This window comes from Oncorhynchus masou, chromosome 29, assembly GCF_036934945.1.
Source record: "Oncorhynchus masou masou isolate Uvic2021 chromosome 29, UVic_Omas_1.1, whole genome shotgun sequence".
NCBI classification, from domain to species: Eukaryota; Metazoa; Chordata; class Actinopteri; order Salmoniformes; family Salmonidae; genus Oncorhynchus; species Oncorhynchus masou.
The window spans coordinates 21,277,484-21,346,254 of NC_088240.1; the positions used below are offsets into that span (position 1 = coordinate 21,277,484).

General features: G+C 44.0%; 8 protein-coding genes across 10 annotated transcripts; 6 read left to right on the forward strand and 2 right to left on the reverse strand.

Moving 5' to 3' along the window:
• The first annotated feature begins 5,364 nt into the window (after positions 1-5,364).
• On the forward strand, positions 5,365-7,914 carry hao2 (hydroxyacid oxidase 2 (long chain)). 2 transcript variants are annotated; one of them, XM_064947064.1, is made up of 7 exons: positions 5,365-5,495; positions 5,639-5,790; positions 5,899-6,182; positions 6,498-6,716; positions 6,915-7,073; positions 7,162-7,231; positions 7,571-7,914. In XM_064947064.1, exons 1-7 carry the CDS (start codon positions 5,365-5,367, stop codon positions 7,627-7,629), a joined length of 1,074 nt encoding a protein of 357 aa, XP_064803136.1. In that variant the 3' UTR covers positions 7,630-7,914. The 2 variants fall into 2 exon arrangements, with proteins under 2 accessions (XP_064803136.1, XP_064803137.1); XM_064947065.1 differs by having other exon boundaries at positions 5,899-6,155; positions 6,501-6,716.
• Positions 7,915-9,432: 1,518 nt separating this feature from the next.
• On the forward strand, positions 9,433-28,920 carry si:rp71-68n21.9 (kelch-like protein 9). The gene is made up of 9 exons (XM_064944247.1): positions 9,433-9,462; positions 10,079-10,132; positions 10,596-10,935; positions 11,571-11,703; positions 21,653-21,849; positions 21,966-22,788; positions 22,912-23,025; positions 25,092-25,300; positions 25,782-28,920. The coding sequence occupies exons 2-9, from the start codon at positions 10,128-10,130 to the stop codon at positions 26,067-26,069; spliced, it is 2,109 nt and encodes a 702-aa protein (XP_064800319.1). The 5' UTR covers positions 9,433-9,462; positions 10,079-10,127; the 3' UTR covers positions 26,070-28,920.
• On the forward strand, positions 28,850-30,351 carry hsd3b1 (hydroxy-delta-5-steroid dehydrogenase, 3 beta- and steroid delta-isomerase 1). Its single transcript, XM_064944250.1, has 3 exons — positions 28,850-29,000; positions 29,115-29,279; positions 29,428-30,351. Exons 1-3 carry the CDS (start codon positions 28,850-28,852, stop codon positions 30,234-30,236), a joined length of 1,125 nt encoding a protein of 374 aa, XP_064800322.1. The 3' UTR covers positions 30,237-30,351.
• Positions 30,352-30,863: 512 nt separating this feature from the next.
• pla1a (phospholipase A1 member A) lies at positions 30,864-35,612 on the forward strand. The gene is made up of 11 exons (XM_064944248.1): positions 30,864-31,146; positions 31,354-31,564; positions 31,688-31,865; positions 31,957-32,065; positions 32,535-32,636; positions 32,814-32,906; positions 33,141-33,296; positions 33,779-33,868; positions 34,041-34,149; positions 34,360-34,515; positions 34,627-35,612. Exons 1-11 carry the CDS (start codon positions 31,077-31,079, stop codon positions 34,715-34,717), a joined length of 1,365 nt encoding a protein of 454 aa, XP_064800320.1. The 5' UTR covers positions 30,864-31,076; the 3' UTR covers positions 34,718-35,612.
• LOC135519167 (popeye domain-containing 2-like) lies at positions 35,439-47,392 on the reverse strand. The gene is made up of 4 exons (XM_064944249.1): positions 45,526-47,392; positions 44,254-44,362; positions 43,537-44,145; positions 35,439-36,275 (listed from the first exon to the last, which is right to left on the reverse strand). The coding sequence occupies exons 1-3, from the start codon at positions 46,020-46,022 to the stop codon at positions 43,585-43,587; spliced, it is 1,167 nt and encodes a 388-aa protein (XP_064800321.1). The 5' UTR covers positions 46,023-47,392; the 3' UTR covers positions 35,439-36,275; positions 43,537-43,584.
• Positions 47,393-47,470: 78 nt separating this feature from the next.
• On the reverse strand, positions 47,471-49,962 carry LOC135519169 (cytochrome c oxidase copper chaperone). 2 transcript variants are annotated; one of them, XM_064944252.1, is made up of 4 exons: positions 49,895-49,962; positions 48,581-48,701; positions 48,359-48,468; positions 47,471-47,685 (listed from the first exon to the last, which is right to left on the reverse strand). In XM_064944252.1, exons 2-3 carry the CDS (start codon positions 48,691-48,693, stop codon positions 48,384-48,386), a joined length of 198 nt encoding a protein of 65 aa, XP_064800324.1. In that variant the 5' UTR covers positions 48,694-48,701; positions 49,895-49,962; the 3' UTR covers positions 47,471-47,685; positions 48,359-48,383. The 2 variants fall into 2 exon arrangements, with proteins under 2 accessions (XP_064800324.1, XP_064800323.1); XM_064944251.1 differs by lacking the exon at positions 49,895-49,962 and adding an exon at positions 49,174-49,274.
• Positions 49,963-53,353: 3,391 nt separating this feature from the next.
• hcn5 (hyperpolarization activated cyclic nucleotide-gated potassium channel 5) lies at positions 53,354-57,962 on the forward strand. Its single transcript, XM_064947066.1, has 10 exons — positions 53,354-53,695; positions 53,950-54,136; positions 54,848-54,952; positions 55,067-55,210; positions 55,413-55,574; positions 55,663-55,756; positions 55,927-56,054; positions 56,207-56,353; positions 56,646-56,883; positions 57,205-57,962. The coding sequence occupies exons 1-10, from the start codon at positions 53,511-53,513 to the stop codon at positions 57,378-57,380; spliced, it is 1,566 nt and encodes a 521-aa protein (XP_064803138.1). The 5' UTR covers positions 53,354-53,510; the 3' UTR covers positions 57,381-57,962.
• A 3,148-nt stretch (positions 57,963-61,110) lies between these two features.
• On the forward strand, positions 61,111-65,290 carry ska3 (spindle and kinetochore associated complex subunit 3). The gene is made up of 10 exons (XM_064947067.1): positions 61,111-61,335; positions 61,449-61,513; positions 61,629-61,800; positions 62,417-62,861; positions 63,036-63,327; positions 63,450-63,638; positions 63,762-63,947; positions 64,140-64,231; positions 64,376-64,506; positions 64,707-65,290. Exons 1-10 carry the CDS (start codon positions 61,230-61,232, stop codon positions 64,877-64,879), a joined length of 1,851 nt encoding a protein of 616 aa, XP_064803139.1. The 5' UTR covers positions 61,111-61,229; the 3' UTR covers positions 64,880-65,290.
• The last annotated feature ends 3,481 nt before the right edge of the window (positions 65,291-68,771 follow it).

Below are 68,771 nucleotides of genomic sequence, written 5' to 3' on the forward strand. Positions count from 1 at the left end.
ACTGAGTTAGGAAGGACGCCTGTATCTTTGTAGCGACTGGATCTATTGATATTCCATCCAAAGTGTAATGAAGAACTTCACCATGCTCAAAGGAATTTTCAATGTCTGCTTTTTTACCCATCTACCAATACATGCCCTTCTTTGCGAGGCATTGGAAAACCCCTCCGGTCGATGTGGATGAATATGTGTTTGAAATTCACTGCTTGACTGAGGGACCTAACATATAATTGTATGTGTGGGGTACAGAGATGAGGTAGTCATTCAAAAATCATGTTAAACACTATTACTGCACACTGAGTGAGTCCATGCAACTTATTATGTGACTTGTTAAGCACATTTTTACTCCTGAACTTACATTTTTAATTGATTGATTTGTAAACTTTTTGAAAAACATAATTCCACTTTGACCATGTGGGATATTGTGTGTAAGCCAGTGACCAAAAAAATCTAAATTTAATCTATTTTAAATTCAGGCTGTTGTAACACAACAAAATGTAGAAAAAGTCAAGGGGTGTGAATACTTTCTGAAAGCACTGTAATTACTGAACATGTCATTTGAGGCGTGCATGACCATGAGCAAAGTCATTGTAGTCTGTCATTTAACTTCCCCTGGAAGAACCATGAGCATGGGCTTGCTTGGTCCCGTGTTGCTCAGTTAGTAGAGCATGGTGCTTGCAACGCCAGGGGTGTGGGTTCAATTCCCACAGGGACCAGTACAAAGATGTATGCACTCACTATTATAAGTTGCTCTGGATAAAAGTGTCTACTAAAGTATAAAATGCTTTGCTGCAGCCTACCTACCAAATGTTGCACCATGTCCTTTACAATGTAGAAAAACACATATCTTTCAATAGTTATCAATATGACCAGAGTTTCATCTTGTTCTTTTTAACTCTTTCAATCACAGATTCACAGATGCAATTTATAGAGTATGCCAAAACTTAAAATAGCAATAGATGGCAAAGACAAAGATAGACCAGTGGTTTAAAACAAAAAAAACAGTGTGCAGGTGGGTTTGGAAGCCCAAAGGATTATATAAAAACCACAAAACAATATACAATAAGTACAAAGATAAAACAGATAACAAAACCCACCAATCATAATTGTACAAATAAACCGATCAGCAATCACAAAAAATAATAAACAGCATATGTTTTTTTGAAATGTGTATGTGTGTGTGGGGGGTGTGTGAGTGTGTGAGAGTTGGGCTACATGGAGGAGATTACTGAGTAGTTTGGTTCATCAGGCTGACCCCCAGTCTTCGTTATTGAGGGAATTTTGGCAATGTGAAGATAAGAATTCCAGAGTATGGTACCACTGTATCTGATAGAGAATTGACTACGTGAGGTGCGACAGAGGGGAAGGTGAAGGTTATCGCAGCGTCCTGCGTTATATAGATGGATTTCAAAATTAACCTGGAAGAATCCATGGAAGGGTTTAGGTGAACTGTTTTTGAGGCATGAGTATTTGTAGATGAAAATGCACAATTGGCGTACATTGATGTCGTATATAGATAATATTTCAAGTTTCTTAAACAAAGGTGCAGATAGAGCCAGGTAATTAGAGGAGGTGGATAGTCTTGCAAATGTATTTTGTATGATGAGTAATTTTTGTATGTACGAGAAATATTTACTGGCCCAGACAATATAACAGTAAATGAGATATGGGTAAATTAAGCTATAGTAAAGAGTAAGGAAGCAAGACTGATGAACAAAACCACTAATCTTCCTGATGACACCAACAGATTTCATCACTTTGCTGCAGACCAACTGAATATGATCGTTCCAGGACAACTGTTCATCAATAAGAACTATGAGTAATCTAGTGGATGTGACTTGATCCATATCAGTCCCACCAATTGGGATTCTGGCTTTCTTTTTTACAATATTTCTTGTTCTTACCAGTGAATACAATAAAGTTAGATTTTTTTTTTAAACATTTCAAGATCATTTGTTTATCTGAAACCATTCAGAAATGTGGTCATGCCTGAGTTGGCTTCATTAATTAGTGAATCAAAATTCTTGTGTGATAAATCAAATTGGTATCATCAGCAAAGAGAATGGGAAGTAAGACATTTATTTTGTATTAATGTTTGTATTGAACCTTTATTTAACTAGGCATGTCATTCTTATTTACAATAACGGCCGACCCCAGGCAAACCCGGACGGCGCCGGGTCAATTGTGCTCCGCCCTATGGGAAATAACGATATAACCAATGATATGTATTTGTTGATGTTTATCAAATCCACATGAAAATTCCAACACCTAATTTGTGAATATGTATAAGTAGCCTTCGTCATTCTTCGGAGATGAAACCTAAACGTGCATTTCCTCTCTAGGACAGGACATTACATTGAAATACTGGCGTACACCTTATCCTATCCAATGCCGTAGAGAAAGAGATAGGAGAAGTCAAACTAGCCCGGTTCATTGGAAAAGGTACATTGTTAATATTTTGTGGTAGCCAGGCTCGGTAAGGGAAGATTCTGCAAATGGAAAAGCTTATTTGGAAGAAGATTAAAAACCATGTCCCTTGTGCTTACGCTAGGTTGAGGAGAGTCATCAATGGGGTCCCAATATCTATGTCCATAGATGATATTAAAGAACATGTGAAGGGAGGAAGAGTGATAGAGGCCAAAAGGTTGATCGGTAGAAAAGAGGGTCAACGAAGTGAAAGCTTACCAGTGCTGCTGAGGTTTGAAAAGGTTTTACCTGGAAAAGTACAGTTTCTATGTTAGAGAATTTGTCCCATCCCCATGGCAGTGTTTAAATGCCAAAGAATGGGTCATGTAGTAGTTCAACTACTCAAATGAAGACAATGAGATTCATAGGCTGCTGTAATTATGTTTTAGAAATGGAGAAAGATGAATATGACTCTGCACTGTTATGTGTTCTGGCATTTTGATTGTGTACATTTCTTTCTCTGTTGTGATAATTGCTTAGTATTGTACTAGTCCACTAGGAATATTTACAATAAACATGGGTGTCGACAAGTTGGCTAGTTTTGTATTGTGTCCTTAATTAACTTTAGGTTATTTGAGGTCATCTCTGTCCGTACAGCCCAGCTGTATTTCCAATGCAGTTGTCACGTTCTGACCTTTATTTCCTTTGTTTTGTCATTATTTAGTATGGTCAGGGCGTGAGTTGGGGTGGGCAGTCTGTTTGTTTTTCTATGATTTGGGTATTTCTATGTTTCGGCCTAGTATGGTTCTCAATCAGAGGCAGGTGTCATTAGTTGTCTCTGATTGAGAATCATACTTAGGTAGCCTGGGTTTCACTGTGTGTTTGTTACCACACGGTACTGTTTTGGGTTTCGTTCATTGTGTTAATGTGTACATTTTCGTATTAAAAAGAACCATGGACACTTACCACGCCGCATATTGGTCCTCCGATCCTTTTCGCCTCTCCTTCGGAAGAAGAGGAGGAACTCCTTACAGAAACACCCAGCAACCAAGGACCAAGCGGTGTGGTAAAAGACAGCGACGACAGCAGCAGCAGCAACAACAGCGGCCAGCATCACAGGACTCCTGGACATGGGAGGAGATATTGAACGGAGGGGCCCTGGGCACAGGCTGGGGAATATCTCCGCCCCAAAGCAGAGCTGGAGGCAGAGAAAGCTGAGCGACGGCGATATGAGGAGGCAGCACGGCAGTGCGACAGGTACGAGAGGCAGCCCCCCGAAAAATGTTTTTTTGGGGGGGACACGAGGTGTGGGGCTAAGCCAGGTAGCAGACCTAAGCTCACTCCTCGTGCTTATTATAAGCAGCGCGTTACTGGTCAGGCACCGTGTTAAGCGCACGGTGTCGCCAGTACGTGCCAATAGCCCGGTGCGCTATAGGGCAGCCCCCCGAGAGTGTCATGCGAGTGTGGGCATCCAGCCAGGGCGTATGGTGCCTGCTCAGCGTGTCTGGTCGCCGGTACGCCGTTTCGGGCCAGGGTATCCTGCGCCGGCTCTGCGTGCTGTGTCTCCGGGGCGCTGGGAGGGTGCAGTGCGTCCTATGCCTGCGCTCCGCTCGTGCCGGGCAAATGTGGGAGTGGAGCCTAAGGGAGAGGTGCGCGTAGTAAGCACTAGATCTCCCGTGCTTACCCATAGCCCTGTTCAACCTGTGCCTGCACTCTGGAGGGTCCGGGCTAGAGTAGTGATCCAGCCTGGGGGAGTGGTGCCAAGGCTGCGCACTAGAGCTCCAGTGCTCCCCCACAGCCCGGTCCTTCAGGTGCCTCCTGGAGGTCTCCCCAGCCTGGTGGGTCCTGTGGCAGCCCCATGCACCAGGCTGTCTCTCTGTCTCCTCCCTACAGGTGGTCCCGCCTGTCAAGCGTCTCCCGCCTGCCCGGCGCCAGAGCTGCCCAGGGGCGCGCCAGAGCTGCCCAGGGGCGCGCCAGAGCTGCCCAGGGGCGCGCCAGAGCTGCCCAGGGGCGCCCCTCTGTCCAGTGGGGTCATTGAGAAGGGTTGCCATGGTTAGAAAGCCACGGAGGCGGACAATAAGGCGGACTAAGACGTTGGTTAAGTGGGGTCCGCGTCCTGCGCCAGAGCCACCGCGGACAGACGCCCACCCAGACCCTCCCCTATAGGTTAAGGTTTTGCGGCCGGAGTCTGCACCTTTTGGGGGGGGGGGGGTACTGTCACGTTCTGACCTTTATTTCCTTTGTTTTGCCATTATTTAGTATGGTCAGGGCGTGAGTTGGGGTGGGCAGTCTGTTTGTTTTTCTATGATTTGGGTATTTCTATGTTTCGGCCTAGTATGGTTCTCAATCAAAGGCAGGTGTCATTAGTTGTCTCTGAGAATCATACTTAGGTAGCCTGGGTTTCACTGTTTGTGGGTGTTTGCTTCTGTGTTTTTCACCACACGGTACTGTTTTGGGTCTCGTTCGTTCCACGTTTATTGTTTTGTATTCAGTTGTTCATGTGTACAATTTCGTATTAAAAGAACCATGGACACTTACCATGCCGCATATTGGTCCTCGGATCCTTCTCGCCTCTCCTCTTCTGAGGAAGAGGAAATCCCTTACAGCAGTGTGTAATGCTGTGTAGTAGTTTAATTCACCATCCCAGCAGCGCCAAAGACTTGCTGTTGAGCCAAAATCATTTGGGTCGAAAGCTCCGAAAGCCAGGTTCTGGTGACACCACAAAAATTTCCACACTGTATTCTTGTGAAATATGCACCAGAAGCTGTTTGCAGTTATGTGTTTCAATTGCACAACAATGTACAGTGATTTTACTGTGTTAAATCTCCAATGCCATAACTATTTCTCCAGTTCTGCTTTTAAGACAGGCTTCCCTGATAGTGTAATTGACAACATTGCTTTACATCTGCTGTCCTTGACAGTGATCATATATCCCACAGAGAGGGGATCCGCTGTGCTGAGATGGCTATGGTATGTCTCACAGATTTTGAGGAGTATGCCAAAGAGCACCTCTCCAAGGCAACCTGGGACTACTACGCAGCCGGAGCAGACGAGTGCTGCACCAGGGACGACAATCTGCTGGCCTACAAACGGTAGGTGCTTCTCCCTGTCCTGTAAACTACAAGACATACAATTCAATGTAACAAAAACCACTCAAACACCACACGTCAAACTGGAGTGCTAGGAAGATCTGGTAACAATGTGACTCAAAATAATACGTTTGTCTCTGACCCAGGATCCGTCTGCGACCACGGATTCTACGAGATGTGTCGGTGAGTGACACCAGGACCACGGTGCAGGGCACAGAGATCAGCTTCCCTGTGGGCATCGCCCCCACTGCCTTCCACTGCCTGGCCTGGCATGAGGGAGAGATGGCCACTGCCAGGGGTGAGGACTAGGGGGGGTTTAACAGCTGTAGAGGTTGAGCTCTGCAGAGCAATAGCTTTGTCAGTGTATCCTAGGGGTGATCAACTCAAAAGCTCTCTCTTTCCTCAGGTACGGAGGCAGTGAACACCTGTTACATCACCAGTACCTACTCCACCTGCTCTGTGGAGGAGATCGTGGCTGCAGCACCTAACGGGTACCGCTGGTTCCAGCTCTATGTGTACCGGGACAGGAAGCTGTCTGAGTCGATCGTTCACCGTGTGGAGGCCCTGGGCTACAAAGCCTTGGTCCTCACCGTCGACGTGCCCTACACTGGGAAGCGGCGCAATGATATACGCAACCAGTTCAAGCTCCCGCCGCACCTCAAGGTCAAAAACTTTGACGGGGTCATCCAGGTAATGGTAAAATAAACATTTTTTTGCTTTTCTAGATTAAATATTTTTACCAGTAATGATTTAACCATAAATCATATTGGGACCATTTCTCAGACAAAGATTAATCATAATTTTGGACGAAGAATCTCTATTGAACATTTAGTCCTTTTTAGTCCAGGACTAGGCTTAATCTGTGTCCAGGAAAGTAGTGCGCATAGTAGAAACAGTAGCTGCTTTTGAATGATTTAATAAATCCAACGAATGCATTTCCCCTGAGGTGTCCTTGTGTGTATGTTACTGTACTGTATGTTTGTGTACTGCATTTTATGTCTGTAGGAGGCTGCGAGTTCTGAAGAGTATGGTATCCCTTCCAACACCCTGGACCCCTCCATCAGCTGGAAGGACGTATACTGGCTGCAGTCTCTCACCCGCCTTCCCATCATCATCAAGGGCATCCTGACCAAGGAGGATGCTGAGCTGGCCGTGGAGCACGGCGTCCAGGGCATCATCGTGTCCAACCACGGAGGACGCCAGCTGGACGGGGGGCCCGCCACAGTACGAACAGGGACAAATTACACCACCTCGTCCTCATGTCCCTTCTATTTCACTCTACAATCAGCAAGCCAAACAATATTTAGTTAATGAAATGGTGATATTAAAGGGCAGTTCATTTGAGGAGTCCTTAAATTTACTGTCCTTTATGTTATGGCTAAGTAGGCTTTTCTTTACCTCCCTCTGCTCTCTACCACACAGATAGATGCCCTATCTGAGATTGTGGATACGGTTCAAGGGCGTATCGAGGTGTATCTGGACGGGGGAATTCGCACCGGTAGTGACGTGCTGAAGGCCGTAGCTCTGGGAGCCAAGTGTGTGTTCATCGGGAGGCCAGCCGTGTGGGGCCTTGCCTATAAAGTAACTATTAACGTTGTGTGTCATCGACCTATTAAGTTAAGATACTGAGAGTAACGACTGTCTTGCTGCCTGTGTTTTGTTTACTCAGGGCGAGGAGGGGGTGAGGGAGGTACTACAGATCCTCAACGATGAGTTCCGTCTGTCAATGGCTCTGTCTGGTGAGTGAGGAACAAAACGTCTTACATATAAATGAAGAATATTAATTTGAGCCAGTTTGCTACAACAGGAAAATAATTCTACAGCAATAGGAAATGTGAATTATTTGGATTATAATTAATTGACATTGTTGTAAGGGTTGATACATTTTTGAAGTGGAAATGACAATCTTTAGACTTTTTAAACCTCAAATACACTACACATTTGCATTTCCTTAGCAACAAATTAAGATTCTACATCTGTAATTATATATTTTCCAGTCTGAGATTAAAAACCCTTATCCATCAGTACATCAACCTCATAACAATGCAACACTGTTTTGTTGGTCTTTCCTCCCCCAGGGTGCAGAAACGTGGCTGAGATCAACAGGAATCTCATCCAGTTCTCTAAACTGACTTGACAGCAGGGGGCGCCAGAACCAGCCAGACGACTATGACAAAGCAACAAAACGGAGCCATCTTCTCAATCAGTATAACTTCGAACTAAACTGGAATTTGGGACAACAAAACGATACCTGTCACATGAATCATATTGAACTGACTCTGACATCATTCTAATACATCAACTTTAATAGTTGAATCCAATGTGGCTGCCTGAATTATTGTGGGGAAATAACTGGACATTTCAATACAAGCAGCTTTCATATGATATAACCAGCAAAATATGGTTATCACTCAGCTGAGATATGTTGACATGATATAGATCATGCCGTTTAACCTATTCTTAACTCTCAATGGCTGCAGGCCCAGTGTTAACCCATGTATGAGTTAAGAGGCCTGATATTGTGTCTCTGATACAGTGATTAAAGTTTAGTGAATTGTGAAGGTGGTCTGCCTTTAGATCAATGTTTGACAGAGATCCCTCAGTCAAAGCAGATCTGAGGGTTAAATGATTGATCCCTTCTGGTTTGATTGTAATAACTGTTCTGGATGGTGAGGTGGAATATGGTTGTGAATGCAGCAGTGAGAAGAGTGTGGTTGATAGAGTGATGTAACATGGCCATTTGGTATTCCAGTTCCTAATCCTCTGAGAACTGTGATTTGATTCAGAACCCTGGAGCCACAATGACATGACAACTCATAGAAATAAGAATGAATAGAATGGACTTGGAAGCGCTAACCCTGGCAATTGACTGGTAAACTCATGGGTACACTCGCAATGGCTGCCTGGTGTTAAGATACAATAATTTCCATGGTATTTTGGAATGTTCCATCAACTGATTCTGGAGTGCTGTGGTAATGTAGAATGTTCATTAAAATGATGCTAACTGATGTGGCTCATGCAATGGAGTGTGTTTATGTCAGTTGAATTGACTCAACAAATCACAGCACAGATTGAAGGGATCCTTCCTGATTTTACTTCCTGGCATGGGTACACTCAATGGCTGCCAGTCCACCCATGCCATCATTGACTTGAATTGAGATGCCCTTTTTATTTATTCTTATTTCTGAGAACTACTGTAAAATATAATAGTGAGTAAAATATTTTAGATGACTTTATGCCTCTTATCTTTCATTCAGTTTGATTTGATACAAAAAATGTTATGGTGTTTGTTTTGCTATTTGTTTCCCCGTACAATTGAACTCATTTCTTTAGATACTATATTTGAAACATGAGATTATAATTTTAAAATATATAAATAAATGTAAGATACTGTAGTGACACATTTGACACTAAAGAAGTGCAGTATAGGAGTCTCTGGAGTTTGAAAGGATGAGGAACAAGTCATTGTATACATCTGTCAAAGATGTTGGTTAAATGAAGATGTCCCATCCAGGTCATTTACCATGAAAAAAAAATTTCAGTTTTGGTCTGCTTATGGGGGTGGCTCTCCCCTAGGCACCAATGCATTAGCAGCTGAGTCTGTTCTACTTGGTTCATTGTCTGTATATGAACCAGAAACAAATTGCATGTGGGATGTCTCGCTTTCTCTTCCATCTCTGCATCTGTCTTTACAACACCTAATGTGTCAAAATAAGGGGGAGGGTTAAACGAAATGAGCGAGAAAGAGAACTGACACAGGAAGTGGCTGAGCTCTTGGTTAGCTGTGAGAAACTGACTGTGCTGCTGTTTACCACACTCTACATAACGGTTCCACTCTGCATCCAGCTGCTGCAGGAAGACATGTAGTGATCTGTAAGGCATTAAACAGATTGCTGTATGTTGGTTATGTGTGTCTGCCGGAAGAAGGCCGTCCGGTTAGGGAGAACCTGTTGAAAATAATCACTTCAAGGTAGGTTCCTTCCTTTCCTCGCATGTTTGTTAATGCAGGTGTAAAGTGTGTGCATTTGATATAGAGCACAAAGTCTTGCACAGAAACATCCATGATCCAAAAATAGAATATAAACAGAAATTATGAATATGTAGTGAGGTAAGTTCAGAGTTGAGGTTACTGTTAGATGTAAAAAAATAAATAAAAAAAATACTATTGTAATCCACTAGAAACATCAGAAAATGTGTTGAAGTATTGAAGGTACACCATAGCAACATACTGCAACATAAATGTTGTGTGAAGTTACGGGAATGTCTTAACATTTACAGAGTACATGTATACACTAACACAGAGACAGTATGGTAACGATATGATCAACGATATGATCATGACCACATTGCAAACATGCACCTCTAGCCCTGGGCCTGTTCTGATGAAGTCATACTATACAGCATTGAGTACCAGACAACCTATGTATGAAACAAAGACATACTCAACTGTTTCATTTCCCAAATTGTAGCTTGTTCAGAGTGAAGAGGTTCTGAAAGAGAGAATAGAAAAGTATATTGTACTGACAGACTAAACATCAATTTAATCCTGCCCTGTTTTAGTTTTGTCTCATGTCTCTGTTTCTAAGGAACCTTTCACAGAGGGGCAGCAGGACATCCAGCGAGACACCAACTGAGATGGGGTAGGCTGATCCAAATATTTGTCATTTTTAGGTTTAAGTATTTTGTCAGGGACACAAATTTCACACCACATTCAGAAATTGTATTTTTGTCCCCCCCCCAGTTTTATAACTGGAATGTGATAGAAAATGAGACAACGGTGTGCTTTAGGACCATGCAGGCAGATGCCTCCAAGCGGTCGGGTAGGCTGGTTGGAATGTTTCTCTGATAGGATAAAAAATGTATTATAATTATGCCCCCACACTTCTAAAACCAAAGTTGCGCCCCTGATTTTTGTATATGAATCCATGTGCGAATTCAAAAGACGAGCCACTGTAAACCTTAATGTAAATGGACAAAAATCCAATATATGCACTTTTCAGCACTGAAGATATAAGTTTGTGAAAAACAATGAAGGGTTGAGTTAACTTATACTGTAGCTGAGGATGATACAGCAGCTCTCAGACCCCTGTTGTTGTGTTCCAGGGGCAGTGGAGAGGAGAAGGAGAGTGTGCAGGGGAGGTTTCACAGGAGACTGTCTCGTTTGGGGAGCAGAGGCTCTATTAGAGAGCCACCCAGACCTCCACCCCAACCTGTCCAACCCTCAGCCACATCTCCGCCCCTAGCCCCGGCCCCAGCTCCAGCCCCGGCCACAGTTGACAGTCCCACTCCCCCAGCAGCGAAACCTCCAACCCCTGCAGCCCCAGCCCCTAAACCCTTGGAGCTTCCCCTGAAACCCACTGATATAAGCCTGAAGCCAAGCCTCCCTCCAAGGCCTCTAACCAGGTGGTTCAGCAGCAATGAGCATGGCACCACAGTCCTACAGGTATAACCCAACCAGCCCTCATACACCAGGCAGAGATATTAAAGGTGTAATAGGGTTATCCCACATAACAAATACTACATTTTACTATAGAATACTATAGTACTTACTATAGAATTCTAGTGTCCTGTAGTAAACTGTAGTATGCTGTAAAATACTATACTATACACTGTAGCATCCCTCGATCATGTAGTGCTTATAAATATCATTTTGTGGTATTCTGTAGAATATTATACTACACACTGTCGTATCCCTTGATCGTGTAGTGCTTACTGTAGAATTGTGTTGTATACTGTAGAATACTATACTACACACTGTACTGATACGCACATTTTTAATATGCATATACCCCACCCATTCCCCTCCCCAATATCCATATCCCAAAAAATACACTACAGTAAATACTACAGTATACTACAGTCATATCCACAAAAACACTGCAGTAAATACTACGTATAAAAATATTACAGTATACTATAGTGTTTTTTTCGTAGGATTATTTAGCTGTGAGGGTTGCCAAGATGAAAAAGAATCCTAGGACGATTATTTCAGTAATCTATCTGAATGGTTGCTAACATCATTTAACATGGAGCGGATCGAGACGATTGATGGAAGATGAATCTTATTCTTCCTTCCAGGGATTTGAGTTGTTCCGTGGTGATGAGACTCTGTGTGATGTCATCCTAGTGCCTGGGGACAGCAGTGACACCTTCCCCGTGCACAGAGTCATTATGGCCTCTGCCAGCAACTACTTCAAAGCCATGTTCACTGGTTAGTCTGTGATAAATTACATTCAAAGAGGGCTTTCGATATATTTTTATATGTCAAATTATTTCACTGGTGATTGTTTTAAAATGAGAAAAAAAAGAAGGAACCCGCACACTGCTCTTGATAGTATCACTGCTCTTTAATAAGCTTTACATATTGGCCTCACGGCCTTCTCAGAGATTTTGTGAGTTTTTTAAATTAGCAGCCTCAACCTAGCCCCACCCACATCTGTTCCACGCATCGAATGGGGTTGGAGTTGAAGGAAAACAAATAAGTGCTACCAAATATAACAATATGCATTTCATAAATATTCAAATAAAGCGTGTACATAAAACACGTCTGTAAAACCACAATGAGGACATCGACCTACCAAGCAAGTTTTCAGAAATCATTGGGTACAGCGCAAGAAAAACATCAGCGTAATCTGAAAGCAGCACAACAAGGCTCCACGAAGGAAAAGATGTAGGAGATGCAAGTGGTCAAAGAGGGGACCAGGAACACAGGCCGTGGACACGGAGCTACAGCAGGACTCAGTAATTAACCTCTCCAAAAAAGTCTGACTCCCAAATTTCAAGGGCCGCGGCTTTTGTGGCGCAAGGGGTAACGATGCTTCGAGGGTGGCTGTTGTCGGTGTGTGCAGAGGGTCCCTGGTTTGAACCCAGTCTCATCTAAGGGCCTCTTTTTTGTACCTACATGTGCAGACAAACCATTTGACACGAAAGTAGATCTGTTTATATTCTTTCGCAAGAAGTCAACTTAAGCACGTGTTTTCTCAAAACACTGTTTCGTGCCTAGAAACTCAACAAAGAACTGGTACCCATTTTAAGCCCAAAAGCAAATTCTGTCCTATGGTTAACAACTCCTCAATTATAGTCGAACAAGATGCCATGTCAGTGTAACAGTTTAGCTTCCGTCCCTCTCCTCGCCCCATACCTGGGCTCGAACCAGGGACCCTCTGCACACACCAACAACAGCCACCCTCGAAGCATCGTTACCCATTGCACCACAAAAGCCTCGGCCCTTGCAGAGCAAGGGGAACAACTACTTCAAGGTCTCAGAGCGAGTGACGTCACCGATTGAAACGCTATTAGTGCGCACCCTGCTAACTAGCTAGCCATTTCACATCGGTTACACTCACCCCCCTTTTGACCTCCCTCTTTTCCGCAGCAACCAGTGATCCGGGTCACGGCACCAATGTAACAGTTTAGCTTCCGTCCCTCTCCTCGCCCCGAACCAGGGACCCTCTGCACACACCGACAACAGCCACCCTTGAAGTATCATTACCCATCACACCACAAAAGCCAAGGCCCTTGCAGAGCAAGGGGAACAACTATTTCAAGGTCTCAGAGCGAGTGACATCACCGATTGAAACGCTATTAGCGAGCACCCCACTAACTAGCTAGCCATTTCACATCGGTTACATCAGTACATACAAGAAAAACAAACTACATTCAGAAGAACTTCACTAGAACAGAAGAACAGGCACTTAATGAACTAATGAAAGATTCATCTTTGGTTATTAAAACCTACAGACAAGGGGGGTGCTGTTGTCGTTTTAGACTATGAAAAATACAAAGAAGAGATTCAGGGACAACTCAGTAATGAATGTTTCCATAGAAAACGGAGTGTTGATCCCACACAGGTGTTCCAAAGGGATATATGCTCTAATATGGAGCCCTATTAAATAACCTTATCTCAAAACCTGAATATGAATATCCTTGCTGCAAATGTGCCATACATCCATGCCTGTACATTTTGTCGAAATTACACAAACCTAAAACACAACAATGCAATAATCCAGGCAAACCAGTGGTTGCAGGAATAGGCTCAATGCTAGAGCCATTGTCGAACTTCATAGACTCTTATTAAAATTAATGTGCAAGCATTGCCATCATATGTGAAAGACTGTAGACTTCCTAAACAAGATTTCACTAATAACGGGGTTAACAGAAGACTGTATTTTGGTCACATTAGATGCCGAGAGTCTTACTATTTCAGGTCTGATGATGAACACCATCTCCAAACAAATGGAACATAGATGGACTCCACATTCGCTCCGAGCTATGCTAACCTTTATGTACCCAGGTAAAGACAGTTTCAGGTTGGATATTCAACGGATATTCGCGCTTTCAATCCTGAATAGCTTTCAACCCACTTGAGCCACAGACTCCAAATAAGTGTCATGATGTTGGAAAAAATGTGCAGGTCTTATTTTCACTATTTGACCCTTAATTAGCTTTGAAAAGCTAATAAACCTATGGAAATGTGAGCAACATTTTGTATTCCTAGTTGAATTAGAGAATGTAAACAAAGTACAACCTTTTTATATTTGAATTTCAATAGCTCCTTGGTCATGTGACCTACTGACTTCAAACAAGGTTCAGAATGTCCACTGACTACCCTTCTATATTGCACACCCTTGAGTTTGTCCATTTTCATCTCAAAACCTACTGACTTCAAACAACTCAGTGGGCCAACACAATGCATACCCTTTTGTTGTCAATTTTCATCTCACAAGATTTTACATTAATTTGCCTGCTCTGCCCCCGTGAAGGACAGTGTCACTCACACACCTATTCACTTGGGACTTCTCCCTGGGGCCTTCCTGACCTCCAGCAGGCCCCCATTGACATGGTGACCTCTGACTCCAGGCCTCTAGGCCTACATGCCTGTCTGCCCTCTCCTTGGGCCTGAGAGTGTATAGCTTTCTCCCTGGAACTACAGCCCTTCAGGCCTCCACACCTACTCTCCCTACCCAGTCAAACACCCCTCTCCCTTGGCCTTAGCATATAGCTTACTCCCTATAATTACTAAAACGTCTATAGGCCCGCTGTCAGGAACCACGTGCACCTGGTAACCGGTAACAGGCTCTGTGCTCCTGGTGACCCACCCTCTTTTTTCCTGCTCACAGACTAAGTCCCCGCTCCAACATCCATGGCCATGGCCTGAGTGCAATCCTTATCCCGGAGTTACAGATCTTTTTTGCCAACTTCCCTTACCTACATTGTTATAATATGCCAGAGGCTGTTACCCTTGGAGACCTGCTGTGGATATGGGTACTGCCTGGCCTGAGATTTGCACCTTCTCCCCAGATTTTCAAGGGCCAGGGAGAGCTCACCAGACGCCGCAGAAACCGCAACGCTTTCCAGGGCTTGGGCCCCTCTCTCGGGGCAAACCCATTCCAGGGCGCCCTGCCCTTCATAAAGAAAAGAGAACTCTCCCCGGGGCTCCCGCCAGCTTCTCCGGGATTGGTAGTGTTACCATACTGGATGCCTCGCGGCCCCCATCTCAACCAGTCCGTGGACATTCTGAAAGTAATTTGAGGTCAGTAGGTCACATGACCAAGGAGCTATTGAAATTAGAAACATTGAAAAACATAGAAAATTCATGTAGAATTGTGAGAGATGAAAATGGACAAACTAAAGGGTGTGCAATGTGTAGGCCCACTGAGTGTACATTCTGAACCTTGTTTGAAGTCAGTAGGTCAAGCTATTGAAATTCAAAAAAATAATAAATCATTTAAAATAGTGGGAGTTGTAAATCGACCCCAAAAAAAGTGTGTGTCGTGTGTCTATGCCATCGGGTTAGATAGAACCAGTTTCGAAAGTTTTAGGAGTAATGGTCAAAGAGCTATTAAAATTTGAAAACTGAGATGTCACGATGTTGACAATCCCTAACTGCGGTTGGTGGACGTAAGGAAAACTACAGGCGACAATCCGTTGAATATCCAACCAGAGTCTGTGTTTACCTCGGTCCTTTATGTGGGTCTTTTTGAAGAACGTTTTGTTAATAATGAAAACGAAAATCTATTTTTGAATAAAGTCCTGAATTGGTATCGATATATTGACGACATTTTTGTGCATATGGGGAGGAACGTGAAAAGAGCTGTCAGACTTTATGGTATTACTCAATGACATTGACCCCAATCGCAAATTCACTATTGAATGTGGCACTAAACGTGTTCAATACCTCGATATGTGGATTGAGAAATCAAATGGAACCCTGTTTTACAGATCTGTATAGAAAAGAAACGGACATAAATACTATTACAGGAGGACAGCTTCCATCTTGAGCCATTAAAAAGAGGACATCCAATAAGCCCGTTTTTCAGACTGCTCCGTATATGCCACTCCACAGAGGACTATCTAGAAAAAGCAGCGGAGATGCGCAATAGGTTTCTAACACTGAACCCAAACCGGCTGCGCGCGTGCGTTATCGTGCGCCATCGTGCATACATTTATTTTGCCTCCCCCACACCAAACGCGATCACCACACGCAGGTTAAAATATCAAAATAAATTCTGAACCAATGACATTCATTTGGGGACAGGTCGAAAAGCATTAAACATGTATGGTAATTTAGCTAGCTAGTTAGCTTGCACTTGCTAGCTAACGTTAATTTGTCCTATCTAGCTAGCTTGCTGTTGGGAAATAAACATTGAGTTGTTATTTTACCTGAAATGAACAAGGACCTCTACTCCAACAATTAATCCACACATAAAACGGCCAACCGAATCTTTCTAGTCATCTCTCCTCCTTCCAGGCTTTTTCATCGTTTAATTTATATGGTGATCGCATCTAAACTTTCATTGTATTACCACGACTACTGGCAAACCAGTTTGTCTTTCAACCACCCATGTGGGTATAACCAATGAGGAGATGGCACGCAGGTACCTGCTTCTATAAACCAATGGGATGGGAGAGGCAGGACTTGCAGCAAGATCTGCGTCAGAAATAGGAATGAGTTCTATTTTAGCCCATGGCGTCGCAGACGCTCGTTGGCGCCCTCGAGCAGTGTGGGTGCAATAATTCAATAACATGGATTCCTAAATTTATTTTGCAACGCTCGCGCACGCGTCCGGTTTGGTCAGCATGTTAGAAGAGGCTATTCTCCACAATGTGTGGATGAAGCTCTTACATTTACATTTAAGTCATTTGGCAGACGCTCTTATCCAGAGCGACTTACAAATTGGTGAATTCACCTTATGACATCCAGTGGAACAGCCACTTTACAATAGTGCATCTAAATCATTTGAGGGGGGGTGAGAAGGATTACTTTATCCTATCCTAGGTATTCCTTAAAGAGGTGGGGTTTCAGGTGTCTCCGGAAGGTGGTGATTGACTCCGCTGTCCTGGCGTCGTGAGGGAGTTTGTTCCACCATTGGGGGGCCAGAGCAGCGAACAGTTTTGACTGGGCTGAGCGGGAACTGTACTTCCTCAGTGGTAGGGAGGCGAGCAGGCCAGAGGTGGATGAACGCAGTGCCCTTGTTTGGGTGTAGGGCCTGATCAGAGCCTGGAGGTACTGCGGTGCCGTTCCCCTCACAGCTCCGTAGGCAAGCACCATGGTCTTGTAGCGGATGCGAGCTTCAACTGGAAGCCAGTGGAGAGAGCAGAGGAGCGGGGTGACGTGAGAGAACTTGGGAAGGTTGAACACCAGACGGGCTGCGGCGTTCTGGATGAGTTGTAGGGGTTTAATGGCACAGGCAGGGAGCCCAGCCAACAGCGAGTTGCAGTAATCCAGACGGGAGATGACAAGTGCCTGGATTAGGACCTGCGCCGCTTCCTGTGTGAGGCAGGGTCGTACTCTGCGGATGTTGTAGAGCATGAACCTACAGGAACGGGCCACCGCCTTGATGTTAGTTGAGAACGACAGGGTGTTGTCCAGGATCACGCCAAGGTTCTTAGCGCTCTGGGAGGAGGACACAATGGAGTTGTCAACCGTGATGGCGAGATCATGGAACGGGCAGTCCTTCCCCTGGAGGAAGAGCAGCTCCGTCTTGCCGAGGTTCAGCTTGAGGTGGTGATCCGTCATCCACACTGATATGTCTGCCAGACATGCAGAGATGCGATTCGCCACCTGGTCATCAGAAGGGGGAAAGGAGAAGATTAATTGTGTGTCGTCTGCATAGCAATGATAGGAGAGACCATGTGAGGTTATGACAGAGCCAAGTGACTTGGTGTATAGCGAGAATAGGAGAGGGCCTAGAACAGAGCCCTGGGGGACACCAGTGGTGAGAGCGCGTGGTGAGGAGACAGATTCTCGCCACGCCACCTGGTAGGAGCGACCTGTCAGGTAGGACGCAATCCAAGCGTGGGCCGCGCCGGAGATGCCCAACTCGGAGAGGGTGGAGAGGAGGATCTGATGGTTCACAGTATCGAAGGCAGCCGATAGGTCTAGAAGGATGAGAGCAGAGGAGAGAGAGTTAGCTTTAGCAGTGCGGAGCGCCTCTGTGATACAGAGAAGAGCAGTCTCAGTTGAATGACTAGTCTTGAAACCTGACTGATTTGGATCAAGAAGGTCATTCTGAGAGAGATAGCGGGAGAGCTGGCCAAGGACGGCACGTTCAAGAGTTTTGGAGAGAAAAGAAAGAAGGGATACTGGTCTGTAGTTGTTGACATCGGAGGGATCGAGTGTAGGTTTTTTCAGAAGGGGTGCAACTCTCGCTCTCTTGAAGACGGAAGGGACGTAGCCAGCGGTCAGGGATGAGTTGATGAGAGAGGTGAGGTAAGGGAGAAGGTCTCCGGAAATGGTCTGGAGAAGAGTGGAGGGGATAGGGTCAAGCGGGCAGGTTGTTGGGCGGCCGGCCGTCACAAGAAGCGAGATTTCATCTGGAGAGAGAGGGGAGAAAGAGGTCAGAGCACAGGGTAGGGCAGTGTGAGCAGAACCAGCGGTGTCGTTTGACTTAGCAAACGAGGATCGGATGTCGTCGACCTTCTTTTCAAAATGGTTGACGAAGTCATCTGCAGAGAGGGAGGAGGGGGGAGGGGGAGGAGGATTCAGGAGGGAGGAGAAGGTGGCAAAGAGCTTCCTAGGGTTAGAGGCAGATGCTTGGAATTTAGAGTGGTAGAAAGTGGCTTTAGCAGCAGAGACAGAGGAGGAAAATGTAGAGAGGAGGGAGTGAAAGGATGCCAGGTCCGCAGGGAGGCGAGTTTTCCTCCATTTCCGCTCGGCTGCCCGGAGCCCTGTTCTGTGAGCTCGCAATGAGTCGTCGAGCCACGGAGCGGGAGGGGAGGACCGAGCCGGCCTGGAGGATAGGGGACATAGAGAGTCAAAGGATGCCGCAAGGGAAGAGAGGAGGGTTGAGGAGGCAGAATCAGGAGATAGGTTGGAGAAGGTTTGAGCAGAGGGAAGAGATGATAGGATGGAAGAGGAGAGAGTAGCGGGGGAGAGAGAGCGAAGGTTGGGACGGCGCGATACCATCCGAGTAGGGGCAGTGTGGGAAGTGTTGGATGAGAGCGAGAGGGAAAAGGATACAAGGTAGTGGTCGGAGACTTGGAGGGGAGTTGCAATGAGGTTAGTGGAAGAACAGCATCTAGTAAAGATGAGGTCGAGCGTATTGCCTGCCTTGTGAGTAGGGGGGGAAGGTGAGAGGGTGAGGTCAAAAGAGGAGAGGAGTGGAAAGAAGGAGGCAGAGAGGAAAGTCGCCCAGGACTGTGAGAGGTGAGCCGTCCTCAGGAAAGGAGCTTATCAAGGCATCAAGCTCATTGATGAACTCTCCGAGGGAACCTGGAGGGCGATAAATGATAAGGATGTTAAGCTTGAAAGGGCTGGTAACTGTGACAGCATGGAATTCAAAGGAGGCGATAGACAGATGGGTAAGGGGAGAAAGAGAGAATGACCACTTGGGAGAGATGAGGATCCCGGTGCCACCACCCCGCTGACCAGAAGCTCTCGGGGTGTGCGAGAACACGTGGGCGGACGAAGAGAGAGCAGTAGGAGTAGCAGTGTTATCTGTGGTGATCCATGTTTCCGTCAGTGCCAAGAAGTCGAGGGACTGGAGGGAGGCATAGGCTGAGATGAACTCTGCCTTGTTGGCCGCAGATCGGCAGTTCCAGAGGCTACCGGAGACCTGGAACTCCACGTGGGTCGTGCGCGCTGGGACCACCAGATTAGGGTGGCCGCGGCCACGCGGTGTGGAGCGTTTGTATGGTCTGTGCAGAGAGGAGAGAACAGGGATAGATAGACACATAGTAGACAGGCTACAGAAGAGGCTACGCTAATGCAAAGGAGATTGGAATGACAAGTGGACTACACGTCTCGAATGTTCAGAAAGTTAAGCTTACGTAGCAAGAATCTTATTGACTAAAATGATTGAAATGATACAGTACTGCTGGAGTAGGCTAGCTGGCAGTGGCTGCGTTGTTGACTTTGTAGGCTAGCTGGCAGTGGCTGCGTTGTTGACACTACACTAATCAAGTCGTTCCGTTGGGTGTAATAGTTTCTACAGTGCTGCTATTCGGGGGCTAGCTGGCTAGCTAGCAGTGTTGATTACGTTACGTTACGTTAAAAGAACGACAATAGCTGGCTAGCTAACCTAGAAAATCGCTCTAGACTACACAATTGTCTTTGAGACAAAGACGGCTATGTAGCTAGCTGGCTACGATCAAACAAATCAAACCGTTGTACTGTAATGAAGTGAATTTTTAATTCTTAATTTGCCATTGGGGAAAACAGAGATGAACTGCTACAAAAAAAGACCAACTAGAGCTAAAGAACACTCTGTAATGTTCACAACCACATATACTGTACTTTGAACTCATGAAACGTGGGAGATGCTGTCAAGAAACACTGGCATGTTTTATTATCGGACCCAGCTTTGCTGGCTGAATATAAGAATCCACTACTTGTTGTGTATAAGAGAGGTCACAATTTACACAATAAATTGGTCCATGCCAACTGAACTGCCAGCCACAAAAGAAAATCAGCCAGGCTCTTTACGCCCTCTTCCGAATGGCAGCTATAAATGCAGAGGTTGCGCACAGTGCAACAATATGATGAAGTGTGAATATTTCTGCCACCCACATAAGGAAAAACAGTTCCAAATAAATGAAATTATTACGTGCTCCACCACCCACGTTATCTACATGATTAAATGTCCATGTGGGCTGTGCCATGTAGGTAAAACCTCTTGTTCTCTCAAAGAGAGAATCATTGAACATAAAAGTTCAATTAGGAGAAACGACAGGGATTATCCAGTCGCAGTACATTTTAATGACCTAAAACATGACCTTTCTACCTTTAGATTTTGTGGCATAGAGAAAGTTAAGATATCAGACGGGAGGTGATATTAATAATACTCTGAGTAAAAGAGAATGTTTTGGGATTTTCACCCTCCAGACATTATTTCCTGAAGGACTTAATGATGAAATGCCAATGTATGTTATGTTGTAAATTTGAACATGAATTATGCCCCTATTTCAGATTACGCTGATGTTTTTCTTGCGCTGTACCCAATGATTTATGAAAACTTGCTTGGTAGGTCGATGTCCTCATTGTGGTTTTACAGAGGTGTTTTATGTTCACACTTTATTAGAATATTTATGAAATGCGTATTGTTATATTTGGTAGCACTTATTTGTTTTTCTTCGACTTCAACCCCATTCGAAGCTTGGAACGAATGTGGGTGGGGCTAGGTCTACATAAGGGTGCTAATTTAAAAAACTCACCAAAGCTCTGAGGTAGACCGTGAGGCTGATACATATAGCTTATTAAAGAGCCGTGATACTATCAAGAGCCTTGTGCAGGTTCCCTCTTTTTTTCTCATTTTATTCAACTGTTACCTGCAAAAAAAGATAGCTCAGATGTGCGAGTGCCTTTTGAATTACTGGTGATTGTTTTACAATGTGTGGTGGAGAGGATTTGTCGAGGACATATGCTCCCAAAGGATCAACGATCCTAAGTATGTAAGATTGTTTCACAGACGAGTTCAGGGCTGAGCTAATAAAGTCTCTCTCTTACTGTACTTGCACTCATCACGTCCACTCAGTCCACCAATCACCATAAAGGGGAAATGTGGTAAGAAACAAATTCCAGACAAGGACACTGACACCTTGACTTAAAACGTCCTCTTTTTACATCTCACTATGTTAAAATATACTTGCACTCTTACACCATTAACTGTAACAGCATCCACCCTCTATATCTCTCCCTTTTCCTCGCTCCCTCTCTCTAGGGGGTATGAGAGAACAGGATATGAGGGAGATTAAGCTCCATGGGGTGAGTAAAACAGGTCTGAAGAACATCATAGAGTTCATCTACACATCCCGGCTGAGTCTGAGCATGACCAACCTGCAGGACACTCTGGAGGCTGCCAACTTCCTCCAGGTCCTCCCCGTCCTCGGCTTCTGCAACAAGCTGCTCAGCACTGAGGTTAGTGAATCCGGATATCTACTGGTCCTGAAACATAAAAAATAAAAAAACTTTTTAAAACAAGAGACCCTTCACAAGTTCATCCAGTCTTGTCTGTTTACCTGTTTGTGTGGCAGATCACCATTGATAACTGTATGGAGGTGGAGCGCATCGCCGGGGACCTGCTCCTGGAGGATGTACAGGCCCACATTGGGAAGTTTGTATGTCAGAACCTGTCAGCATTGCTACAGTCTGGCCACTATCTGCAGCTCTCTCAGCCCAGCCTGGCCAACGCCCTGGCCAGCGACAGCCTCAAGGGTTTCTCTGAGATGGAGCTGTACCGCATCGCCTGCTCCTGGCTGGACCACGACCCCCCCACCCGCCGCTCCGCCGCCTACTCCCTGATGAGCCAGGTACGCTTCCCCCTCATGACCCCCACTGAGCTGCTCGAGATCTCCCAGGAGGATGAGGGGCACGATGATGGCGGAGCGGCCATGATGCGCTCGGACACGGCCTGCGTCAACCTCCTGCTAGAGGCCAGCAACTACCAGATGATGCCCTTACTCCAGCCTTCATTACAGACGGAGCGCACACGCATCCGGTCGGACTCCAAACACCTGCTGGCGCTGGGCGGGGTGATGAAGCAGCAGCTGGTGGTGAGCAGGGAGCTGAGACTGTATGATGAGGAGATCGGCCATTGGAGGGCGCTGAAGCCTATGGAGGTTCCCCGCTACCAGCATGGTGTTGCCCTGCTCGGGGGCTTTCTCTACATCGTAGGCGGCCAGAGCACCTACGACACCAAGGGCAAGACGGCGGTGGACAGCGCCTACCTCTACGACCCGCGCTTCGACCGGTGGTTGCAGGTGGCCTCGCTCAATGATAAGAGAACCTTCTTTCACCTGAGCACCCTGAAAGGGAAGCTGTATGCTGTTGGGGGCCGGAACGCCTCAGGAGAGATTGGTGAGTCACTAAGTGTACTGGATAGGTTTTTCCTGCAATCTGTTACACAGAAATATCAATAAATTCCAAGGGATTATGATCTTTAAGGTGCATGTTGAGCGAATTTGTTTTTTACTCCTTTAGACACCATGGAGTGCTACAACCTTAGAAGGAATGAGTGGACATTCGTGTCTCCCATGGTCGACCCCCACTACGGGCATGCTGGGACAGTCCATGGTGACCTGATGTATGTCTCAGGTGAGTTTCTCAGACCACTGATAGTGAGATTACAAACTTACCAAACTGTTAAAACCTACAATGTGAAGGCCTGAATTGACTGTGATTGTTTCCCTGATAAAATCAGCTCAGACTGGAGAGGTTATGAGTTAATGAATTCAAACAAAGGCTGTGTTGTTGACATATTTTAATCGACTCTTGTCAATTAACAGCTTTGATAGACTTTAACAAAACATAGTAGTTCTGGAATGTTCTCATTCTCATCTTGGTCGATTTCTATGTCGGTCTCCTAGCAACTATGAGGGCCAGGAAACACAAAGACCTTTGGTTGAAATGGGTCAGAGTATACTTATTTTCCGACGAGGTTAACCACAGCTCTCTGAAGAGCAATTGTGTAAAAGTCTTGCACACAGACAGCCAGAAAACAGCTTATTCTGAACACATGTTTTGAAAGTGCATGTAGAAAATGTATCATTTTTAATCTGCAGTCATTTAAACAGTGGTTTAGTAGTTTGAGCCCAAAAAGCAGGTGGATCCCATTGGATGTGTTATGGAACATGTAGAGGAGGGTGTAATGTGCAAAATAAGCTGGTGGGATGGAATAAATGGAATGTAGTCAAATGTGGTTTCCATATGTTTGATACTGTTCCCTTTATTCCCTTCCAGCCATTAAAATGAGCATGTCCTACCTATAGCTCCTCCCACCAGCCTCCTCTGGTAATGGGTTAATGGCATAGACATTGAAACCAGTAGATAGTGATAGCGCTGACGCCATCCATGTATTCCTATGGAAAACTCCCGATTGCGCATAAAGCCGGAAGTATTTGAATTTGAAGCCACCATATTGCTGAATGGAGCAATCAGTGGAGGCTGCTGAGGAGAGGTTGGCTCATAATAATGGCTGGAATGGAGCAAATGGAAACCATGTGTTTAATGTTGTTAATTTGAAAATAAAAGAGAGCTGCACACTCTAGGAGCTCAGATGCAAAAATGTAATTACCAACGTTTCGACAGCCAAGCTGTCTTCATCGGGGTAAAATGTTCATCAGGGTATTTGATGTTGTTAATACCTTTCCATTTATTCTGCTCTAGCCATTACCACGGGCCCATCCTCCCCAAATAAGGTGCCACCAACCTCATGTGGGCTGAATGGCACCAAAAAATTGTAAAGGATCATGGTGAAAGTGGCCCTAGCAAGCAAAGGATCATGGTCAATGTAGTCATTTTCTTCCTGCCTGAGAGAGTCAACCGGGAGTCTCCTCATAGCCTGCCGGCCCGTGATTGTTCTGTTTCAGCATGTGGTCCTGTGTGACTACAAATGTAGTAGTCAAGAATGGATCGCCATTTAATTAAATATCTCGATTTCTAGCGAATTTTAAAATAATTCACAGTGGGGATTGAACTTGATCATAATAAACACATTTTAGAGGCCAAAACGGTTGTCTACATTTTTTGTGTTTGGCCGTTCTGGCAATCGTAATTTACATAGGCTCTCTAGGGCAGACTAGGGCTTTCGGCACTGTTACATTGCTACACAGTAGCCGACCAGCAGAGCTTGTGACTTCACACTCCAGACCTGAAACTGGGAGCCTGGGTAATGGCCACAGCTCTCTGCAGCTCGCAGCACCAGACCACGTCCTTCCTGTTCAGACCCAAACATTTCTGTTTTTCACATTAATGCTCCTATCCCACTCTACGCTGGTGGATGACAGTATGTGTCGGAAAGCACCTGACCACCGGCTCACAGTTCAGTTCTCTACACCATCAATCTTTCCTTCTCATGGTCCATCCTTCACATTTACTACCAAAGTTACACTGCCTTCTCCTTGAACGCCATGGATCTGTTAAAGTCAGGGGAAGTGAGCTGGAGTCAACGACCTCGGTGGAACTTCACACGATTATGCATAGTATTGACGTCAGACGGAAGCAGCAAGGACACCGATCGTGTGAAACAGTGTGTCTTCCTAATGTTGTGAGATTTTCTGTTGTTTACAGAACACTGGTGCTGTGAGATTAGAATATCATATGTTGTCAAAGTATCTACAGTATCTAATAATGAAACCAATGTCAATTCACTGATCCAACAGGCGGAATCACACGGGACACATTCCAGAAGGAGCTGTTGTGTTATGACCCTGAGACTGACGCATGGAGTCGCCGTGCCGACATGATGGAACTGCGTGGCCTACACTGCATGTGCACAGTGGGCGATCGGCTCTATGTGATGGGAGGGAACCACTTCCGGGGCAGCAGCGACTATGATGACGTACTTAACTGTGAATTCTACAGCCCTGAGGTGAAACAAGGCAAAGGCCCTGATTTTGGTCCCAACAATATGATAAGCAATTTTACCACTTTTCCAAAACCTTACTCTGATCCTAACTGTTACTTAAGTCCTGAGTTTGATGGTCAGGTAGCCTAGTGGTTAGAGCATTGGGCCAGTAAACAAAAGGTTGCTGGATTGAATCCCCAAGCTGACAAGGTAAAAATCTGTCATTCTGCCCCTGAGCAAGGCCGTTAACCCACTTTTCCCTGGGCGCCGACGACGTGGATATCGATTAAGGCAGCCCCCTGCACCTCTCTGATTCAGAGGTTGGGTTAAATGCGGAAGTTGAATGCATTCAGTTGTACAACTGACTAGGTATCCCCCTTTCCCTTAAAGTTTTAGGAACTTTCTTGGGTTGAGTGAAAATTACAACCAAACAAGGAACCAATGGCATTTGGAGAAATGCGGAATTCTGAGAATTCTCAGACCTGCGTTTTATATCTTCCCCCAGGTGGACCAGTGGACAGTGGTGGCGGCCATGCCACGGGGCCAGAGTGATGTAGGGGTGGCCGTGCTCCAGGGCCAGATCTACGTGGTTGGGGGCTACTCCTGGAACAGCCGCTGCATGGTGGACATTGTGCAGCGCTACGACCCAGAGAAGGACGAGTGGGACCGGGTGTTCAATGTGCTGGAACCCCTGGGCGGCATCCGGGCCTGCACCATGACCGTGCATCTGCCTGAGGGTGCCGTGGACAACGGCAAGATGAAGGAGTGCCCGCTGGACACTGCCAAGAACTGAAAGCTGAGATCAAGAACATATAGATTTAGCTTCTCTGTGTTTGAGATGCTGGAAAGTGTGACTTTTTTTGTGGGAGAAGTGGAAAATGTGCAGTAGAATTTCTCGAATAGGTCCCACAAGGGGTTGGAACCGGTTCAGGAAACACAACAGAAAACCAGAAAATAACAAAACATCTCAAAGAACAGAATTGGAACCGGGAATGAAAGTGATCCATACTGTTCCGGAACTGAACCGTTATTTTTTAAATGCATGGCAGCCGGGTTAATAACGTTTTTTTTTTTGTCCCACAAAAAAATGCAACAAAGTATCTATGGAAAGCCCTCACTCTGTCAATAAGAAACATATTCCAGTGTCTGCCTGCAAGATAAATCTTTGCCTGTGATTTTGAGTGTTTAGGCTATCTGCCCCTCCCCCCTTTGACGTTACAAGCGTGATTCAGAAGACAGGGAGAGATTTTTTTATATATATTTTTTAATTAGAGAAGAATGGATTATCTTGTTCAGTGCTAATTAAGGATACTATAAACCCAGTTATCAAGTTTCAAGTTGGATTTATTAACTACAAAAAGGTAAGATGTTTTTATTCTGCTGCCGCTCTGCACACACGAGTTTGTTATCTAACTAGCTCAAGCTTGTTAGCAAGCTAGCTCAAAGGACAGTCAGTTTCTCCATACAAGCCGCTACTCATAGGTATAATTCTGTGGACCTAATTCAGATAATGCATGTCATAACAAGATGCCCAGATCTTCAAGCCTCCTCCTCAACCCTCTCTCCCCACCCGTAAAATATCAGTTGCATCTTCCTTTATAGGCTACATTTCTGTCCATCACGCATGTAAACAACTAGTTTGCCTGTTCTATCCACACTGATTGGTGAAGTAATTTAATGAGCTAAATGTTAAAAAAAAAACGGTTGATTTCACAGGTTAAAAAAGAAACAGGGGCACTGCATTGCAGTGCTAGCTGTGCCACCAGAGACTCTGGGTTCGAGCCCAGGCTCTGTCGCAGCCGGCCGCGACCTGGAGGTCCATGGGGCAATACACAATTGGCCTAGCGTCGTCCGGGCTAGGGAGGGTTTGGACGGTAGGGATATCCTTGTCTCATCGCGCACTAGCGACTGTGGCGGGCCGAGCGCAGTGCACGCTAACCAGGTCGCTAGGTGCACAGTGTTTCCTCCGACACATTGGTGCGGCTGGCTTCCAGGTTGGATGCGCTGTGTTAAGAAGCAGTGCGACTTGGTTGGGTTGTGTATTGGTGGACGCATGGCTCTCGACCTTCATCTCTCCCGGGTCCGTACGGGAGTTGAAGCGATGAGACAAGATGGTAACTACTAACAATTGGATACCACGAAAATTGGAGAGAAAAGGGGGTAAAATTAAAATAAAATAAATAAAAAACAGAAAGGAATGATTTAAACCAGTACTTTTTGAGGGGGGGTTCAAACCAAGTTCAGAACTTTATTTTTCTGGTCAGAACAGTAGAACGGAACAACAACAAAGTGGTTCTCTTCAGAACAATATGATTGGGAAAACATTTTGGTTCAAATCCCTGGGTCTCAGCTATGTAGTTGACTGACTGTAAGTTTCCACTCCTTGAGTCTATTTTGTTGGAACTATCATTGTATCTGAGTGACTTCTGCTATGCTCTAATGTAGAACACTTGTGTTTTTAACTTTTGGCATTGTATTTTCAAACTGTAAATGATAGCTTAAATTATGTTTGATTGATAAAATAGTATTTTGTATTGTATATGAATGACTAGTGTATTTTAAGAAATTAAAATGCATACTATGAATCATCCTTTTCAAGTCAAACCAAACACCACACAATCTAACATGTCATCCCACTAACTAGTCTAGAGGGGTTGATTGAGTTGAAGGGATGTGGGTTGAACATGGAGGTCTTTGCATGTTTCAGCTGTTGCCTTGGCACAGTGACATTGTCCTTCATCCTCCAGATAAGACAGCAGAGAGGGAGGCCCTAATACCAGACCAAGGTCTACTAACACGTCTGTTATCACAGGGAGATGGAGAGCTTATGAAACTGGAAACAAACTCAATAGACACCTAAACCATCCCATAACAGACATGTCCAGTGTGTTACTCTAGAATCTTGAGCTGTTCAAAATGTCACAAAACCACCTGCAATCGCATACATTTGGCAGTTTATGAGAGGATAAAACTACTTCAACATATGCTACTCATGACCAAACTGATCCTAATGCAGATCCGGATTAGGTTTAAAATCTGGAATAAATGACACAGGGTGAATATATAGATGTTTTATAGAGCATGTAGAGAATCCGTGGCCAAGCCTGTCAAAATAAACCAGCCAGAGCCACTAAATCTGATAAACTGACTCTGGTCAGTTTATCACTGTCAACAGGGGACAAAAACTAATTGTTAGTCAGATGTCGCCTTGACATTCAAGTCTTCTGTTTTCCATGGCTGGTCTGTGACCTGTAGCCTTGGCAGCCGTCCTTGGCAGATACTGGGAAATAAAACATCCCTGTCCTCCCTCCCTGTCTTGCGTATGCCTGCCTGTAGACCTTGCCTCACTTCTCACCCCAGAGTGGCAGTTACCGGCACTTCTAGCACATTCCCTCAGGCTAGAAAAAGGGAGTCATCAGAGAGGGGAGAGGGGTGTTAAGTTAGTGTCTGCCATGCCCTCGGGATAGCAGAGGAGTTTTAGGACGGGACAAAGTCCGGAGTATTGGTCATTCCCAGTGCTTAGGAAAGGGAGTTTTCTGAAAAGGGTAGTAGTTTCAGATTTTGGACTGGGCCATGTCTCTGCAAGGTGATGTGTGTGTGGTGACAGGAGCCTGTGGGTTCCTGGGAGAGAGACTGGTACGGCTGCTGCTGGAGGAAGAAAAGCTCACAGAGATCCGTATGCTGGACATACATGTCCGACCACAACTCATACAGTGTCTGGAAGGTAAATACTATACCAGCTCTCCTTTTTTTCTCTCTCACTACTAGGGTTAGTGTAAATATGGATATTTTACAACTTTTCTTTGGTTTGTTTTTTCTCTGATTGGTTTGTTGTCAGAGATCAGAGGGGACACGCTGGTAAGCGTATTTGAGGGGGACATTAGTGATAGTGAGCTGCTGAGGAGAGCGTGCAAGGGAGCATCGCTGGTCTTCCACACTGCGTCCCTCATTGATGTCACCGGGAAGGTGTTATACAGTGAGCTTCACAGGGTCAACGTCAAAGGTATGATCAGATTTTACTGAAACTTTGGGTTGGGATTGGCAGCAGACCTGAGTGAAATACACATGTCCAATACTTTCAAATACTTGAGCTGCTCTTGAAAACGGAATTGACCCTGCTGATGTACTCATTCATCTGATATCTTTCTCAGGAACCCAGCTCCTTCTGGAGACGTGCGTCCAGGAGAATGTGGTGTCCTTCATCTACACCAGCAGCATCGAGGTCGCCGGCCCCAACGCCAACGGAGACCCCATCATCAACGGTGATGAGAACACACCCTACACATGCTCCCTAAAGTTCCCCTACAGCAAGACCAAGAAGGAGGCCGAGCAGGTCACCCTGCAAGCCCAGGGTGAGATTCTCCAGAATGGGGGCCGGCTGGCCACCTGCGCCCTCCGACCCATGTACATCTATGGAGAGGGCTGCCGTTTCCTGCTGGGCCATGTGGGAGACGGGATTCGGAACGGGGATATGTTGTACCGGATCTCCCGCCCGGAGGCCCAGGTGAACCCTGTATACGTGGGGAATGCAGCCCTGGCCCACCTCCAGGCTGCCCGTGCCCTGCGAGACCCCCAGCGGAGAGCCGCCATCGGAGGGAACTTCTACTACATCTCAGATGACACGCCACCGGTCAGCTACTCTGACTTCAACCATGCTGTGTTGTCGCCGCTGGGCTTCAGCATCCAGGAGAAGCCTAACCTGCCCATCCCAGTCCTCTACCTCCTCTGTTTCCTCATGGAGATGCTGCAGATACTGCTCTGTCCCTTCAAGCGCTTCACACCACCCATAAACCGGCAGCTCCTCACCATGCTGAACACGCCCTTCAGCTTTTCCTATCGGAGGGCTCAGAGGGACATGGGGTACGCTCCACGGTACAGCTGGGAGGCGGCACGCAAGCGGACCATGGATTGGGTGGCTTCCCAGTTACCCAAGGAGAGAGAGAGAATAAAGGTTAAATAATTGCCCCACGATCTGCTAATAACACATAACATATAGCTCAACATCCCCAGTCCAAGTGTCTAATCCTCATTACTGCACTCTGTAAAAGTTGATATTAAAGTTGTGTGAAAACCAATCTCTGAACATGTTCTTTCTTTCCCGGTCTGTTCTCACTTATGACCACTCAGCCTGACCCATTTGATTTAATCAGATTTAATTTTCTTAAATAAAAGCTGAACTACTGCAGTCTGATTAGAGTTGCAGGTCCATCTATATTGTCACATGGATGCGTATAAGGGTTTACTAGTCTGAATCCATTGCTGAAATGAACTCACCATGAGGCACAGTGAGAATGTCACCCTCAGACAGCCAGAGTTTAGTATTAAAACAACCAGGTATTGATCACCAGTGAGGTCATGGATTCAAAACCCCCCATATAGACTAAACACTGGGTCCTAAACAACACACTGACGAACGACTGGAGCAGGAGAGGTATGTGGGTACGTTTTCATAAGGCTAGTTTACTGTGCCAGCTGAGCTTTGCGAGAAAGCAGGGAAGGAAATTCTCCCAACCCCCCATCTCTGTTACTGTGTAACTAACTATTTCAATGCCAGGCATTGTGAAATAACGTTGGGTTCAACTTCATTCTCTTAAGTAGATTCCTGCCCTTTTGTGGCCACTGTTGACCAGTAGAGGGTTGAATGACATTTCTAGAACCAAAGTGAGTTATTGCATAGCTACAAGGACTGCTGAGAGGGAAAAGAGAGTTTCCAAAGCTAAGGATCTGAGGCACAGTTCACCAACACATTTCACCAACCTATCTGCCAAGTTACCATTCTTGATACTCTTCTTTCAAGACAATGGACTGGAAACTGAAAACAGTGCAAACTATTCTCAGTATTCTAGCCTTCTACATTACATTTGCAGTCGGTAAGTACAACTCATCTCTATTGCAGAAGCTTCTTCCTAATACTATTAAATTAATATACTAACCTTCCTCTAAGCATATTTATTATAGCATATGCCATGTCACTGTAGATGTAAAGAAGATTTTCTTTTGTGCAAATGGTGCATTTGTTGTTGTTGTTGGTATTGTTCTCCAGGTTCTTTATGGACATTTCTCCTCTGAACCTGCAGGGGAAGATGAGGAGCCCAGATCAGAATGTGCTGACTTCAACAACACGACCTGGCTGGAGTACCATCAGCAGGGCAGCAAGCTACAGGTGCAGTACCTGCTCTTGACACGCAAGAATACAGACTGTGCCAGCCTCTTCAGTCAGGACTTCCTCAGCAACAACACCTACTTCAACTCCTCCCAACCCACCAAGATAATTGTCCATGGATACAGGTAAGGAATAAGGGAGGGAGGTCAAAAACTTGGCAAGGTATATCTATATTCTACACATAAAACGTATAAGTTATCTCTCCCTCCCTCCCAACCTCCACCTCCCCTTTCCTCCCTCCCTCCCAGGGCTCTGGGCAGTAAGCCATCCTGGGTGAAGCAGCTGGCCCAGGCTCTGCTGCGGGTGCAGGATGCCAACGTGGTGGTGGTGGACTGGGTCTATGGGGCCTCACTCGCCTACAACATGGTGGTGGAGAACTACAAGGAGGTGGCCATCCAGATCTCTGTCCTCATCAACCAGCTCCAGGTCAGGGCTTCCTCATTTGTTTATGTTTACACTGACAGCAAATTAAGTTAAAAGTAATGAAAATAAAGGAGGTCTGATGTCTGTCCCACAGAACCATGGATGCAAACTGGAGTCATTTCACTTCATTGGGGTTAGTCTTGGGGCACATGTGTCTGGATTCGTGGGGACCCTGTTCAAGGGCAAGATAGGAAGAATTACAGGTGAGCTCCATCTGTGTCTGACCCATTAACAGTTCCACAAGGCACCTTCTGTCTGCAGAACAGGGCTCAACAGGGCCAGACAGAGACTGGTCACCACAAAGCAGGCCAGTCACTCACAGACCCTCTCATCTCTGCCAATCTGACTGAATTAGGCTTTCAAAGAGAGAGACAGCTCTGGAAAACAACAACAGCTGATATTGAAAGGCAGTGAGCTGAATTTGTGAAAGAGGGAGACATTACCCTTCTGAAGTCACACAACGACACAATAATACATATGATTGTCTGTCTGTACACTATCGCTGATGTTTTTGTCTCAGTAGAGGCCTTCAGCGCAGTGATATGAAGTAGTCTGAATGCTTTAGTGCAGTAGTTCACAGGCGCTCTGTGTGTGTATATTTGTGTTTGTCATCACTGTTGCTGATGCAGTACTCTATCTATCCCCCACTGACCTCTGTATCTCCTGCTGTAGGTCTGGACCCGGCTGGACCCATGTTTAAAAGAGCCGACACGTTTGACCGTCTTGACCCCTCAGATGCACTGTTTGTGGAGGCCATCCACACTGACTCCGACTGTGAGAGAATAGGCTACACACAAATAATCATTGTTATTGCAAAGAAATGTCTGCTACCATTCCATCTTTTCCTCTTAGGCCTGCTCTATTTCAAAAGTCTCACTGTTCACTGGAATGACAATATGACAATGTCCTGGTATCAGCCATTCGACATCAATTATCATCCTTTTCTCTCAGATTTGGGCATCTCCATCTCTGTCGGCCATGCAGACTTCTTTCTAAACGGCGGGATGGACCAAGCAGGTTGCTCGCGCTCCAGGTTTACGTCAAGTAAGTACGTGTTTTTGCCGCCAAAATGCTTCATTGGCAAAGAGGCCGAACCTAAGTGTGTATGAATTTCAAAAGAAACTTCAGACATGTCTTTCAACTTAAACTGTTGATGTTTTTTGATTATTCACTAACTAAACAGTAAGCACTATGTTTACTAGCCTATAGGCTATTTAGTGGTAAGCTTCTAGCTACCTGAGAATCTTCGTTTGTGATCAGTTCTTGTCTACTTTCCAGTGTATAGCTATGTGATATGTGACCACATGAGGGCGCTCCACGTCTACATAAGCGCACTGAATGGGACCTGCCCACTGACTGGCATCCCTTGTTCCAGCTATGAGGACTTCCTCAAGGGGCGCTGTTTAGGCTGCCCAGGCAGATGTCCACGAATAGGTAAGGGCATCATCAACATTAAACTATTTCCCCAGATATTATACCAACCTGCTGTCTGTGAGTACGTTGGTCATACAAATGTAAATATTATAAATAGCCACCTTTTACATGTAGCCTCGAGTAGACTATGCACAAACTATTTTGATCACGTGAAACGTGTTTACATGGGATATTTTGGTAATATTCAAACTTCCCAGCACACTTTCCATGTTTCCTTTAGTCAGGTTTCACTCAGTGAGAGATAGGGCAACTGTCTGACCTAGCTAGTGTCATGTCTGGTCTGGGCACACTGGTCTGGGCACACTGGTCTGGGCACACTGGTCTGGGCACACTGGCGCTGCTGATGCAGTGACAGACTGATACAGATAAAGCAGTAAATGTACTCTGGAGGCCTTTCATCTGTCATAACTGTGATAGGAATGGCTATTTTACATCTTACTCTCTCTGTCTTTTGTATGTGCATGTGTCCTTGTGTGTTTCAGGGTTATTGGAGAACAGTGGTTTAACAGTCTTTCCTCTTCCTCAACCAAAGAAGCTTTTTCTCCTGACAACCTCTGCACCTCCCTTCTGTGGTGAGTAGCCAACATTTACCTCTATGTAAAAACACAGACTGGCTGTCCATCAGACAATTGTTGGATGTTCATTATGCCCACTACTTTGACCCCACAGTTGAATGGTTAAATACAGCAATATCTCATGTGATGATGATCAAGTTACATCCCGTCCCCTCCTCCTCTTCCCTAGCTCATCACATCCTGGTGCAGCTGGAGGTGTTCCTCCTGGACAAGAGTGCTGAGGTGCAGGTGATCCTGAGGACTGGGGGACATCCTGAAACAGAGCAGAGACTCAGGCTGTAGGTACAACCACTAACCCTCACTGTTAGAGACAAAAGAAATGTATACACAGCATGATTCACAGCTGTTCACAGTATGATACGTAAACATGGATTATATTCTCAGTAATAGGCATGCTCTGTGTGTGTGTATGTGTATGTGTGTGTATGTGTGTGTGTGTGTGTGTGTGTGTGTGTGTGTGTGTGTGTGTGTGTGTGTGTGTGTTTCAGACAGACAGACGGCACCATGTACAGGAGGGTGATAGCCCACCCAGTGCCACTGTGTGAGATAGACTCCATCCAGCTGAAGAACACTGGAGCCCACTTCTACAGGCAGAGAGACATCCACGTTGTGTCTGTCTGCATATCAGAATTCCCCTCTGTCGGGTATAAGTCCTTTCATCTATTTAACACACATACTTTCACACACTTACCTACACCACACACAACATTCCTGTGCATGCATATGACACTGTAACTCATGTGTTTCTCTTTCAGAGAAGTGGAGCCATTGTGCGTGAAGAAGATAAACGTAAGGCGAGGATCTCCATGGAACCATGATTTCGTACAGCTGTGTGAGAATTACTGATGTAGTAAACACACACAGATCCTATGAACCAGCATGTTTCTTTCTCTCTAGCAACCTCCCAATAGTCTGAAACTGTGTCCTTTCCTCATCTCCTTTCCTTTATCATCAATGATGTGGAATGCTTTGATAGGTCTAAGCAGTAAGGAGGAAGCCTATCCTTATAGTTATCATTGGGAATGAAGGAAAGGAAATTAGAAGAGTTTTACTGGGACGAGCTCACGCAGAAACACACACATGCAGCTAATAGCTCCCATTGCAAACAGCTACACACAAACTTTGCCATCCTATAACCCTAGTCATATGTTACTGATGAACCACCTACAGCCAAACAGATTCCAGAACAGTTCCAAACTACTTCTTTACATTTCTTTAGTATATTCCAACAGCATTAGTATTGATGTACATAATCATTCCGACGCAGCTGAATGTTACTTTATTCAGAGCTTCTGTTGAAGCAAAACAATAAAAGGGTAACTCTGGAATGTGTGAATTTTGTCTGAACTCAAGGGCTTAACTCTCTGAGTTCTGATAAGCAGGGGTGAGCAACATATTCAGCAACAAATGTGCAACTGTGATAACTGATTTTGAGTGCCTTGTGATGATAAACTTGGAGACAATATTATTTCTGACAGAGGATGAAGGAGAGAGGAGACAGAAAAAAAATGACAGGAATGCATTTTCACCAAGAGCTTTATCAAGAAACATTGGCCCCATGAAAATATATGTATATGTAGTCCCATTTTTATTTACAAAAACACAACACTCTTGTTCTATGTTAATGACTTAATAAATGTACAATGTGTGAGACATCTCACATTCACATAAACAAATGCCTGTTAAATTTGGAATCGTGTTTTGGAAAATCTGAGTACGAAGATAAATCCCTTTCTAGCATGCTGTCTGTCAAACTTTATTCTCTCAGATTATGTCTGCACAAACAAACACGATTAATGTGCCCCTAGCTAGCCAACCCAACCTCGGTTGTTAAAAAATAAAATACACATGATTGCTTTAATGTTGAATCATAATCCTATCTAACACAATATCCACATCAAAAGGCTTTCCATCCAGATGAATGGGACACATGTGAGTGAAATAATAAAAAGAGGTATGTGACCTTAACTAATAAATTCAGATTTATAACATAATTCTGTCCAGTGTCCAGGGTTTCACTCTTTCCTATATTGTCACGCACAGATGACACCAGAGGAAGTGAGGTAAGGTAAGAGAGTGGGATTTGGTGTTGGGCAGGTCTGATTCCACCCAGGGCAGTGATGGTTGTGTTCCAGGTCATCTTTTTTGCAGTCGCACTGCTCATCTCAGAAGAATGCTAAATGATATTAGTGTGGTTCCTGAGATGTTAAACACTATGCCAGGTGTTGTGACATCTGATAATCTGCATAGCCTGACTGTAAAAATATTTCCTGGAACGTGTCCACTGTTTCCAATCCAGTTGAAACCATCACAGCATAGAGGTATCCGGTAGGGGCCAAGGGAGCTCTCCCTCTCTGGTATCGCAATGGTAGACTCCCAGTGGTTTCCTCTCCTGTGGAATCAACTGAGAACACCGGTCATTGACAACTGGTCAGTTTATCATGAACTGTCAAGAAACACAAGCTGAACTGTTACTACGGCAACATGGCAGGCAGTTCATATTCACCTTGTCCAAGTATAGAGAGTGTTTCATCTTCCCCTAAATGTTATGTACACTCCTTACAGCTCAAATACAGTATAGTGTCGGGTTGCAAGATGATCTCACAACAAAAGCTCCCATTGGTCGAATTACATTGGCATAGTCTTCACATTCCTGACACCCAACCTGGTTAACAGTGAGAGAGGAGGGATATATTGACCTGTGATGTGACACTTATCTGGTTTCCATCCAACCATTTAATGCGAAAGAATTACTTGACGCATGAAAAAAGTCACAACCGGGCTGATGGAAATAGGAAATGCCGATACAATTTTATAAATGTCGACAGAATTTGTTCGTTTGACATGGTGAGATCTTTTTGTGTAAGTAAAATTAATTATGCGAGAAATGGCTACAGATTAAATCAGTTATGTATTTCACAGCCAACTGGGCACAGACAACTAATGTGAATTCAACATGAAATCAACAAAAAATATCACCATGTCATTGAATTAAGGTTAAAAATTGGGTGAAAAAAATTATTGATGACTTTTTGCCAATCAGATCAGTTTTCCATGTTGATGTAATCTTTTTTTTTATGACGTGGAAACAATGTTGATTCAACCATGTTTTGCCCAGTGGGAGGGTGGTTAAAGTGCACGGTGATGAGCTTGCTGCTCCTTTCCAATAAATATCGAGGGTCTTATTCTGGTGACATAATGATCATGCTGAGCTGTCATTTGACAAAAAAAAGATCTCGCTATTATCCATAATAATCTCATCATGTAAGTAGCCTGCCCGCACTTCATCTGCGAGCTGCTGGATAGAGCACGTGTCAAGATCAGAGTGGGCATATTTGCTATATAACACAACAGTTTTTGTGACAAAACCATCAGCAGAGATAAAAATACAATAGAAACCCATTTCACTTGCATTTTTTTTTATTTAATATGCACAGCCTTTTATCCACAATAAGTTTGTTTGATGGAAATATCTCTGGTGGGAGAATTTAGGATATTGGCATGAAAATCTGTCACCAATTAGATGGAAACCTAGCTAATGATAGTGGAGTGATGGGCTGTTCTCTAAGCGAGTCTGGTCTCTGCTTTCAAAAGATCCAAATCCCTCTCCCCTCTTTCATACCTCACCCCTCTCGAAACCTCACCCCTCTGCTTGCCGTAGCCACTGGCTAACTGACCATAGACTGTACATGAAGGTCAGCAGCTATTACAATGACAGCAGAGCCAGAGCCCTCTACCCAGCAACTATCCTGGAATCCAACCCCCCTCTCCGCCCGAAACACGATCTGACCCGCGATTGGGTCAGGGAGGATTTTGGGATAGCTAGGGAGGGGGCAGTGGGTAGGCACGTGGATTAAGTGCATGGTACTGGATCTCTGGCTGCCAGGATATCCCAAAAGTTTCCAGCGGGCTCTAATCCTTGTCAGACAAAAACACACAGCTGACTGCCAGCATCACACCCCCACCCTGCTGTCTCCCCTTCCTGTTCCAAACTACAAACCTCCAACATACATACAGATGGTACCCCATCTGTCTGAACCAACATAAGCTATCAGGGTCACTGTGAGGTAAACGGCTTTGTAAACGGTTTCATAAATTGTAGCACAAAAGTATCTTTCCTTTGGCCTGAATCCAGGCAGAAAAGGGCAGTCTAACCTAGGTAAACGAACACTATCCAAACACACACACTCTCCACCCATCCTCAGCAGGACGTTAGCTACTAAGAGGGCAGGCCACACACTGGGAGAGGAGTGAGGGAGAAGCTGCAATATACACTCCCCTACATATTTATTTGCACAGTGAAGCTCAAACTTTAAATTTGGCTCTATATTCTAGCATTTTGGATTTGAGATCAAATGTTTTCTACAGTGCATTCGAAAAGTATTCAGATCCCTTGATGTCTTCCACATTTTGTAACGTTACAGCCTTATTCTAAAATTAATTACATTGTTTTTCGCCCCTCATCAATCTACACACAATACCCCATTATGACGACAAAAAAAAGATTGAATTTTTTTTGCAAATGTATTAATAATAAAAACTGAAATAATACATTTACATAAGTATTCAGACCCTTTACTCAGTACTTTGTTTAAACACCTTTGGCAGCAACTACCACCTCGAGTCTTCATGGGTATGATGCTACAAGCTTTGCACACCTGTATTTGGAGAGTTTCTCAAATTCTTCTCTGCAGATCCTCTCAAGCTCTGTCAGGTTGGATGGGGAGCGTCGGTGCACAGCTATTTTCAGGTCTCTCCAGAGATGTTCGATCGGGTTTAACTCGGGGCTCTGGCAGGGCCACTCAAGGACATTCAGAGACTCGCCACAGTCTGAGGTCCTGAGAGCTCTGGAGAAGGTTTTTAATTAAGGAGCTCTCTCTACTTTGCTCAGTTCATCTTTCCCTCAAACCTGAATATTCTCCCAGTCCTTGCCGGTGAAAAACATCCCCAGAGCATGATGCTGCCACCACTATGCTTCACTGTAGGGACGGTGCCAGGTTTCCTCCAGACGTAACGCTTAGCATTCAGGCCAAAAATAGTTAAATCTTGGTTTCATCAGACCAGAGAATCATATTTCTCATGGTCTGAGAGTCCTTTAGGTGCCTTTTGACAAACTCCAAGTGGGCTGTTATGTGCCTTTTACTGAGAAGTGGCTTCCGCCTGGCCACTCTACCATAAAGGCCCGATTGATGGAGTGCTGCAGAGATGGTTGTCCTTCTGGAAGTTTCTCCCATCTCCACAGAGGAGCTCTGTCAGAGTTACCATCAGGTTCTTGATCACCTCCCTGACCAAGATCCTTCTCCCCCGATTGCTCAGTTTGGCCGGGCGGCCAGCTCTAGGAAGATTCTTTGTGGTTGCAAACTTCTTCCATTTAAAAATGATGGAGGCCACTGTGTTCTTGGGGACCTTCAATGCTGTAGAAATGTTTTTGTGCCCTTCCCCAAATCTGTTCCACGACACAATCCTGTCTCAGGGCTCCATGGACAATTCCTTCGACCTAATGGGTTGAGTTTTGCTCTGACAACTGTGGGAATTATATAGACAGGTGTGTGGCTTTCCAAATCATGTCCAATCAATTTAACTTACCTCAGGTGGACTCCAAGTTGTAGAAACATAAAGGATGATCAATGGTGGCCTGCCAAGTGGCGCAACGGTCTAAGGCGTTACTACAGACCCGGGTTCGATACCGACCTGTGACGCAACCGGGAGAATGGAAACTGGCTCTAACCAGAATGGAAAGAGGAGTGGGAGGCCCCGGTGCACAACTGAGCAAGAGGACAAGTACATTAGAGTGTCTAGTTTGCTGCCTAGAAGGCCAGCATCCCGGAGTCGCCTCTTCACTGTTGACATTGAGACTGGTGTTTTGCGGGTACTATTTAATGAAGCTACCAGTTGAGGACTTGTGAGGTGTCTGTTTCTCAAACTAGACACTCTAATGTACTTGTCCACTTGCTCAGTTGTGCACCTGGGCCTCCCACTCCTCTTTCTATTCTGGTTAGGGCCAGTTTGCGCTGTTCTGTGAAGGGAGGAGTACATAGCATGGTACGAGATATTCAGTTTCTTAGCAACTTCTCGCATAGAATAGCTTTAATTTTGAGCCTGTAATCAAATCCACAAATGCTGACATGCTGACCAGACCGGACACGTCGCGTGAGCGAGCACCGCAAAATAAATGTAGAAATCCATATTATTCAATTATTGCACCCACACTGCTTGCGGACGAACATATACGTTGCCAAGGGATAAAATAGAGCTCATTCCTATTTCTGACGCTGATCGCGCTGCAAGTCCTACCTCTCCCATCTCCTCATTGGTTTATAGAAGCAGGTACCTGTGTGCCATCTCCTCATTGGTTATACCCACGTGAGTGATTGAAAGACTAACTGTTTTGCCGGTAGTCGTGGTAATACAATGAAAGTTTAGATGCGATCACCATATAAATTAAACAATGAAAAGGCCTGGAAGTACGAGAGATGACTAGAAATGATTCGGTTGGCCGTTTTATTTGTAGATTAATGGTCGGAGTAGAGGTCCTTGTGCATTTCAGGTAAAATAACAACTCAATGTTTATATCCCGGGACAAATTAGCTACCAACAGCAAGTTAGCTAAATAGGACAAATTAACGTTAACTAGCAAGTGCAAGCGAACTAGCTAAATTGCCATAGATGTTTAATACTTTTCGACCTGTCCCCAAATTAATGTCATTGGTTCAGAGTTTGTTTTGATATTTTAACCTGCGTTTCATGATGGCGTTTGGTGGGGGGGGGGGACAAAATAAATGTATGCACGATGGCGCACGCACGCAGCTGGTTTGGGTTCTGTGTGATGCTCCAGATACTCAACTAGTCTATAGAAGGCCAGTTTTATTGCTTCTTTAATCAGATCAACAGTTTTCAGCTGTGCTAACATATTTGCAAAAGGGCTTTCTAATGATCAATTAGCCATTTAAAATGATAAACTTGGATTAGCTAACACAACGTGCCATTGGAACACAGGAGTGATGGTTGCTGATAATGGACCTCTGTACACCTATGTAGATATTCCATTCAAAATCACCCATTTTCAGCTACAATAGTCATTTATAACATTACCAATGCCTACACTGTATTTCTGATCAATTTGATGTTATTTTAAATGGACAAAAAAATTGCTTTTCTTTCAAAAACAAGGGCATTTCTAAGTGAACGGTAGTGTATGTAAATAAGGTATTTCTGTTTTGTTTTTTATATATATACATTTGCAGACATTTCTAAAAACCTGTTTTCACTTTGTCATTCATTATGGGGTATTGTGTGTAGATTGATGAGGAAAAACAATTATTTTATCAATTTTATAATAAGCCTGTAATGTAATAAAATGTGGAAAAAGTCAATTGGTATGAATAGTTTCATAATGCACTGTATGAGGAGACAGTACAGAATGTCACCATTTATTGGAGGGTATTTTCATATGTATCTGTTTTACCGTTTAGAAATTACAGCACTTTATGAATCTGTCCCCCCCTGCACACCCCTTTGCTATAACGCTCCAAATTGAGCTCAGGTGCATGAAATTTCCTTTGATCATCCTTCAGATATCGCTATGACTTGAGTGGAGGCCACATGTGGCCAATTCAATTGTTTGGATTTAGAAAGAAACACACCTGTCTATATAAGGTCCCACAGTTGATAGTGCATGTCAGAACAGAAACTATACCATGAAGTACAATGTCTGTACCTCTCCGAGATAGAATTGTGATGAGGTGTAAATCTGGGGAAGAATATAAAACAATTTCTAGAGTCCTGAAAGGTTCCAAGAGCCCAGTGGTCTCCTTCATTGGGAAATTTAACAACATAAAAATGAACTATCCAGACTCTGGTTTGAGTTGGCCATACGACCAAACTGAGCATCTAGGCAAGAAGTACCTTGCTCCTTGGATGAGATGGGAGAATCTGCCAGAAGGACAACAGTCTCTACATCAATCTGGGCTTTACAGGAGTGGACAGACAGAAGCCACTCCTTAGAAAAAGGCATGTGAAAGACTCGGAGCATAAGGCAAAAGTTTCTGTGGTCTGATGAGACAACTGAAATATTTGGCCTAAATGCAAAGCGCTATGTTTGGAGAAAACCAAGCACAGTTAATCACCTGTCTAACACCATCCCTACCGTGAAGCATGGTGGTGGCAGCATCATGCGATGGGGATGATTTTCAGCAGCAGGAACTGGGACACTGGTAAGGATAGAGCAATGAATGGAGGCAAATATAGGCAAATCCTTGATGAGAACCTGCTTCAGAATGCAAATAACAGACTGGGGCATGGATTTACCTTCCAACAGGACAAGGACCCCAAGTTTACAGCCCACGCAATGCTGGAATGGCTTCAGAACAAGAATGTGAAAGTCCTTGAGTGGCCCAGCCAAAGCTCAGACTTAAATCCCATTGAAAATCTATGGACTCAAACTCAAAGCTGTAATCGCCGCCAAAGGTGCTTCTACAAAGTATTGACTCAGGGGTGTGAATGCATATGTAAATAAGATATTTCTGTCATTAATTTTCAATATATTTGTAAACATTTCTTAAAACATGTTTTCACTTTGTCATTATGAGGCATTGTGTATAGATTTGTAAGGGGAAAAAATCTAACCCATGTTGAATTCAGGCTGTAACAAAATGTGTAACAAATCAAGGGGTATGAATACTTTCTGAATGACCTATTTGCCACTAACTTTCTCACAATTCATTTATGATTATCCGTAATCATGGTAGCATCCACATTAATGTAGAGGTGTTCAGAAACATATTATATTCTTATTTACACTAAAAGTGACTCAAATTACAACATTATTTACCATTAATTTCTATTGGGCACAACATAATCCAAAAACACAATCAAAACAAATTGCAAATGCAGCCAACATGTTTGTAGGGTCATGAGCTTGATGTAGTCATTGTGTGCTAGGAATATGAGACCAAATTTAATACACTATAAGTGGATTTGTCCAAATACGTATGACACCTTCAAATGGGGGGACTAGAAACATAAAGTACTTTCATTTCTAAACGGTAAAACAGATATGTATGAAAATAGCCCCAAATAAAAGGTGGCATTCTGTACTGTCACCTCATAAAACATTTGATCTCAAATCCAAAATGCTGGAGTATTGAGCCAAATTAAAAGTTTGCGCTTCACTGTCCAAATAATTACGTAGGGGAGTGTACATGTAAAGAATTAGAACAGCTAAAGTTTTGGGGGTGGAGAGTTTGAGGCTTCAGATCTACATTGAGATGGAGTGAAGGTAAACTTTAGAAACAAGAGAGAGGCCTTTGGGGTTGGGTGGGTACTCAAGAGGCAAGGTGTCCCAGTTCTGCCAACTCTTTGATAAATCCAATGTTCTTCCTCTCAGGCTCATTAATTTTTACCAAAAAAATGTATCGATTTTACTAACTCACTCCATAAACTTTCATATAATTTTAGAAGGTGAAAGAGCAAGCAGTGCATAGCCTCTGTATAAGATAGATTGAATATTTAAGATAACAAACAGAAAATCATTGCAAAATTGAAATTAGGTTCTTTACCACATGGCATGGCCAGTTCAAAGCTGGATTAGTGAGTGGACACAGCAAGTAAAACACACACGCAACCCCTGCCCAGCCCACCCTCTCACTGCACACAGGTGTACTTACATGTATCTTAAGTGGTGGCCCAGTGTGTTAGCTCCAGCAACCTGCCATCTACCTCAAATAATCCCTCTCACTCCCATAATCCATTAAGGACCCGGTCATATCCGCAAAGTCTTCTAGGACCAGGCTGGTAGAGTCCTCACCAGATGGCATCTCCATGTCTGAGGGCTGGCGCTGGGATGGTTGGCAGGGGGTTGGCCGAGATGGGTTGGGGGTCTTCTCTCGGATCTGCAGCCGGGGGGTCGGGGGTGTTGGAGGCTCTGACCTCTGGTAGACTGGAACCGGGTCCACATCTACCACTGCTGCTTCCTGCTGTTCCACTGGGGCTACCTGGTCCCTGGCACTCCCACTACCACTGCCGCTATAGACCTCCCCCTCGCTGCCCAGGGAGGAGGGGGCCAGGACGTGGTAGAGGCTGGGCAAGCGGATGTCGAGGCGCACGCCGCTCTTTGCGAAGAGCTTGTCGTTGAGTGAGTAGAGCTTGTCGGCGATGTCGCTGCCCAGCATGACGGAGAAGAGGCGGGCAATGTAGCGCTCCTTGGACAGAAGCATGTAAAGGCGGCACCGGCGCCATGAGATGTAGCGGCAGTCCGTCTCCGCTGTCAGGGTCACCTGAGGTTCAGGGTGATAGATGGTCAGGGGTGAGAGTGAAGGGAAAGGCTGAATGTTCATAAATCAATTAATGACTGGATGAATGAATAGCCAGCAATTGTCCAGTACCTGAAAGTTCCCCTCTTCGTTGGGTCGGAGAGACTCCCACTCAGGAGAGTCCAGGAACTTGTGGGGGAAGATGTAATGGAGGAATTGTCCATCCAGAGACACACGGATCCTACCAAGGAGAGCAGGAAAGGACAAGATTAGTAAGAGAGACGGAGAAGGGAGAAAGCATGGATAGGTGATGATTAGAGAAGTGAGAGAGGGAGAAGATGCACATAACTAGACTTGATCCAAAACCTTGAAACAAGTTAACATGAATATCTCTGTCCTTAACCTCAAAACTCAAGGGAAGTGAACCAAGAGAGAAAAACATCTATTCTTGGTTTCAAGTCCCAGACATTCCCTCAGTGCTCTTTCAGGTATGACTTCCTGTTTATGGCATTCATTTGAAGTCAGTGAAACCTGGAATTGTTAGTCATAAAAATGGCATAAACAGACGTCATCTTATAACAACAAATGTTATTAGCGAACAATAGTTAGCTATCCCGGTGTATGAACATTTCATTTTAGAGGTTGTATAGGAGTTAGTTTACTGTGTTGGTACACAACCTCAGGAGAGCACCAAATATAAAGCTATCACAACAACGTAGCAGCAGCCACCAGACGTGGGTGAAATACATCATACTGTTTAAATGACTTGAACAGCGCTTCATTTAATTTGCCTGCTACAATGGAACCAATGGTTTAGTCCCAAATGAGCTAAATCAGGTACACCTCAAATACTTGAAAGTAAAGTATTTGACCAAGCTCTGGCACCCTGCCACTAAGGGGAGCAAGTACACTACAGTGAGTCAGTGACACAAATACTCTGTATTTTACAAATGTCTGGGGCTAGGATAAAATAACCACACCTTCCCAAACCCAACATTCACACATTAAATTCAATCTTAGCCAACAAGCAACGGAGTCACTCCTTAGGACACATGACCTCTTGAAAGTGTTCCATGTTTAATTATATCGTTGGTAAGTAATATCCCTCTCTCAGGTTTCCATGAGCCCGAGTTTGGGTCATTGTTGTTGTTTGACAGACAGATCAAGAGGTAAAGCACTATGCGGGGAATAGAACACTAACCACACTCAGAACATTAACTAGGAACACTCACAACAACATGACAATCTGACATCAGCAATTTAACTCAACTACAATTTACTGTTACTCCAGCAACTTAACTAAAACAAGACTCCAGTCTTTTCCCATATCTACAGTAGCATACCACCAAGAATGAACACTGGAATTGGGACTTCCACTGGAATGTACACCTTTCCCTCACTCACCTCCCAGACAGCAGAAAGGAGAGCTGGTCGATGGGCGTCTTGCCCTCCACCGCATACGTCTCCTCTACCCCTAGTGCCAGCACTTTGTTCTCACAGGCCCCCACAATATCTTTGAACACTTGTACGGGAACGTCCAAGGGCTGGTAGATGGCTGAGTAGAGGGCCAACAGCTCCTCGCTGGCCAGGCCATCCTGTTGCAGCCTGTATACAAGGTGGCAGATCTGGAGCACACAGGCCACCAGCAGTAGCAAGTTCCAGGTGAACACATCCACCCCACACATGGTCATCCAGCCCCACAGGGCAAGGCAGGTGAAGGCAATCGTCAGGAAGCCAAATATGAACAGGCAGCCATAAGCGCCGCTGCCTCCCATGTACCCAAGGAACAAGACGGTGTTGCCCAGGTGGTAGAAGGCCCCCTCAGTGTTGTTGGTCCAGCCATCGCATGGTGGATGGCCGTAGAGAACCGCCTCCAACAGGGTGGAGTTGTCTGCACACATGGTAAGGGACGCTGTTATTCCAAACCAAACATCTAGTTGTTTAATAAGTTTAAAAAATGTGTTATATTCCAAAGTTCACAAAAGATACCAGAGGTCAAAGCTGGTAGAAAAAGGTTGTCCTCCGCTAAATCTTGAAGTTTTTGTTGCTTTATCAGTGAGACTGAACAATTATCACTGGAGTTGGTCTATTTCTCAAAAGTTCAGTCAAAACTGAGAAAACGTTGAAAAAAAATTGTTCCCTTTTCCCTTACATACAGCTGGAGTACACGATGTGTCTTTATTCGGTTATTACACCATAAACACAATTGGAATGGATTTCTCACATTGTGCGTCTCTCCCTCCCTCTCGTTCCTTCAATGATTTGTCTGTCTATAGATTTTCTATTTCTCCTCACCCATTTGTTTGCTCTGCTCTGGAGTGCTCACAGTTGGCAGCAGAGAGAGAGAGAGAGAGAGAGGAGAGACCCCTAGAAAGATAACCATGTTTGGAATTGAAACCCAAGGAGTACAGCCACAGACAGAAAGCAGACCAGCTACTTAACATAACACTGCTGGAGAGAGGGAGGAGTGACAGAGTTTATTAGTCACATGTGCAGAGCAGCAGATGTAATTGCAGGGTACAGTGAACATTTTATGCTCCGGACTCTCCTGGGTGCATATAGAGCGGCTCTGGTCATGCCTCCAGGTAAGTCACACCAAGAAGAACTCTCCCGTCGGCCAGACCTAAACAATGTTTTCACCAGAATCACTATTTCCCCCTAAACCTCACTGGGCTAGAGAGGGGCTCTGTTGGGTGCATATTTAGAGATTCTGAAATAGGTAGAATTACAGAGTAGATCAGGTTTACACAATGAACCCCCTTCCCCCATAGTTGACAACCATGCCCAGTCAGAGGACTAGTCCAAGTGTCACTGGAATAGGGGTCGGGTGAAGTGAGTGGCTTTGATCATACCCCTTGGGATATCGAGACACAAAAAGTTGTCAGACTAGAACGGGCCTTCACACCACATAAGATGCATCCATTTGCTCTAACCTCTGCTGTTAAAAAAATAATAAATTAAAAGGTAAAGAATATTCCAGAGTGGACTTTTCCTTTATTTAAATATATGGCTTTTGGAATCCAGCACCCCAATACTTTCTGCCACAAACATTTGAGCACACCAATTCCTTTTAAGAATTCAGATGTGCCACGTTTTGGCTGGAGCAGAAGTTATTATAAGCCAAACTGCATACCAGAGCAGTTGTCACCAGAACATCAAAGGACCGTCATACCAGGACGTTTTTGCAGGGTGACAGGAAGTATAGCCGGCCTTTTTGTAGTTATGTATAATCTATAGTTATGTCTATGGTTTAGCATAAAATTAAGATAATATTGCATCCCTAACACTTCCTACCTGTACAATTAATTAAATTGCTTTTCATCCTGCCGTATAAAATCAAGTACTCGAGTCAAATTGCATAGGATATTTATGTCACTCAAATCAGCAGAACAACATTCACATAATTCTGAAATTCAGAGCATTAAAAAAAACATGTCACTCAGTGGAACATATCTTCCATCATGACCATCTGTGCAGCGATCACATCTTCCTTTCATGTTGAGGTATAAATAAAAACACGAGGAATATCCCAGGTCCCTTTAAGACGGCCAGCCAGCAACAACACTGCAAGAGGAGAACATTAGTGTCAACTTCAGAAATAAAATGAATACTGATCAGAATATTGAAAAATGGTAATATACACACACACGCCTGTCCCCAACCCCGTTGCAAGCATCATTTATATAATTTACATTTAAGTAATTTAGCAGACGCTAAGAGCATCATACAGTAGTGAGTGCATACATTCACACTTTTCCCCCTTCCATATTGGTCCTTGTGGGAATCGAACCCACAACCCTGGCGTTGCAAGCACCATGCTCCAACAACTGAGCTTCACGGGACCTCCTTCAAGTCAATCCCAGAGAAACAAGTCCTGCACCAACACCAAAAGTTCTTTGCTGCCATCCATAAATAATAAACACAACAGCAGTTGTTCACATCAGCAGTTTGATCAACTTTAGCAGAAAAGACAAAGGGTAACATGACCCTACAGAGGACAGTGAAAACCATGCAAAAGACAGGTCTGCAGTCGTTGAGTCACTGCAAAGCTGAACTGCAGAATACAAGTAAAACCACTGGAGGATCCATGATAAACCAGACAAGCAAATTCAATACATACCTCCCTCTAGTGCCACACCCACTCCTATTGCAATGAGCTGCATCTAGGACATAATGTTCTTTTCACAACACAAGAGGCTAAATTAATGAAAGTTCTGCTCCAGGGCATGACACTTACCAATGACTCATTATATAAAGTTATATTAAATCTTGAATCCAAGCGCCCTCATACAATCCTTATGTGCCTCGATGAGATCTGTGCAACTTTCTTCGCCCTTCTCAATGATGCTGAAACATAGGAAATGGTCATCAGCAACTGCATCCTCCAAAAACAAAGAGCCCACGAAATACGTTCACTTTACAAGAATGCAATTCAAGTTCAAAGAAATTGTAAACATACCACGCATCCCTAACTTTCTTCGTCTCTGGGCACGCACAACAGGGTTTCATTGGTTTCTTCTCCGTGCCCTCAATTGCAACGGGCTCGACGCTGGCAGCAGATATGGTGGACATTTTTCTGTCTGTAACAAAGTGAAAATTGGGGACAATAAACGGGGAAACAACGTAGCGAATCTCTTTGCACGAGGGGATACTGATACATGCATTAACATTCCTAAATATATTATAGTAGCTGCCAATTTGATGGCAACATTGTAGCTAGCTATTAACTCAATACTAACACTTTCCTATAGTAGCTATCAGTTTGTGTTAGATTAACTAGCTAGCTATAATATCACGTTGAAGTTAAAATTCCAAAATCATAGCCAACTAAGTTAGCTCTTTGCTAGGAAACCCCAAACCATCCAACCTGTGAAAGAATGGGCTCTGGCTTATAAAACACACGTCCGGGATGCTAGCTATAGCCGACCAGCTAACAACTACTGTTAGCTAGATGTTGGAAAAATATCACTCGTACTGAAAACTCTTACAGTTCTCCCACAACGTTTATTAACGAACAGTACACTAGTGGAAATAATACTTTATGTAACATACTTAACTAGCCGGTAAGCCCTCTTGCACAGCGACTCCGATTCACGTATGTCCTACTCTGTCCTTCCTTATACAACATGGTTGAACCAGGCATGTCTTTAAATGGCTGCGCTAAGTTTCTGGGACATGCAGTTTTAATTTCCGAGCTGCAACAAAATTGAATTGACAAGTGTAGGCCATTCTACACTTACCATGTATAAATATCCCAAATGGAATTCCATTACGTGGTGTTGACGTTTTCTCGTGCACAAATATTGTGGAATGGTTTAGATTTAATTTTCCAATGAGGAATTTTAATTTAATTTAGGCCTATGGTAACAGTATGGTAACAGGGAAATGGTTCCAATCATTTATACACCATTCATTTTTCCCATTGGCGATTTTAGAAGTACTTAAAATAAGGTCTGTGTTTTGTGTAGGCTTACCATGGCGTGACGTTCTGATAACCATGTAAATCTCTCCCAGACAAGGTAACTTTTATCAATATATTCAGCTTCTAATTACTCTCATATTTGAAAATGATACTTGGCATTGAAGTAGACATGAAAGACGACAAATCCCTGCAAGCTCCTGCATGTCATCTCTTGCCGAGACCTTTGCTAAACAGGTATTGTGTCAATTTAAAACTGTCATAAGACAGTTAACAGAATTGTCAAAGACATTTTGCCAATTTATTAATTATTACTTTTAGCTAGCATTAGATTGTTAATCCAGAGATACTAACCTTTGCGTCACTTCAGCAGTCTCGTCCAGATCACCATGGTATTTGGAGTTCTTTATGATAGCCACATTAGCAGCTAAATAGCATAATTATTGGGGGGGGGGTAAATACAGCCGAATATATTGATTAAAGTCACCTCGTCCTAGAGAGATTTACACGATTATCAAAACGTCACAGCAGGGTAAGCCTACACAAAACACAGCCCTTATTTGAAGTGTTTCTAAAATCCCCTTTGGGAAAAATGAAAGCTGGAAAAACTATTCGAACCATTTCCCTGTTTGACTGGTAGGTATTATGACCCTATTATAAACTGGGTGGTTTGAGCCCTGAGTCCTGATTGGCTGACAGACGTGTTATATCAGACGGGTATGACAAAACATGACAAAACATATCATACTACGGGTATGACAAATAATATGATCTACAAATAAAAATGAGTAGTTATTTACGGTGCATGGTGATTCGTAGATCAGTCAGTTGGCAGTTGCCTGCACTATCGGCTGCAATGTCGAACAAGCCGTGTATGAACTTTTCAAAGTTCTTGACCTTCATGTCTTAAAGTAATATTGGACTGTTGTTTCTCTTTGCTTATTTGAACTGTTCTTGCCATAATATGGACTTGGTCTTTTACCAACTAGGGGTATCTTCTGTTACTCACCCCTACCTTATCACAACACAACTGATTGTCCACAAATTAACTTTTAACAAGGCACACCTGTTAATTGAAATGCATTCCAGTTTACTACCTCATGAAGCTGGTTGAGAGAATGCCAAGAGTGTGCAAAGCTGTCACCAAGGCAAACGTGGCTACTTTGAAGAAGTATTTGTTGAGCACATTTTTGGTTACTACATGATTCCATATGTGTTATTTCATAGTTTTGATGTCTTCACTATTATTCTACAATGTAAAAAATAGTACAAATAAAGAACAACCCTGGAATGAGTAGGTGTGTCCAAACTTTTGTCTGGTACTGTATATAAGTATAAAATCATTTCTGGGTAATAATTAAGTATCTTACTGTAATAGTTTCCCATTAAAATTGACAAAAATAGTTTTATCAATAAATAATTTTGCTAGGACTGACTGGGAGTGTTCTCAGTGGGGAGAGAAAACGGAAAACTAGCTGTTATTGCCAGGTAGTTTTGGAACACTCTTTGTTATCGGTCTAATAACCAATTTACCACCTGGTGCCAAAACTCCTGCCCATGCAAACATGCTGATTAGAAGGTCCTGTGTAGATTGTATTTTCAACCAGCAGATATCAGGGAATAACACTGATTTAAAATAATGTTTCATCAGCTGTTGTACAATATAATACAAAACACAGAAAAACTGAATTTTGACTGCACAGAGCCTTTAAATAAGGATGGAAAGTCATTGTGACGTTGTAAAGCTAATTGTCTTTTCTTGTTGTTTTGTGTTATCCAGGAGATCCTGACAGTGATGTGTGCAGCCTTGATGAAAACACGCTCATGTTGAAGAATCGAGACGTCAACTTCATGAACACCGTTCTCACCCAGCTGCAATTCGAGGTCTTCCAGGAGGCTGACATCATCATCAGGCAGAACACGTCCAGACCGCATGTTCTTCATCGAGCACCGCCAGTTCCTGGTGAAGACCGACTTTTTCCAGAAGGAGCTTATTGACGGAGACTACTTTGGAGGTGGGCTGAGAAAAAGATCCCTGGACATGTGTGTCTGTCTCTAGAGTTCAATTTTCTTCATAGAGGAAGACCATGATTAGCTGAACCAGGGCTGGAACAAAAGCCTGCACACTGTAGCTCTCCAGGTCTAAAGTTGGTACAGGTGCTTTGAAATGTAAGTCTGGTCTGACTGCAGCGACTCACTGCTTTGTCTGTCTCTGTCCCACAAAGATCTGCCTCCTGACCAAAGGAAGCGTTTGGCAACAGTGCGAGCTATGACCATCTGCCAGCTCTTATCCCTGCACGCAGACAGCTTCCAGCAGGTCCGACAGGCCTTTCCTAACGTCAGGAAAGATCTGGAGATGACTGCCCAATAGCGCCAAGAGGACCTAAAGAGTGAGAACCTTTTATTTTCATTAAAGCCCCTCTTCTGCTGCTTTATGTCTCAACAAATGTAATACTCACTCTTCATTCAAAGAATATATACCTTTCTTCTTTTCAGAGGCACAACAACAGAGTGAATCCAAACCTAAAGATATGCAGAGGGAAAACTGAGGAGATAACTGAGTGAAGGGGCCTCGCACAACACCATTCACTAACACTTAGTTTAAAAAACAATGTAGAACCAAACAATGTTACACATTTTTTTGTAAATAAAATGAACAGATACTGGTATGCTGTATATTGTAAACTGTGGATTCATTTCTTACATTTAGAATTTTTTTGACAATATAATAAAAACAATTTGAAGAAGAAAATGCTATATCCATTCATATTGTTATGGAAGATTAAAACAAGACTGCATGTGAAAAAAAAATCCAACATTCTTCTTGTATACTAAAATAACTTTTTCATAAAGGCAAACCAACACGAGAAAATTCAGTGTAACTTTGGATGCGGCATGTCTTGAAATAAATGTTTGATGTACTCAGCAGTGGAGGCTGCTGAGGGGAGGACGGCTCATAATAATGTCTGGAACGGAGTAAGGGAATGGCATCAAACACATGGAAACCATGTGTTTGATGTATTTGATACCATTCCACCAATTATGCACCATCCATTACCATGAGCCAGTCCTCCCCTATTAAGGTGCCACCAACCTCCTGTGGTACTCAGGTTGCATCAAAAATAGAATGCATAAAAATACATTAGGCCAGTCGATTGATATCGACCATGTTATTTGGAATGAGTGTAATTTTGTCTTGTGTGACCTTTACTTAAATCTGATAGGCAGGAGTTCATTCCTTTTACCAGTTACACTAGTAAGCTTTCATTTCTGACAACACTGTGACCTCATCTGACCCTCATCAAGCATTTACTGGGAGCTTAGCCAGAAGAAATAGCATTGTAATGTAATATACAGACATACACAGATCCCATGAGCTAGCATCCCAGATAAGTATGTGTGCACAAAATATGTTAAAATACCAAAACCAACAAAAAACAAGAAAGTTGTTAGTCTATAATTTATAACAAATTTGCTGTTATAGTTTTAACATGTAACTATTGTCCTGGTTAAATTACTATTTTAAATATTCAATAGTCTACTGTTACCATTACTAAACCTCACCCTGTGCCCTGCTAGTTGTGTAGTTCAGATGACAATAATTGTGATATTCAAAACCACCCATTGTATTCAGTATTAATGTGATCCAGCCTTGTCTTTTAACTGGGCTTGATTCATGCTTGCATGAAGCGGAGATACTGAATAGTTGATGAGCCGGGAGGGAGAGAGAGAGAAAGGATGAGGGAGAGAGCGAGAGAGAGAGAGAGAGGGGGAGAGGAAAGTCTGGCAGCCGCTCTCCTCCCACCACACCGCCTCAATAAGCCCCGTCCACAGGAGCTGTGATGGAAAATTACCCTGTGACCAAAAAGACAGGTCAGTTTAGAGCAAAGTTAGACTCGACTCTTCAGCAGCCCAGAGAAGGATGGCCAGCGCAGTCAGCTGAACAGAATAACCGTGTGCTGCTTCTGGCATGGAAAACTCCCAAGCCCCTGTCGGCAGACGCACAGCCAGCACCTGTGGTTGGAAAGCTGTCTTTCTGCCTCAGCTGAACAGGCAGTCTCTATCTGTGTACGGCAGCGAGATAGCTGTGGAGAAGGAATGTATACGCCAGCTGCAGAGTGGAGTCTGGGTCATCCACCCATTCAGCCCCATAAGGTATTCTTCTCCAGCTACTGTTTTTGCTGCCTTGGCATTTTGTCTGTCCTAGAACAACACAACAAAGTTAGACCTAAGGGAGGTCTTGGCATTTTTGTCTATCAAAGAACAACACAGCAAAGTTAGCAAAAACAGCAAAGACCTTAGGTATATGCCAAAGAAAACACTAAAGGGTGTTTCTAACAGTGATTCTAAGAAATGCGTGTGTGCATGACTTTAATCATGTACATACCCTTTGTTATTGTGTCTTGTAGGAGTTACTACATCATGTGTATGGTTGCCATCACATTCCTGAATTTGATTGGGATCCCCATGGAGATAGCTTTCTTAGACGGGTACAGTGGAGTGGGCTGGGAAGGTTTCAATGTCTTCTCAGACACTCTGTTTCTGATGGATGTGGCTCTGAATTTTCGCATGGGTATCATCTCTGAGGACAGTGAGGTAATGAGGCGCTGACTTTACTCTATTTTCAGACCAGACCCAATCTGCGATAGTTGTATAATCCCTTTCCACAAGCATGCAAACCCAATCTGCCCTTTCTGTATTCGTTTCAGTGCATGTGAAGGGACAGCTTAATTGAAACCCTGGCCCATGTGCTAAACCTGCAGCTGTTATTTGCAAGAGCGAATTGAATTTTTTTTAAGATAACGATTCAGAGATAACTATTTATACAGATTAGGGTTGCTTTTGTGTTATATTCTCACATGAAAATAACAGGCGCAAACTTTACTGGGGAGCAAGATGCTTAGTAAATATGTTCTGAAGTGCACTGTGCACAGATGATGAAACATGATGAAACATGACTGTGGACACTTTTTATTTCATAAGAAGGAAATACGCATGTAAAGAGGCTGATCAAAGCACCAGGTTGGGTCTTATTCTGTTTCAATTTCATGCCAAACTGGTGTAAAATATTAATCTGAAAGTTTGGCCAATTGACGACCCTGTCAAATTTATATTAATGCACTTCTCTATTAGTAGCTTCTGACGTACATTCTGGGTGGCATCACTGTCTCGTTTCATTTTGGCCAGAATCCCCAAACATTTAGCTTCAGTTGCATTGTTGAAGTATTCATTCATTTGTCTGAGGAATGCTGCCAAGCACTAATAACAATCAACTGAAAATCTACTGTCTGTTTTTCAATTCCGTAGGTGGCTATACTGGATATCAAAAAGATCCGTGTGATTTACCTAAAGAGTTGGTTCATACCAGATGTGATTGCAGCATTCCCAATTGGCTACATACTATTAATTGCGGTAATGATAAATTATGATAAATCCATCATCACGCTGTTATACATTAGTTCCAGTCTGTTGTAAGATCAATACATTTTTAAAACATTTTTTTATTTCTGTATTTTATTGTGACAGGAGTTACAATCCCACAGTGACACCTCCACCTCAGGTTCCAAAGCCAGTAGAATGGTGCGGATCCTCATGTTTGTCCGAATCATCAGCCTTGTCAGGCTCCTCAGAGTCTCCAGGCTTGTCCGCTTCTTCAATGAAGTTGAAAAGGTAAGTTCTGGTATGCTACCATCTCCCAATGCTGAAAATACTACAAAGTCAAACCTTGTACTACAAATACATTTGGCTAAAAATGAATATAAAGAAGGACAGGAGAATAACTTTTGATTGGTGCACACATTACTTCTAGATTATCTTTGCAGTCCAATTAGTTCCATTTTTTAATTGAGTGCCTTTGTTTCTTTCACCACAGGTTTCAAATGCCAACTTGGAGTATGTTCAGCTGTTCTTCCGCATACTGTCTTTGTTTATGATGATGTTTCTGCTGTGCCACTGGAACGGCTGTATCCAGTACTTTGTCCCGATGCTGGAGGAGTTCCCATCTGACTGCTGGGTCAGACAAGAGAAGCTGATGGTAAGCCCCACACCTACTGAGACGTGTAAGGTTTTGGCTGCATTTAAAGGGTTAGTTCACCCTATATAAACAATGTGATATTTTACAGAATGCCACGGTCGGTGAGAAGTATTCCTTTGGAGTGTTTCGTGCTCTCTCTCATATGATCCAAATTTCCTATGGCTCCAACGAGTCACCAACAAGTAAGGACTGCGGATAACCTGTTGATATTCTGTTGACACAATAGAGCATGTCTTTCATATATACTCATACAGTATATTAGACCCATGCTATTCCAAGACTGTAGTGCCCGGAGTTCAATAGCCAAGTTTTACACTGTATTTATGTGTGTACCGGGTGTTTTGCTCCCTAGATGAGGTGGAGCTGTGGGTGGTCATGACCAGTATGCTGTCTGGGGCTCTAATGTACACTGTACTGGTGGCCAATGCTGCTGCCATCATAACCAACGTAGACCAAGCAGCAAAGGCCTACAAAGATAAGGTACACTACGTATAATGGAAATGTAATGCCCTGGCTTTAACACCGACGACTCGTCTTCAAACTCGATAACATAAGCAAGGAACTCTATTGATATGTCACTTTTGATTGTAATGGCATATCATTCAATGTCCACCACGTCTGATAATCCACAGATGAATCATCTAGACGACTACATGACCTTCTTGAAGCTTCCTAACGACCTTCGACTTCGAATCCAGAAGTACTATGGGGCCCGATATGGGGGGAGATGGTTTGACGAAAAGAACTTTCTAATTTCAGTGTCCTCAGCTTTGAGAGAGGTACTTGAGTCAATCATATTCTATTCTATTTTATTCTATACAATTTAGGTCCTACTGTACATTACACAGACCTTATACAATAGTTACACAATTGTACCACTATAAGTATAAGTACGTAACTACATGAAGTACGTAACTACATTCTACTTACCTATGGTTTCCTTTGGTTATCACACCTTTGTTTAGTAGTGGGACCTGCCTGTCTATTTGTGGAACTTCTGTTTGTCAATGTTCTATTTGTGGAACTTTATTATGAAACGATCTGAAAAAAAGCTCTGTGTGTGTGATACAGGAGATTCTGACAGTGATGTGTTTGAGCCTGCTGAACAACGTACCCATGTTCCAGAACCGAGACGTCAACTTCCTGAACACCGTTCTCCTCCAGTTTCAGCATGAAGTCTTCCAAGAGGATGATGTCATCTTCCAACAGAATGCACCCGGAGACCGTATGTTCTTCATCGAGCACGGCCAGGTCCTGGTGGAGACAGACTCCTTCTCGCAGGAACTGGCTGATGGAGACTACTTTGGAGGTCAGGCTCAGATCCGAGTAGCTCAATCCAGCATCATTCATTTATTCCTTCATTCATTTGTTCAGACTATCATTCTATTCATCACACAAGAGATTGAGTAATCTAGAAATTCTGATTGTCAAACCTCATCCCCCATCCGTTTTCTTACATAATTGAAAAAACCCAACCCCCCACACTTGTTATTCTTATTCTCCTGTTCTACATTGTTTTGCTGATTTCGTCTCTTGGGACTATGCAGGATATGACAAGGAACAGTGGGCTTAGCTGATATGCTGTGTAATAAATTTATATTGTGTTGTTCTATGCCATACTGGTTTACAGAGACCTGCCTCATGACCAAAGGAAAGCGTTTGGCCACGGTTCAAGCTCTGACCACCTGCCAGCTCTTCTCCCTGTCCTCAGAACGCTTCCAGATGGTTCTACAGGGCTTCCCTGATATCAGGAGAGACATGGAAAAGTTTTCACAGCAGGACAAGGAATATGTGAGACATCTCTAGTACAGTGCGGCCATTTATCAACAGTAGGGGTCACTAAGCCTGGTTCTGGAGAGGTACAGGATGTGCAGGCTTATGTTCCAGCCCAGCACTAACACATCTTATTCTGTTAGTAGAACTAGGTGTTTTAGTTCTGTGCAGCCTGGAGCTCTCCATGACCAGGATTTGTGACCACTTATGTATTGTGTAGCTCAGACTTGGTATTGTGTAGACTGGTCTAAAATTGTATTATACTTTATATAAATAAAGATTTCATTGTTGTTTATTTGTTAAACTGTGCATCATACAACCCTTAGTCTGGATTTCTAATAGTTATACTCTAGATCCTCTCTGGGTGGATCCAAAACAGTATATGATATTGTTGCTTTAACTAAGAGTGTATTTTGTGTATTTCGGGACATGTAATGCTAAAAAAAAGGGGTTTGAAAATGTATTTATTGTGAAGAAATAGTATTAGAACTGTTTTTTTGTTTTTCTAATTTCCTTTATTGTGAAGAAATGTCAATGACATAATACAAGGGCAATTTGGTTATGAAACTACCGGTATGAAACAGCAGAAATAAAGAGGAAAACATGGTTTCAGTTGACTGTGAACATCTGGAGTTTTTTTAAAGTAGTGCATTCATGTGTGTCCAGCCTCAGCAGATGTAGCACTGCAGCAGCTGAGCCCCAGCCCGCAGGCCTAGCCAGACCCCCTTTCTCTTATCCAAACACACACACGGTGCCCGAGGCCAGCCTGTGTTTGTACCCGTGCAGGTAATAGGATGCTTGGGGGAAGTTACACTTCATCTCCATATTGTCTGGCACCACGGGGATGTCCACCGCGGAGCACAGACCCTCCTGCAGCTTCTTCAGCATGCGAGAGGCCATGTACCATCGGGCCTTCCCCGGGTCCTCCTCGATAGAGGCGTACACCTCTGGAGGCGGGTTGGGGATTTTTCACTCCAGGTCCATGATCAGCTGGTGGATGCGGCTCTTATCCAGCGAGCTGGGCATGTCACGGTAGCAGGCCACCACATGAGGGCAGGGTGCCTCAGACAACATGGACAGGAAGTGATTGGGCTGTAGAGTGGTCCCCCGTACCTGCCCCCGTCCTCATCCAAAGGCCCCACGGCAGAGTGCACCATGACAGCCCAGCGCAGCCAGTCGTAGTTGTTCTCCAGGATCTTAAAGATGCCAGCTGCTGCCTCCTCGAGGGCTGAACGCCTCTGCATGACCTCCTGCAGCTGCTGACGCACATCTTTCTCCGCCTGCTGCAGGAAGTAGCCTGAACAGCGCCCCCTATCAGTCTTCATCTTCCCGTAGAGGGCGCCAATGTGATCAGACCAGGTCTTCATCAGCAGGGCCTGGTCTCTGCCTGTCAGCAAGGCCTAGGTGAAGAGGCACAGCAGACCTGTGCCCAGGACAAAGTTCACCTGCAAGGAAAGGGAAGAGAGGCTGATAGAACAAAACCCAAGTTATATGCTGTGACTATATGACTCATGTTCAGTAGATTAAAAAAATGTTAGAGTGTTGGCCCACTTGGATGATTGGTGCGCTACTATACTGAACAGACGGCATTTTGTAGAATCAGCATTTGGAGAAGCATAGCACAAAGCTATTTATGATTTGAAAAATCTGCTGCAACAGCAGTGGCTGGGATGATTCTTCAAGATCATAGAGTGCCTAAAATAGCAGGTATTTAATCAGTATCAAGCATCATACATTCTGCTGCTATGTTTGCGCCTGATAAGTTATCCAAGGTTAACATAACAGATGTGGTTGTATTTTTAACAAGGTGAAATAAGGTTTTCTCTCTACACACATTTTCTGCTCGCTTAGGAGAGGAATGCAAACAGACATCTGACCTAATTTTGCGGTGTGATGTACCAAGTGTTGGACTAGATAGGGGTGAGCTTTGGATATGCAACTGCATTACAATTATTGCAAAACATTTTGAATAACAACACAGCCTGTAACTATTTTAGGGTCAAACATTTAGGGTTATATCATTAGCCTGAGTACCAGTCTGTTTGTGCTATCATGCCAAAAATGTTTGGCTTGACAATGACAGCAATGGAGTTGGCAAGAGCACAAACATATTTGGGACCAGGCTAGAAAATCATTAACTTCATGTCTATTTTACAAACTATTTTAGTCTGACAGTTGGACAAAGCATGGCTCCCAGGCAAACAATTTTGTTCTTTGAACTTCATGTCTAATTTTGTTAAACTCCATACACTGTGTGCAAATGATTTACACATTCAATGGTTAGAGATATTGAGAGTTGAACATAATGATAACTGTTGCCTGTTGGGCATTGTGTGCTGATGGCTGACCACGCCCTGACCCCCACTGACCTGGACACAGAACTCCCTCATCTCCCAGCGGTTGGACTTGTGGCTCTGGACCAGCTCATCCAGCAGGATTGGCTGGTCCGTCAGTGCCGAAACCCCCATCAGCCTGCTGTGGAGCATTGTCAACTGCCTCGCCAGCCGGTGCTCCAGGACGTACTGGAGGACACCTCTGTCTCCCGCTTGGTGAACTCCGACTGTGCCCTGACGGCCACGCCCAGCTGGTAGTAGACCGTGGCCAGGTTGTCCTCCTGGAGATGGACCTCTTGGCCAGTCAGAAGGCCCTGCCCTACAGCACCCAGCTCCTGGTCTATGTAGTCCAGATTCTTCATGGCCAGGTCTGTCTCGTCAGCTAAGGCACTGCCACCCAGGTAGGTACAGATGCCCTCCACAAGGGTCCTCGTGGTCTGAATGTAGCCCACCGGCTCCAGCACCTTGCCAAACATTGCCATGGCTAGAACTAGATGGATTTACTTAATAAATATATGTTCATTGTGAAACAGCCAACTGATTCTGGTGCTGAGGAAAGAAGAGGCATACAAATTATAGGCCAATACTCCACTGTAGTTGATACAGTAGGCCAATATCTACTAACTAACCATAATATCAGCTTACCATATCTACTGTACATACCTTTGATATTCAGAATAACTTGTAAACTTGCTGTGCTCCATTACTGTGCTCCATTACTCATCTGTCACAAGGTCCCTCCACCTCCCAGCTCTAACCTTCCTCTGCACTCATCCCCATATTGTTTTTATTTACTGTTCTGCTCTTTTGCACACCAGTATTTCTACTTGCACATCATCATCTGCACATCTATCACTCCAGTGTTCATTTGCTAAATTGTAATTACTTGCTACTATGGCCTATTTATTGCCTTACCTCCTCATGCCATTTGCACACACTGTATATAGGCTTTCTTTTTTTCTATTGTGATATTGACTGTACACTTGTTAATTCCATGTGTAACTCTGTGTTGTTGTTTGTGTCGCACTGCTTTGCTTTATCTTGGCCAGGTCGCAGTTGTAAATCAGAACTGGTTTTCAACTAGCCTACCTGGTTAAATAAAGGTGAAATAAAAAATAACAAAATAAGCAAAGGAAGTGAGTCTAAAGTAAATTTAAAGAGGTATAGAAAAAATGTTACTCATGGATGTTACAAATGTTCCTTTGGAAGTGTATTACAAACTCTTGGCTTTGAAGTTTGCTTATTGATTATTTGGTGAGTCCACCACACAATTATTCTAAAATTATCTCTTGACCATATCGTTAACAAAATATACTGTATATATCGAAGTCGTCAAGGACGGTAGGTGGCAGAATTGCATTTAGCTCGAGATGCTTTCTCTTCTTCGGTCTTGAGAGTCCTGAATAAACCTACTTCCGTTAGGTTCCGGATGTGGCGCCAAATTTGAAAAATATTCCTGTTTCAACTTGTATGAACGTAAACAGACAGCGAAAATTGATTATATTGCCGTTGAAGATAATACTACTTTTAGAAACATATCTGCAAACAAATGGACTCGTCGGCACGTTTTTTCACTAAGTTGCGAAACCTAGCCGTGAATTTGGAGACCGAAACTGCCAGTCTTCAACAGGCACACCAGAACTACGACGATGAAGGTAAAGTTATGAAACAGACTTACACTCAAATGTTATTTCGGCTAACGTGTCTAGTCAGTCAATGCACCACCAGTGACTAGTGTATTCTTGTATACTGTAAAATTGTGTTTCAGATCATAGCACTGAGGGTGCAGTGGGAGTTCTGCAAGAGCTGCACTCCGAGGTCAGGGGACTCAAGGTAACTGTCAATTTAGCACCTGCTGAGCTGTTTGAACAGCTCTGTGTATCTTATATAGCTATGTGATTCATTAGTATACAGATATTTACATAACTGGCTTGTTTTGCATGCCCAGGGCCAGGTGAAGGAGCAGCTGGTACGCCAGCAGGCAGGGGAGAATGATTTGAGGAGCTTTATAAAGATGTGTATGGTGCTGAAGCAGAGGACCACAGAGGACATCCAGAGACTGATGAGACACTATGAAAAATATGGCTACAGAGCGCCTAAGAGCACACAGAAACAATCAGGTAGGAAAGTATCTCTATTTAACACTTCACGTAGTATGTTAATCATTCAGTATTTGGTTTGGTTTACTTGATATGCACTCAGTGTACAAAACATTAAGGACACCTGCTCTTTCTATGACATAGACTAACCAGGTTGAAGCTATGATCCCTTATTGATGTCACCTGTTAAATCCACTTCAATCAGTGTAGATGAAGGGGAAGAGAGGTTAAAGAAGGATTTTTAAGCCTTGATATTGTGTGTGTGTGCCATTCAGAGGGTGGGTGGGCAAATCAACATGGGCCAGCATTCCTGTGGAACGCTTTCGACACATTGTAGTCCATGCCTGACTAATTGAGGCTGTTCAATGCAAAAGGACTTGAAACAATTTCAACAGAAGATTTGACAAATTTACTTGAACAGTGCAGATGCAAAGTTTGGTAACAGAATGACGGCACAAATTAGTCCTTATGCGTAGTTGTATGATTTTTAACTTTGCAATCATTGGTTTTTGTTTGGCATTTCAATGTGTAAAATCTGAGTTTCAGCATCTATCTGTTACTGTGGAATTGCCCATTTCTATCTGAATATTCTCCTTCTGACCTGTTGGTTTATCTAGATATCTTGTCTCTCCCACAGAGTCGAACGGTCAGGAGGCAGAAGCTTCAGAGAAAGAGGACAAGGGTGAGACCGAGGGAGGAGAGGAGGACCAGGAGGAAGGAGAGGGATACCTCACCTCAGTGACCCCTCTGAAGATGCCCCCTCCGCCCTTCATTGACCCCTTGCGCACCCCCCAGCTCTCTGACTTCGGCCTGTCGGAGATCCACCTGAAGAGGGTGTTGGGTGGCACAGTGTTTTCCAGCGCTGAGGCCCCCATGCCCATGATGACCCTCCCTCTGCCGTCTCTAGTCCTAGCCATGCAGCCGCCCATGCCCAAAACGCCCAAGTGCACCTTGCGTATGGACGAAGATGACGACCTCCTGACCCCCCGCATGGTCGACTTTGGCCTCACGGAACACACTGTGTGTCTCAACAATGACTTCACCATGGACCTGCAGCGCAAGAAGCCCACAAAGCCTCTCAGGTGTGTAGTATAATACTGTTCTGTCTGTCTCTGATTGACTTTCAAATCCACTACTTGGCTGGTTAACAGCTTCCAAAGTTTCACCGAAGTTCCTACAATAATGAATAAGTCAGCCTTCTTAAGTTAGAATGTCCTGTGCTCTTAGTCTTATGAATGGTGTTGTTTTGTTAACAGCTCAGCAGTGTCCTTGGGCTTGGGAGCAATGTCACAGAGACCGGCACATGTTCTCTCCACTCCTCCATCAAACTCCATGATGTACAGCCTGGCTACCATGGAGTCCCCCGAGCCGCCTGTATTTTGCACCCCAGGTCTGAAGATAACAAAGTCTCAGCGACACGCTCTGTCCCCTCCTCTGCAGGGAGAGATTGACCCAGAGTCCCCCTGTCGCCTTGGCAACCACCAAGCCACCCCTGAGGTCCCAGCATTTGAGACACCATACATCAACAGACTCCTTAGCACCAGAAAGGTGTGTTACTGTCAGTTGGTCAACGTGTCTGTTTGTTTATACATTTATCTATTTATGGAGACCATAGACCATAAACTACAAATTGCACTCAAATATAGTGAGTAACTGTCATGTTGTTACAGGGTGAGAGAAACACACAGGCAGATGAAGACCAAGACCAAGATCACTCAGAACTTCCAAACTCCAATAGAGGCTCCAGTCAAGCCTGGTCATATAATGTGTCAGAGATATCAATCATTGGATGTACAGAGGAAAAACTTACACCAGAGATGCCAAGCCTAGAGTCCTTTCTGGGCAGCTCTCTACCCTATGTAAGCTGAAACTGCTATAAAGGCCCTTGAGTGCTTACTTTCCCCCTGTTGCTGATGATGTTGGTATAGTTAAGTTTGAGTGTATATATTTTGCATCACTGTCTCTCATCTCCTTGACTGTAGAGGGGTGGTGGTGGAACCAGTGGAGAGCAGACTATGGGGTCAGGAGAGCCCCCTCTCTCTTTCCTGGATCAGGATGGTCCCACCCAGACATTCAACCTGAGGACCCCACGGGTCAGAGGGGACTACCCCGAGCCATCCACCCCTGAGATGCCGGACCTAAGCTCTGTCACACAGGACATCTTTAAGGTGAGTGGACTGGAGACTTGTGGGATTCAGAGTATGGAGTAGATATGGGAACTGTGCTTTCCCTGTCCACAGACAGTGGAGAAAAATGCTTTGTCTGTACTACTAAGTGTGAATGTTTGAAACTTTTAGATAGTGTTGTAATTATAACTACTGTGCTGACTGGTTCTGATGGGTTTGTCTTTCATCTTGCAGCTTATTTCCCAGAGCAAGAAGCTCCCCACAGCAGTAGTTCAGCCACACCTCAAGCCTTCAACCCTCCACACTGCAACAGGGAAAGAGAACAGGTAAAATCTTACGGTGTCAACAAAGAATGTAGAATATGGTTATTATTAGCTTATCTTCAAAAGCTAAACTGTCCCCAATATCAATAGATTACTTGACTTGAAATTACTAGTCATACCTCTGCTCTCTCTGTGTTGTTCCTCCAGGGCTCAGAGTCTGGCTGTGGTGTCCGAGAGGGAGTTCCTGAGTCTTCCAAGCTATCTGAGACAGATTCCACTGTCCAGCCTCAACCAGGTCATTCAGAAGATCAACGATGCCAAAGAGGAGCGAGGCCACAGTCAGTCACGGCTTACTGCTTTTGTAAACCATTAAAACTTAACTCACTGAAATTATGTTTTCATATCTCAAGTGTAGACACACAACTATGCCCACTCAGGGTGCCGTTTTTTTTTCATTGCATTCCATGCCACTCTCAGGATCTTAAGTGACTGTCCTGCTGAAATTCATCTTATTGTGACGCTGTTGTTCCTCCTTCAGGTGGTGATGCGGGCCCTGCATGGTTTCTGATGGAGGAGCTGAAGAGGATCACGGGGGTGGGCACCAAGGCCCCCATGTACTTCCTGTGTCTGACTGAGTTAAAGAGGCTGGAGCATGTGCAGGGAGTAGGAACTAGCGCCATGTACAAGGTCCTGTCAAAGACTCGTACCTGATCTGAAGTACAATGACATTCCCTGCCTTCTTAAACCTTCCAAAGGGCTCAACACTACTGAGTGAGGTCCTATGTATTGACTCCCCTGAATAGGCCTGGGTGCCAGTCTGTTTAGCTATCATTCACTCCTTGCCACTGCTGTCATGCTAAACATTGGCATATGACAGAGTACAAGGAGTGAAATGTTAGCAAAACAGGCCGGCACTCAGGCGAGAATAGGCCCAAAATTGATTCATTATTTTATTTTCATCTTTGAGAGATGTACATGTGTTTTGTCTTGGTCTTTTTAATTGTGTTGGTCCTTCTGTTCAAAATGCATGAATACTCAGTCGATTTAGCATTTTCATAGTTTTCTATGTGTATAATTGGTCTGTATGTAATCTCACTAATAAATACATAATTATGAACACGATGGCTTAGTTCAGGATTGAGTGATCTTTTTAACAATATAGCAATCAATTATAACAAGTGAGACAACTGAGCATTGTAAAATGCATACACATACAAAAAATTCCAAAGGAAGACATGGTAGTATGGTTAATTTCTACATAACAATTTGATGATTAAAAAAACGTTAGTAAATAAAATAACACTGATCTCCTACTTCTATGCAATTGGGACATGTTGAACCCCAGGCAGGCCTTCTGGTATCAATAGGGTCTCGTGCCCCAGGAGAAGGGGTTGCACTGTTAGGAGGGGTGACGTGATGTCCAGGTAGTCTCCAATCTGAAATCGCTGGGACTGTTATGTCATGGCATCATCTGGATCCTTCCATCCGGACAGTGCGTTGCCTATATCCTTCAACCTGAAACAAATCAATAGTAACAATATTTACAGTGTTGTCTGTGGCTGTTCATTGATATTACAGGGCAGCTCTGAATGTCAATCATCAGTTACCTGTAACCTTGTTGTTTTAGGGTCTGTGTAGACTATAGCAAAGCCAAAATATGCTCTTTTTTTTTTTTTTTTTTTGCATCAGGGTTAGACCTTTCACAAGACTTTCAGTGTGGCGTCCAACCTGAATTAAATGAAATAGTTTCATAAGCATACAAGGGAGGGACAGATTCTGAATGTAATTAAGGTATTCTGGCTGACCTTTTCTATTGTCTATTCTGTACAGCTGGGGTGTATTCATTCTGCCAGTTGGAACTAAAATGTTTCTATTGGACATTCAGGTAGGTCCCTCTGTTTCATTCTGCTTGCTTAAGAAATGTTTTGCAACAGAATTGGCTGAATGAATACAGCCCTGGTGATAGTTATACTTACCAGGTGTAAATCTGGAGCTCACTCGAAGGAATGTTCCCATATGCCTTTAAAAAAACATAGCTGATATGGCTGACTTGCAAATGTTGTTTCTACTGACAATTGAGATGTACAAACTATGGCATAAGGGTTACAGATGCACGTGGATAAGAGGCAATCCGTAATTTCGATTAAGACATTAATGAGCGACCTAGGATGGACGTATTCATTACAACTATTTGTTCAGAACTTTTGAAATGTACAGCAACAGATTTCAGAACATGGGCCGTTCTTACAGTGTTCTCACTGTACACCAGGTCAGAACCGTATGATAAATAAAGGGGGCATTTAAGCAGACAATGAAAGCTCTTACAATATTCACTGATTACATTTCTCAAAAACAGGTTATAGGCTACATGTGCACCACCAAGTCAGAACAGTAGGTGAAATTAAGAGGTGAAAATAGACCAAATTATTAGGGTGAGGCACATTAACAGCTTACTACGCTATTAACAGCTTGCTACACAACATACACTTACTATTACTTTCTTAGCTACAGTACACATATCTCCCTGGCATATTACGTAATTTATGCAGCAGCATACAATACATTTTTGGACTCACCTTGTGCTGTGCTCACAGCTGGCCTGGCGGTACTTTGTGGGCAAATTTTGTCATCAAAATCTGCCGTTCTCTGGATTTATGGTGCTTTCAAGACAACAGGGAACTCAAAAAAAAAAATCACGTTATGTCGTAGCTCTAGAATGAGGCCAATTGTGCACCGCCCCGTGGGTCTCCCGGTCATGGCCTCCAGAAACAGATCCTGGACTCAAACCAGGATCTCTAGTAGCACAGCTAGCACTGCAATGCAGTGCCTTAGACCACTGCGCCACTTGGGAGGTCCCTTCCTGTCATTATTTAAGCCCAGCAACAATTGCTTTTTGCGGGACAATAAAGATGATTGAATTGACTTGAACCAGCAGGGGGCGTCGGTGGGGAGCAACACTCTGAAGTACTTGATAGGCAGGGTTGGGGAGTAACAGATTACATGTAATCCGTTACATGTAAGGGATTACAAAACTGTTTTACAACTGTTTTTACCAACACAAATATTTTAATCAGATTACAGATACTTTTGAAAAACTAGATGATTACTTCGAGGATTACTTTTAAATTCAGAAAGGACATTTTCAAAAAAATTCTTTGACACTTTTTGTGCATCCCGGAGTTGCCTCTTCACTGTTGATGTTGAGCTTGGTGTTTTGCGTGTACTATTTAATTAAGCTGCCAGTTGAGGACTTGTGAGGCGTCTGTTAATCAATCTAGACACTCTAATGTACTTGTCCTCTTGCACAGTTGTGCACCGGCCCTCCCACTTCACTTCCTATTCTGATAAGAGCCAGATTGCGCTGTTCTGTGAAGGGAGTAGTACACAGCGTTGTACGAGATCTTCAGTTTCTTGCAATTTCTCGCATTGCCTTCATTTCTCAGAACAAGAATACTGAGACGTTTCAGGAGAAAGTTATTTGCTTCTGGCCATTTTGAGCCTGTAATCGAACCCACAAATGCTGATGCTCCAGATACTCAAAGGAACAAAGGCCGGTTTTATTGCTTCTTTAATCAGATCAACAGTTTCCAGCTGTGCTAACATATTTGCAAAGGGGTTTTCTAATGATCAATTAGCCTTTTAAAATTATCAACTTGGATTAGCTAACACAACGTGCCATTGGAACACAGGAGTGATGGTTGCAGATAATGGGCCTCTGTATGCCTATGTAGATATTCCATTCAAAATCAGCCGTTTCCAGCTACAATGGTCATTTACAACATGTCTACACTGTATTTCTGATCAATTTGATGTTATTTTATTGGACAAGAAATGTGCTTTTCTTTCAAAAACAAGGACATTTCCAAGTGACCCCAAACTTTTGAACGGTAGTGTAAATATACACACACGGAATATATGCAGTACCAGTCAAAGGTTTGGAAACACCTACTCATTCAAGGGTTTTTCTTTATTTTTACCATGAACTACATTGTAGAATAATAATGATCATGTAGTAATCATAGAATTGTTAAACACATCAAAATATGTTTATATGGGCCTCCCTGGTGGCTCAGTGGTCTAGGGCACTGTATCACAGCGCTAGTTGTGCCACCAGAGACTCTGGGTTTGCGCTCTGTCGCAGAGCCCAGGCTCTGTCGCAGCCGGCCGCAACCGGGAGGTCTGTGGGGCGATGCACAATTGGCCTAGCGTCAATTGGCCTAGCGTCGTCCGGGTTAGGGAGGGCTTGGCCGGTAGGGATATCCTTGTCTCATCGCACACCAGCGACTCCTGTAGTGGGCCGGGTGCAGTGCGCGCTAACCAAGGTCACCAGGTGCTTCCCCCGACACATTGGTGTGGCTGGCCTCCGGGTTGGATGCACGCTGTGTTAAGAAGCAGTGCGGCTTGGTTGGGTTGTGTTTCGGAGGACACATGGCTTTCGACCTTCGTCTCTCCCGAGCCCGTACGGAGTTGTAGAGATGAGACAAGATAGTAATTACTAACAATTGGACACCACGAAATTTGGGAGAAAAGGGTGTAAAAAAATGTATATAAAATGTTTTATATTTGAGAGTAGCGATGATGGCAGCTTTGCACACTCAACCAG

Coding starts and splice junctions, on each gene's coding strand:
- hsd3b1 (XM_064944250.1), top strand. CDS start 28,850: ATGTCTCTGCAAGGTGATGTGTGTGTGGTGACAGGAGCCTGTGGGTTC. Junction 29,001..29,114: donor ACTCATACAGTGTCTGGAAG/GTAAATACTATA, acceptor GTTTGTTGTCAG/AGATCAGAGGGGACACGCTG. Junction 29,280..29,427: donor TCACAGGGTCAACGTCAAAG/GTATGATCAGAT, acceptor TATCTTTCTCAG/GAACCCAGCTCCTTCTGGAG.
- ska3 (XM_064947067.1), top strand. CDS start 61,230: ATGGACTCGTCGGCACGTTTTTTCACTAAGTTGCGAAACCTAGCCGTG. Junction 61,336..61,448: donor CCAGAACTACGACGATGAAG/GTAAAGTTATGA, acceptor ATTGTGTTTCAG/ATCATAGCACTGAGGGTGCA. Junction 63,639..63,761: donor TGGGCAGCTCTCTACCCTAT/GTAAGCTGAAAC, acceptor CCTTGACTGTAG/AGGGGTGGTGGTGGAACCAG.
- hao2 (XM_064947064.1), top strand. CDS start 5,365: ATGGCTATGGTATGTCTCACAGATTTTGAGGAGTATGCCAAAGAGCAC. Junction 6,717..6,914: donor TGGACGGGGGGCCCGCCACA/GTACGAACAGGG, acceptor TCTACCACACAG/ATAGATGCCCTATCTGAGAT. Junction 7,232..7,570: donor TCTGTCAATGGCTCTGTCTG/GTGAGTGAGGAA, acceptor TTCCTCCCCCAG/GGTGCAGAAACGTGGCTGAG.
- LOC135519169 (XM_064944252.1), bottom strand. CDS start 48,693: ATGTCCACCATATCTGCTGCCAGCGTCGAGCCCGTTGCAATTGAGGGC. Junction 48,469..48,580: donor AAGAAAGTTAGGGATGCGTG/GTATGTTTACAA, acceptor CCTATGTTTCAG/CATCATTGAGAAGGGCGAAG.
- LOC135519167 (XM_064944249.1), bottom strand. CDS start 46,022: ATGTGTGCAGACAACTCCACCCTGTTGGAGGCGGTTCTCTACGGCCAT. Junction 44,363..45,525: donor TCCTTTCTGCTGTCTGGGAG/GTGAGTGAGGGA, acceptor TCTCCTTGGTAG/GATCCGTGTGTCTCTGGATG. Junction 44,146..44,253: donor ACGAAGAGGGGAACTTTCAG/GTACTGGACAAT, acceptor CCTGAACCTCAG/GTGACCCTGACAGCGGAGAC.
- hcn5 (XM_064947066.1), top strand. CDS start 53,511: ATGGAAAACTCCCAAGCCCCTGTCGGCAGACGCACAGCCAGCACCTGT. Junction 55,757..55,926: donor CTCCAACGAGTCACCAACAA/GTAAGGACTGCG, acceptor TTTGCTCCCTAG/ATGAGGTGGAGCTGTGGGTG. Junction 56,354..56,645: donor TGTCCTCAGCTTTGAGAGAG/GTACTTGAGTCA, acceptor TGTGTGATACAG/GAGATTCTGACAGTGATGTG.
- pla1a (XM_064944248.1), top strand. CDS start 31,077: ATGGACTGGAAACTGAAAACAGTGCAAACTATTCTCAGTATTCTAGCC. Junction 31,565..31,687: donor ATAATTGTCCATGGATACAG/GTAAGGAATAAG, acceptor CCTCCCTCCCAG/GGCTCTGGGCAGTAAGCCAT. Junction 33,869..34,040: donor CTCTGCACCTCCCTTCTGTG/GTGAGTAGCCAA, acceptor CCTCTTCCCTAG/CTCATCACATCCTGGTGCAG.
- si:rp71-68n21.9 (XM_064944247.1), top strand. Junction 10,936..11,570: donor ATGGCACCACAGTCCTACAG/GTATAACCCAAC, acceptor TCTTCCTTCCAG/GGATTTGAGTTGTTCCGTGG. Junction 21,850..21,965: donor ACAAGCTGCTCAGCACTGAG/GTTAGTGAATCC, acceptor TTTGTGTGGCAG/ATCACCATTGATAACTGTAT.